Source organism: Erythrolamprus reginae, chromosome 1, assembly GCF_031021105.1.
Source record: "Erythrolamprus reginae isolate rEryReg1 chromosome 1, rEryReg1.hap1, whole genome shotgun sequence".
NCBI lineage: Eukaryota > Metazoa > Chordata > Lepidosauria > Squamata > Dipsadidae > Erythrolamprus > Erythrolamprus reginae.
The window spans coordinates 262,361,710-262,433,798 of record NC_091950.1 but is presented as its reverse complement, the minus strand read 5'-3'; the positions used below and the strand labels follow the sequence as shown (position 1 = coordinate 262,433,798).

General features: G+C 40.1%; 1 protein-coding gene across 4 annotated transcripts; it reads left to right on the top strand.

The window, feature by feature from the left end:
* The first annotated feature begins 32,866 nt into the window (after positions 1–32,866).
* FAM110C (family with sequence similarity 110 member C) lies at positions 32,867–52,930 on the top strand. Of its 4 annotated transcripts, none has more exons than XM_070732921.1 (2): positions 32,867–34,774; positions 49,422–52,930. In XM_070732921.1, the coding sequence occupies exons 1-2, from the start codon at positions 33,666–33,668 to the stop codon at positions 49,444–49,446; spliced, it is 1,134 nt and encodes a 377-aa protein (XP_070589022.1). In that variant the 5' UTR covers positions 32,867–33,665; the 3' UTR covers positions 49,447–52,930. The 4 variants fall into 4 exon arrangements, with proteins under 4 accessions (XP_070589022.1, XP_070589020.1, XP_070589021.1 ...); XM_070732919.1 differs by having other exon boundaries at positions 33,578–34,774; positions 49,427–52,930; XM_070732920.1 differs by having other exon boundaries at positions 33,578–34,791; positions 49,427–49,462.
* Positions 52,931–72,089: the final 19,159 nt, after the last annotated feature.

Below are 72,089 nucleotides of genomic sequence, written 5' to 3'. Positions count from 1 at the left end.
GTCTGTCTGTCTGTCTGTCTATCTATCTATCTATCTATCTATCTATCTACCATCTCTCTCTCTCTCTCTCTCTCTCTCTCTCTCTCTCTCTCTCTTGGATTTGTATGCCGCCCCTCTCCGGGGACTCGGGGCGGCTAACAACAGTGATAAAAACAGCATCTAACAATCCAATACTAAAACAACTAAAAAACCCTTATTTATCAAACCAAACATACATACAAACATACCATGCAAAAATTGTAGAGGCCTAGGGGGAAAGAATATCTCAGTTCCCCCATGCCTGACGGCAGAGGTGGGTTTTAAGGAGCTTACGAAAGGCGAGGAGGGTGAGGGAAATTCTAACCTCCAGGGGGAGTTGGTTCCAGAGGACCAGGGCCGACACAAAGAAGGCTCTTCCCCTGGGTCTCGCCGAACGACATTGTTTAGTTGACGGAACCCAGAGAAGGCCAACTCTGTGGGACCTAACTGGTCACTTGGATTTGTGCGGCAGAAGGCGGTCCCGGAGATAATCTGGTCCGGTGCCATGAAGGGCTTTATAGGTCATAACCAACACTTTGAATTGTGACTGGAATCTGATCGGCAACCAATGCAGACTAGACTAGATGGACCATGAGGTCTTTTCCTGCCGTCAATCTTTGATGTTTCTATATATCATGTATCATGACATTTTTTGCCTTTGTGGACCTGGGGTGGGTGACCATGATGCATCCAGTCTATACGGCGCCAGGTTGATATCCCTGCTCTAGTTCAATAACTTTTCTTACAATCGTTAGTCTAGATTTGCTTCACTCCTGAGGTGACAGGAAAGGGACAGGGTTGAAGACAGTCCTTTTTTCCCCAAGTTGATCAGTCTTCCATCCTTCCAGGAACTCTGCATAAGCCACCCAGAGAAGATAAATATAAATTCTGCTATCACTAATACCAAAATAACAAACAAGTGAACCCAAGAAGTGCTTTCCATCAATGTAGCTTTTCCTCTTACATTTAGTCTTACATTTGTTGGCCTTAGATCCGTGTTCATAAATAACCAAACTGATAGGTAACAGGAATAGAGAGTCCATGTACTAGAATCATGTGAAGAAATTCATTTGATGCTCCACTAGATAGCTGGAAAACCCATCTGTGCCCTACTACATGTTAAGAAGAGCTATTTGAAATTAAGAGATTTGGGGTTTTTTTCCCGCCAGCAATAATGTTGTGGGCAAGGAAACTAAGCTTGGACAATTATTTTTATTTATATTTTTATATTTTTATATTTTTATATTTTTATATTTTTATATTTTTATATTTTTATATTTTTATATTTCTATATTTCTATATTTCTATATTTCTATATTTCTATATTTCTATATTTCTATATTTCTATATTTCTATATTTCTATATTTCTATATTTTTATATTTTTATATTTTTATATTTTTATATTTTTATATTTTTATATTTTTATATTTTTATATTTTTATATTATTTTTATATTTTTATATTTTTATATTTTTATATTTTTATATTTTTATATTTTTATATTTTTATATTTTTATATTTTTATATTTTTATATTTTTATATTTTTATATTTTTATATTTTTATATTTTTATATTTTTATATTTTTATATTTTTATATTTTATTTTATTTTTTATTTTTATTATTTTATTTTTATTTTTTATTGATTTGATTTGATTTGATATGGTTTGGTTTGGTTTGGTTTGATTTGATTTGATTTGATTTGATTTGATTTGACTTGACTTGACTTGACTTGATTTGATTTGATTTGTATGCCGCCCCTCTCCGCAGTCAGGTACTTTCCTTAACTTGCATTAAAATCTTAAGGGCAGAACCATTATTGGTAGATCAGCCATGAGGACAGTTGTACAGGAACACACAAATGATCCTGGAGAAGGTACACAAAGGCTATCAGCAAGACAGGAACCCTGCCTGGGGATACAAGACAAAATCCTTAAAACTGTCCAGCCTTGACTGTCTTTAGTATAAGAGTAAGGGGAAACACTATCAGAATGTCAACATTCTGCTAAGTTCTCAGTTCATTACGATAATTGGGACTGGGAACGTTATCACTTAAGCCAGTGTTTTTCAACCAGTGTGCCGTGAGACATGGTCAGGTGTGCCGCGAAGCTCAGAGAGAGAAAGAAAACAAGATAGAGACAGAGAAAGAAAGCAAGAGAGAGAGAAAGAAAACAAGAGAGAGACAGAGAAAGAAAGCAAGAGAGAGAGAAAGAAAACAAGAGAGAGAGAAAGCAAGAGAGAGAGAGAAAGCAAGAGAGAGAGAGAGAAAGCAAGAGAGAGAGAGAGAGAGAGTAAGAAAGAAAGAAAGAAAGAAAGAAAGAGAGAGTAAGAAAGAAAGAGAGAGAGAAAGAACAAGAGAAAGAAAGCAAGGAAGAGAGCAAGAGAGAGAGAGAAAGAAAGAGAAAGAGAGAGAGAGAGAGAGAAAGAGGGAGGGAAGGTGGGAGAGAGAAAGAAATAGAGGGAAGGAGGGAGAAAGAGAGCAAAAAAAGAGGAAGGAAGAGAGAAAGAGGGATGGAGAGAAAAAAGAAGGGAGAGAGAGAAGGAGGGAGAGAGAAATAGAGCGAAAGGGAGGAAGAGAGAAATATTTTTTGTCCACACTTTTTTTAGCCGCCCCCTCCCCCCACTCAATGTGCCCCAGGGTTTTGTAAATGTAAAAAATGTGCCGTGGCTCAAAAAAGGTTGAAAATCACTGACTTAAGCTGTGTGGTGATAAAACAAAACAAAAAAAAATCACCTGACTATGTGCATGTAGTTTTTCTCCTTTCCTAAACCAAGGGGGGACAAAAACTATTCTTAAAGCTACAGTACAGTATAAAATATAACAGAATAAAGGTAAAGGAAAATAATTCTTATATATGTTACATAACATTTCAGGCAAAATGTCTCATCATAATAGAGAAAGCAATAATAATTCATTTGTGTTTGTGTTTTACTGAGTCCATGTCTCACAATTGAGGGGTAGCTGCTGGGCTCCTGCTCACTCCACGAGCTTCTTCATCAGCAATTATTGAACGTCTTTTCAACTGGATCAAGATTCAAAACAGAAAATGCTCTCTAGTGAGGATTCTCTTTTGCAAAACAGAAAACAAGATGTCTACAGATGTCCCAGAAAGCATTTGCTTCCCATTATCTCTAGACTGGGTAGTGGCTCTCAGTCAATGCCTCTCAATGCTAAAAATCCTCCTTCCAATGATGGATGAATGTATTAGTCCAAGTTAAGCCACCCAGGAAATATATCATCAGTGTGATTTTGGTAAAATCATCAAAATGTTATCTGGTTTAGGGAACAAGGTAAAAGAACCATGCTCAGTTTTGAAGGGTGGCATTCAGAGGTAGGTTGCTCCCAGTTCTACAGAACTGGTAGTGCAAATTTTCCCCCGCTCATTGAACTTGGAGTGATCTCTGGCTGGCCATGCTCCTGAACTGGCTCTCTCAGTGGCACCACAGGCGCTGCCATTTTGTTTTTATTTTGGTGGCGCAGAGCAAACGAACCAGAGGCAAGGAACCCACTCCTGGTGGCACTGGTTGGTGAAATGTATCCCTCTTAGTAAAATCATGAGTGTTGTGGTTCAGCCTGAGTCAGATCAAAGACCAGCTGCGTCTCTGCTGGCTCCATGCCCAGGGAAGGCTGAGAGCAGAAAGGAGAGTTCTTGGCAGTCAGACAGCAGTCACAAAAGTGATGCTGATGAAAAGCCTGGGAGCCCTGGGGAAGGGCTCTCTCCAGCAAGTAGCTTTGATTCTATGGAGTCCCTGGATGACGACGCACAAGCTATCATTAGTATGCGACAGACACGCATAGATCAAAGGAGAAATCAACTGAATAGGTATTATCAGCGTTGAATGAGGAGCACCAGGGGGTTGGGTGTGGTCCTCATTAGCAGGGAAGGGTTTATAAGGCAGGCAAACCCTTTCAGCAGCGTGGAGTGTTATCAAAGTGGAGTTGCTGTTATCTGCATTTTCTCTCAGCGTTTTTGTTCCTGGCTCGTGGCCCAGCAGCCTTGAAGACCCGTGGGAGGTTGGTGTCTGTTAGCAACAGCCTCGTTTGGCATCAAGGATCCTGTGTTTTTGTATGAACAATTGCCTTTCGTGTATCTATTTGGAGTTCCACTGTTTTCCTGATCTGTAAGGACATTTTCTGTTGGCTTCTTTTCTCTTTATCATTATAAAACTGTGTTTGGATTCAACCGGTGTGTCTGGCTTATCTTTTGGGGTTGGTCATAGCTTCTGGAGTGACCCAGACAGAACAATGAGCCATGGTAATTAAAGTGCAGTACTGTAGGCTACTTCTGCTGCCTGCCAGTTGTCTGAAACTTAGCAGTTCAATTCTCACCAGGCTCAAGATTGACTCTGCCTTCCACCCTTCCAAGATGGATAAAATGAGGAGCCAAATTTTGGAGGGCAATATGCTGACTCTGAAAACTGCTTAGAGAGGGCTGTAAAGCACTGTGAAGTAGTAAGTGCTATTGCTATCATGTATTTTTGTTATTGCCTTTAAAAAAAATGCTACAAGTAATTTTAGAAATCAGTTTGAATGCAAACATTCTCATCATGAAATAAAATAAAAAGATGTAGCTAAAACAGTGAAAAGAGTAGTGCAAAATTAATACATCTATAAAACAGGATACAATTGATTATACTTACTCCTCTCCTCAGGGTGACAATTAATAATACACTTGGCTTTCCAATTTAAGATGTTTCCCACCGGGACATTTAGTTGCTAAAGTAAAAACCAAAATTTACTGATGCATATGTGCTATTTTTAGGAGAAAGTAGTGATTTCAGTATTCTTCACTCTTTTTGATTCGGTGTGTGTAACCTTTTCAAATTATGGTATTTAGCAGCAGTTGAAGAGAATAGATGCAGTATCAATTTAAAAAATAGAAATTAGAATACATATATCCCTTGTCTCTCAAATTATGAAGAAACTAAGCAATGATGAAACGAAGCCCTAGATCTTACCTTTGATTTGTGTAATTATTTTATATTTGTTAAAGTAAATGTTCTTTCATACGATGGAACACATGTCCATATATCACGGACCTTAATTGACCTCTGAAAGTTTCAACCTGTTTCATGAAATATTTTCAAACTGGAATGAGTTCTAAACTAAAGAGGAGAACATTAAAAAACACTAAAACATTCTCACTCTCTCTCTTGTATTCCAAACTTTTGATCCCATCTCAAGGAGACGTTTTGTGCAGAAAAGTAGTCTGTATGATTTAGAAGGGACTGCTATACAACAAACATGTCCGACTGCTCTTTGATAGTTTAAGAAGCTTTCCTCTTTTTCATTAAACTTTCATGAGTGCTGCTGTTCAACCTTCAAATGACTACATAGCAGATGCAGCTGAAGAAAAATCTTGAGCATGTGAATTCTGGGCCCAGAGCATTGATTTTTTTCAGCACTATGCACTTATCACATGCTTACCATATGCCACAGACTGTGAGCCTGGATATGCAGGATTTAAGAACTTCTCCTGTGGCTTTCCTGGGCCCGAGAAAAGTGTAATTAATAAAAACCCATTCCACCTTTAAATTGTTTTTTAATCAACTGTGCCTTTTTGGTAATGTAGACAGAAAGTATTACTAGAAATGTATGCATACATGTTGAGATTTCATTGATGGTTATTGTACCTTTCATGTAGAAAACAACTTGTTCATTTTGGTGGCTATCTTCTCTATTATTTTTCTGTAGAACACCAAAGCACTCCATCATTTTCAGAGATAAAAAGGACAATAATTGAAAGTCTTTGAAACATTCATAAATGTTGTTTTCTTGAGTTCAGCTCTATTAAGATTTTTTTTCCTTAAAGGAACACATTCCTTTATTTTATCTGTTTTTCAAAACAAAATGAAAGTCAGGAGGAGGAGGAAGAAGAGGAGGAGGAGGAAGGAGGAGAAGGAGCAGAAGAAGAAAAAGGAGAAGAAGAAGAAGAAGAAGAAGAAGAAGAAGAAGAAGAAGAAGAAGAAGAAGAAGAAGAAATAATATTATTGATTCTATGGGCAGATCCCTCCACAGTTCTGATCTTATTTCTTGAGTTTTTCTATTCTCTGGCTGATGTCAGCTTTGATAGTGTTCAGCCACCATGTTCTTTGGTGGCCTGTTTTCCTATTACTGCTAACTCTTCCCAGCACAATTGCTTTCTCTAGTGAATTTTCCCACATGACAAAGAGAACCACAAAGAAGTGCTCCAGATTGCTATCCCTATTCTATTTAATGATGGGTCATTGCTTGGCTTTGATATGGTTTTAAAAGAGATATGGAATAGGGCCTGGTTCACTCATGTCTGTCTGTCATCGGAGAGCAGGACATGAAGGCAGCAGGAGGCTTCACCCACCTGTCTGGAGGCTGCCATTTGAGTCCTCTTACCCTCTGATGGGTGGGTGGAACCTCGTGCTTCCTCTGCGATTGATGGCAGACCAGGAGCATTTCACCCTGGGAATAGGGTAACAATTGAAGAATAATCCTCCAATGATCCATTGGTCCTTTGTAACATTACCACTGCATCAGTAGTGAGTTCTAAAACCCTTTAATACTGATTTGTGCACGCACAATGCTTCTGTGCCTGCGTAGAAGCATCCGTGGTAGTTGAGTGGAGCATCCTGATGCCAACACTACCAGTTCTTAGAACCATGCCAAACCGGGAGCAACCCACTGCTGCACTGCACTAATCACAGCTGATTAATCCTATCTCTCTCCCTTTCTTGCATCCTGTTCCATAAATGTGACCCGTTATTGGATATCAAACACTTTCTATTTTAAAACACATGTATCCGAATTATTTTGCAATCAGGCAGCTTATACATCAATAAAACATTAGGAGGTACTGCCTGCTAATATGTGAGGAGTCAGAGACACCTCATATATAATATTAATATATTATTATTGTAAGTATAGCTTACTACTCTCATAACTAGCAAAAGCAAAATAAGAAGCAGAATAAAGAAAGGATAAGTTATAAAATAAAGTAGGCTAAAATAGGAAAAATGAGATAATAAATTAACATGGGTCATTATAAAGATTCAGTGTATAGACATTAAATTAATTGCCTGATGTAACAAGTTAATACTGTAAATTATTTTTTAAGATGGGGAGAAGGAAATACAGTAATTGAATTAACTACATATACACACAGGCATGAATATGTGGATGTAGACACACACGCGCGCACACACCAGAGGTGGGATTCACTTACCTTCCCTACTGGTTTGCAAATGTTAGCACATGCATCTCATCTCAGACTTAATGAACTCAATCTGTATAATCTGGAGGACAGAAGGGAAAGTGGGGACATGATTGAAACATTTAAATATGTTAAAGAGTTAAACAAGGTTTAGGAGGGAAGTGTTTTTAATAGGAAAGTGAACAGACAAAAAAGGGGGCACAATCTGAGGTTAGTTGGGGGAAAGATCAGAAGCAACGTGAGAAAATGTTATTTTACTGAAAGAGTAGTAGATGCTTGGAACAAACTTCCAGAAGACGTGGTTGGTAAATCCACAGTAACTGAATTTAAACCTGCCTGGGATAAACATATATCCATCCTAAGATTAAATACAGGAAATAGTATAAGGGCAAACTAGATGGACCACGAGGTCTTTTTCTGCTGTCAATCTTCTATGTTTCTATCTGCACATGTGCATGGCCTTCTGCACATGTGCAGTGCAAGTGTGTTACGTTGAGGTGAGTGGGTGGAGCCTCCCACAGTCATTGCTACCAGTTTCCATAATCTGGGGAGAATGGGTTGAATACCACCACTGATACCTACATAGCTATAGTTTCTTTAAAACTACTGTGTAGAATTGTAGAGTCAAAGGGTTGAAAGGCGCCCTTTAGACTGCATTCAACCACCTGCTCCATTCAGGACTTCACACTCTAACCTGAAAGGAACTGTCAAGCCTCCTTGAACACATTTGGTGAAGAAGTCCATCAAATCCTTGGTAATTGGTTCCAGGGTCAAACTGCTCTTATTGTTAAAGGTCTTTTTTTTCCCTGTCAGGAATTGCTTTCCTGTAACTTAGATCCATTATTCTCTATCTTCTGCTCTGGAATGAAAGAGATCAAGACCTGACCTTCTGGGTGATATCCTCTCAGGTATTTGAAATGAGCTATCATTTCTTCTCAGAGCTAAACATTTTCTTCTGTTTACTGTAAACTAGTTCTTATTTCCACACTCTTTAGCTTCCTCATCTTTGAATCTTTTCCAGGTTTTCTGAATCTTTCTTAAAGGCTGGTTTCTAATACCAGACATAATTAGGAACGTCACTAAATACACTAATTGAATTGAACTGTGTTGCTCAAGAAAACTTTACCATACTTGTCAGTGCAATTATTTGTTTGTTTGTTGGTTGGTTGGTTTATTACCTGTGTGTGTTTTTGCAGCAACATTGTACAGCTGATTCAGCCTCAATTTGCAGACATCTGCTGTACAATTTCAACACCTATAGATAAAAATGTGCCAGATTGAGGACTCTACTATTTGCAACTACATTATACTTGGAGAACTGTTAAACAGGGCTTGGGTTCACTCTCTTTCTCCTACATGGAAATCCAGACTGAGTTGCCTTTGATTCTCCTGGAATGCATCCCTTAGAAGTAGTTAGATTAGAAATAATCAAAATATTACTTCTATAACATTGGCCTAACTAATTTATTAAGCAAGTTACACGATAAAATTGCATCTGGAAAAGATACATCAGGTTAGATGCATACTGAGTTCTGATAATTACCATACTGTTTTCAATGCACTTATAGATTAATATTTTATGAGCTTCCCTAGAATATTCCCAGATATCCTGTCAGGTTAATTGATTTGTAGTTTCATGTTCTTTTACCCTCTTTCTGAGGACAGGAAAAACAGTTGTTCTCCTCCAACCACTTGTCAGTTCAATCAGTCCATTTGTTTATTTCTTCAATTGAAACACATCAGTAGAACATCTCTCAGCCTCAAGCTTCCATCTTGCTTTCCTTACTAATATATATTACTAATATATATTTTTTAATATTCCATGTTAGTTTCTTCCATTTTCTTTTGATATTTGCTGTTGGACATTGAACATTTTTAGGAACTCCCCTTTTTTCATTAGCTTCTAATTACCATATATACTCCCAAATAATCCCATCCCCGGATAATGCAACCCTCAAATTTTTAACAAATTACTGTGAAAAATGAACCACTCATCAACAATCATCGTAGGTTCATTGTTTAATTTTTATATTCTGAACTTTAGCATAAAGAAAAGTAAATCTAAGAATATGTATCAGTGTATATACACCTTTCAGTAAGTGATTTAATAAGCCCCATTAAAAGAATCCTTTACTCAGATTCATAATTTTTATATCTCGTTTCCTGATTCAGTTAAACTCTCTTCACTCAATTTGCCATGAAATTGAGTAAACAAACATTTTTATCTCTCCTTGAAAGAAGCATCATATTTCATGCTAGCAATCATCTAGTTAACTTAAGTCTCTCTGTTACTGTGCTGCAATTACTATCTGTGCCTTTATTTATTTATTTATTCAATTTTTATGCCACCCCTCTCCTTAGATCAGGGCGGCTTACAACATGTTAGCAATAGCACTTTTTAACAGAGCCAGCATATTGCCCCCACAATCCAGGTCCTCATTTTATCCACCACGAAGGATGGAAGGCTGAGTCAACCTTGAGCCGGTGATGAGATTTGAACCGCTGAGCTACAGATCTACAGTCAGCTTCAGTGACCTGCCATACAGCACTCTACTTACTGCATCACTCTACTCTTTACCAGTATTGTACAGACAGATAATGGGGAAAGCTTTTGGAGCAGCTACACAAGATTTGCAAAGTGGCAGCTGCTTTAATACTTTGAAGAAAGCTGTTTCATTTGCACTAGCATTTAGTGCCAAGCACTTCTTTGGAATGCTTTGGAGAGCCCTGTGAAAAGTAACACCCATTTAGAATTGTAAGCCATTTTTTCTTGATGACACAAAATGTTTTAAATGGTCATTTTTGTTCATTTTCTCTTTGACCTCATCTAGGGGTGGGCTAATTCCCGGATGAGGTGGAATGCAGTGGGGGTAGCGAAAATGGAGCTCCACCCCGGAGCACCCAATTTGCACTGAAACATGTTGAAAGAAAATGCAGGCCATCCTGAATAAGCCACGCCCACAGTGTGGTAGTAAAAAAATGCGGTAGCCCTTCACTGACTCCAACTCATAATAATAATAATGATACTGATACTGATAATGATAATGATAATGATAATGATTTATTAGATTTGTATGCCGCCCCTCTCCGAAGACTCGGGGCGGCTCACAACAATAATAAAAAACAATATTATAGTGAAACAAATCTAATATTAAAAAAGAAGCATATAAAACCCTATCATATTTAAAAACCAAACAACACATACATACCAAACATAAGATATAAAGAGCCTGGGGGAAAGGTGTCTCAATTCCCCCAGGCCTGGCGGTACAGATGGGTCTTGAGTAGTTTACAAAAGATAAGGAGGTTGGGGGCAGTTCTAATCTCCGGAGGGAGTTGATTCCAGAGGGCCGGGGCTGCCACAGAGAAGGCTCTTCCCCTGGGGCCCACCAAATGACATTGTTTAGTCGATGGGACCCAGAGAAGGTCAACTCTGTGGGACTTATCGGTCGCTGGGATTCGTGCGGTAGCAGGCGGTTCCGGAGGTATTCTGGTCCGATGCCATGTAGGGCTTTATAGGTCATAACTAACACTTTGAATTGTGACCGGAAACTGATCGGCAGCCAATGCAGGCCACGGAGTGTTGTAGAAACATGGGTGAATATGGGAAGCCCCACGATGGCTCTTGCGGCCGCGTTCTGCATGATCTGAAGTTTCCGAACACTTTTCAAAGGTACCCCATGTAAAGAGCATTGCAGTAATCGAACCTTGAGGTGATGAGGGTATGAGCGACTGTGAGCAATGACTCCCTGTCCAAATAGGGCCGCAACTGGTGCACCAGGCGAACCTGGGCAAACGCCCTTCTCGCCACAGCCGAAAGATGATGTTCCAATGTCAACTGTGGATCGAGGAGGATGCCCAAGTTGCGAACCCTCTCTGAGGGGGTCAGTAGTTCCCCCCTCCCCCGTGATGGACGGACAGATGGAATTGTCCTTGGGAGGCAAGACCCACAGCCACTTCGTCTTGTCTGGGTTGAGTTTGAGTTTGTTGACACCCATCCAGGCCCCAACAGCCTCCAGGCACCGGCACATCACTTCCGCTGCTAAGCTTGTTGATGGATTTCAGCAAGCTAATCATGAACCATTTAGAACAACTCTGAATTAGAGATAGACTGGGAAGTAAAAAAAAATCCTCAGCCATAGTTGGCCATTTCTGTCCACTTGCAAAGAAAACTCCCTTATGCTGATCAAATAAAAACTCAAATATTAAGCAAGGAGTTCAAATTCTGGAGGGATGGAAGACTGACAACCTGTATCAATAATACCTAACATCGATTTGTTGTATTATGAATTGGCTTGAGTAATTAAATGGCCCTGGACTCAGGTTGCTGCTGCTTAATGCCAGGTCAGTGGTAAATAAAGCTCTCCTCATCCGGGATCTGATTCTGGATGAGGAGGCCGACCTGGCTTGTATTACTGAAACTTGGCTGGGCCCGGAGGGAGATGTTCCTCTCTCTGAAATTTGCCCACCCGGGTTATAGATATGGCACCAACCTCAACCCCAGGGAAGGGGGGGAGGAGTGGCTATTATAGCCAGGGAGAGCCTTTGCCTGCGTAGACTCATTGCTCCGGAAATTGCGGGTTGCGAGTCTCTCTTGCTGAATTGGACTTAGGGGTTCAGGTGGGCTTATTTCTCATGTACCTGCCTCCCAGCTGCGTGTCAAAAGCCCTGCCTGTGCTACTCGAGGAGGTAGCCGGGTTGGCGGTGGAGTTCCCCGGACTCATTGTCCTGGGGGACTTCAATCTGCCATCACTCGGCGAAACCTCTGGGCTGGCACAGGAGTTCATGGCCACCATGACAGCCATGGACCTGACTCAATTAATACAGGGTCCGACTGACGAGGGAGGGCACGCACCTGACATGGTATTCCTTTCTGAGCAATTGAGAAATGGTCTGAGACTAAGGGGCTTAGAAGCATTGCCTTTGTCATGGTCAGACCATTTTCTACTACGGCTTGACTTCCTGGCTCTAATCCTTCCCCGCAGGGAGGCGGAACCAATGAAGATGTTCCACCCCAGACGCCTGATGGACCCAGAGGGCTTTCAGACGGCGCTTGGGGTTATTCCAGAGGCACTCATCCACAGTTCGGCGGAGTCTCTTGTGGAGGCCTGGAATACAGCTGCTGCGGAGGCTCTTGACCGGATTGCGCCTTTGCGACCTCTCCGTGGCGCTAGACCCCGTAGAGCCCCATGGTTCAACGAGGAGTCCGGGAGTTGAAACACCAAAAGAGACGTCTAGAGAAGCGATGGAGGAAGAGTAGGTCTGAATCTGATCGAACACTTGTAAGAGCTTTTATTAAGACTTACAAAGTGGCGCTCAAGGCGGCAAGATGCGCATACCATGCCGCCTTGATTGCATCAGCGGAATCCCGCCCGGCTGCTCTGTTTAGGGTGACCCACTCCCTTCTTAATCAGGGGGGAGTTGGGGAGCCCTTGCAGAGTAGTGCCGAGGAGTTTAACACGTTTTTCGCTGATAAAGTCGCTCAGATCCGGGCCGACCTCGACTCCAATTATAAAACAGAGTCGACTGACAACGAGTCAGTTGAGGTGACTGGGGCACGTACTTGTCCACCTGTCTGGGAAGAGTTTGATCTGGTGACACCTGATGAAGTGGACAAGGCCATTGGAGCTGTGAGTTCCGCCACCTGTTTACTGGATCCGTGTCCCTCCTGGTTGGTCTCGGCCAGCAGGGAGGTGACACGGAGCTGGGCCCAGGAGATTACCAACGCTTCCTTGGGGAGGGGAGTCTTTCCAACACTCTATAAAGAAGCGCTCGTGCGCCCCCTCCTCAAGAAGCCCTCCCTGGACCCAGCGGTACTTAATAACTATCGTCCAGTCTCCAACGTTCCCTTTATGGGGAAGGTTGTCGAGAAGGTGGTGGCACTCCAGCTCCAGCGGTCCTTGGAAGAAGCCGATTATCTAGGTCCCCGACAGTCAGGTTTCAGGCCCGGTTACAGCACGGAAACCGCTTTGGTCGCGTTGATGGATGATCTCTGGCGGGCTCCTCGATCTCTCAGTGGCTTTCGATACCATCGACCATGGTATCCTTCTGCACCGGTTGGAGGGGTTGGGGGTGGGAGGCACTGTTCTCCAGTGGTTCTCCTCCTACGTCTCTGGCCGGTCGCAGTCGGTGTTAGTGGGGGGTCAGAGGTCGGCTCCGAGGTCTCTCCCTTGTGGGGTGCCTCAGGGGTCGGTCCTCTCCCCCTTGCTATTTAACATCTACATGAAACCGCTGGGTGAGATCATCCAAGGACATGGGGTGAGGTATCATCAATATGCCGATGATACCCAGCTTTACATCTCCACCCCATGCCCAGTCAACGAAGCGGTGGAAGTGATGTGCCGGTGCCTGGAGGCTGTTGGGGCCTGGATGGGTGTCAACAGACTCAAACTCAACCCGGATAAGATGGAGTGGATGTGGGTTCTGCCTCCCAAGGACAATCCCATCTGTCCGTCCATTACCCTGGGGGGGGAATTATTGACCCCCTCAGAGAGGGTCCGTGACTTGGGCATCCTCCTCGATCCACAGCTCACATTAGAAAACCATCTCTCAGCTGTGGCGAGGGGGGCGTTTGCCCAGGTTCGCCTGGTGCACCAGTTGCGGCCCTATCTGGACTGGGACTCATTGCTCACAGTCACTCATGCCCTCATCAACTCGAGGTTCGACTACTGTAATGCTCTCTACATGGGGCTACCTTTGAAAAGTGTTCGGAAACTTCAGATCGTGCAGAATGCAGCTGCGAGAGCAGTCATGGGCTTACCTAGGTATGCCCATGTTTCACCATCACTCCGCAGTCTGCATTGGCCGCCGATCAATTTCCGGTCACAATTCAAAGTGTTGGTTATGACCTTTAAGGCCCTTCATGGCATCGGACCAGAATATCTCCGAGACCGCCTCCTGCCGCACGAATCCCAGCGACCGATTAGGTCCCACATAGTGAGCCTTCTCCGGGTCCCGTCAACTAAACAATGTCAGTTGGCGGGTCCCAGGGGAAGAGCCTTCTCTGTGGCGGCACCGGCTCTCTGGAACCAACTCCCCCCGGAGATTAGAACTGCCCCTACTCTTCCTGCCTTCCGTAAACTCCTTAAGACCCACCTTTGCCGTCAGGCATGGGGAAATTAAACATCTCCCCTGGGCACGTTTAATTTATACATGGTATGCTTGTGTGTGTGTCTGTTAGTATATGGGGTTTTTCTTAAATCTTTAAATATTTTAATTAATTGGATTATTATGATTGTTTCACTTGTTGTGAGCCGCCCCGAGTCTTCGGAGAGGGGCGGCATACAAATCCAAAAAAGAAAAAAAAGAATCGGACATGCTTTCAGTAAAAATAAAAGCTTAACTTACAGTGAAGTCCTCTCTATTCTTTTCCTTTGATCTCATTCCAAACCACTTTCCATCTCCAAAGAATTAATTCTTTAAAAATGTGACAATTCAACTAGATCAATACAATATTTTTGTATATGTATTATTTAGTTGGTCATTTTAGAATTTCTCCACTTCTTAATCAGAGTTTCAGGGCCAACTGAAAACCTTGTGAGGCAAAGAACAACTTAGGGCACTTGCATTCCACTTTTTACTTATAAAAGCATCCATCAGGTATCGGATTAATATTTGGAATTGGTAATGGGCAGCATCCTTCACTACCCCTGAAGACAGCACAATGACTGTCTTTAGGGATAAATAATGACTGAAATATATAATCCTATCTGTCTCTATTCATAAGTGAGTCCCAAAGGATTCACTGGTTATTTACCCCATAGAAGCATGCCCAAGAACTTAATGTTTCCATCCCATTTCTTTCCTGCTAACTTTCCAGTTCTCAATTTAAGATGAATTGCCATGCTCTTGCATCAGCTACAAGCTGTAATTACCGAAAATATCATGCTAGTTTTCCTCCTATGAGTTTGTGTGTTTATTTGTTTCTTAGGTTAAACCTCTAATGATTCTAAAACATAAAATGCAACTCCAAAGGGCTATGGAACCCAGGTAGAAATCATATTTACAGTTTTCTCAACACAATTATTGGTTAAGGCCTCTTCACATCCTAGAATACCTACATTTTCCATTGTGACACTGACAATTTTTTAAAAAGAACTTATGAGGTGAGCACTCTTATGCTCTTATTTCACTGGTACTTCATAATAAAAATGGTTTTCATCTATGCTATACTTCTAATCAAGTACTCATTCCTAAGGACAACAAAGCTAGTAGTTGTTATATTGCAGGCCCTATTTGAAATCCTTATTCAATTTCTGAGTTTACACAACACAAAAGCTATTTCATTTGCAAGTGAACATAAGTGGTTTACCATTGCTGAAATATTTTTTTACTTCCCAATTGCACCTTCAACCCTAGTATATCTTGGAGCTCTCCCAACCAACTACTAATTTGCTTCTGAGCGCAGACACATTATACTACTTAAATATTATGCTTTGTACATCATGGCTACTTCATAGCATGCTATAAAATTTAGAAAGATCATCAAGCCATGATTAAACCATGGCTCTTTGTGTCCACTTCAGAGTCCAATCTTAGAATCCCCATTGCCAGAAATTCCCTGTGTCTGTCATTCACCTACTGTCTCTTTCTAGGCTTTATTATTTATTTTATTTTTATTTATTTATTAGATTTTTATGCCGCCCCTCTCCGAAGGTCTCCCAAGGTCATTCTTACATACCTAGCATCTGCGTTCTAGTTCCTGCCTCCTGCAAGCCATACTATGTCAATGTTTCTTAAATTTGACAACTTTAAGGCCATGCTGGAGAATTTTGCCAGTTGAAGTCCACACCTGCCAAATTTCAAAAACTGCTCTATATTATTTCTGCTTCTTTCTTATTCAGGACAGTTGATCCCTACACTGAAGCAGTTTCCCAGACTTGATTTCCCTTAAAAAGGCCTGATTTAAATAGCCGAGACTTTGATTTTGAAGCACTGTTTCAGGCCCACTTTGCTCTTGTTAGAGCGACCAGAGGAACCTTTACTGAGGTAATGAACCATTCAGACTTTCCTTGATGTAAAATCCGATAAGCTCAGTTGCTCCTAAAAATCACCTTTAATGATCCAGAACATTAAAGTTGTTATATGATGGTAGAGAAGTTCAATGATGAGGAAATAAAGTAATCGGCCACAACTATAACCATGGAGCCTGGTTCATGAAAGCGGTTTCTCCCCCCCCCCCTCAAGCTCCAAATCTCCTGGAATGAAGTCTGCAATATATCTAAAATATTAATCTTGTATTTTCTTTCTTGATCAACAACCTGGATTAAATTCCAGTGCACTCAAAAGTTGGCCTAAATCAAGGAAGTGATCTGCCACCAACCACAGGTACTGCTCGCTTGGGGGTATAGGGAGGGAAGGGTTAAAATCTACAGCTAGTTCTGATATAACAGTTAAGATAAAGACTATGGTGAACTCTGGAAAGTTAACATCTGCTCTGTCTTTTTGAAGACAGCTGCACAAAAAGTAGTTTTACAGAAGCTGCACCAGATTAATTGGACTGCCCCCTTTTCTCAATTGTGCTAGTAACAGGGAGGGACATGCTATACAGTGTGTGCCCCCTTCTTCTGTATGGTGATAGTAAGCTAGTAAATGGGAAAACATTTTATCAGCATGAGAAGGATTGCTTTTATTATGGGACTTGCTAGTTTGAAGCTTCTACTTAATTAACCCATTTCCCTGTTATTTTAGAACAGAACAGAACAGAATAGAATAGAATTCTTTATTGGCCAAGTGTGATTGGACACACAAGGAATTTGTCTTTGGTGCATATGCTCTCAGTGTACATAAAAGAAAATATACATTTGTCAAGAATCATGAGGTACAACCAGCAATGGGCAGCCAAAATTTTACTGCCACACTATGGGTGCGGCTTATTTTGTGGGTGTGGCTTAATGGTCATGTGACTGGTTGGGAGTGGCTTGAACGATCATTAGCCGCCCCAAGTCCTCGGAGAGGGGCGGCACACAAATCCAATTAAACAAACAAACAAACAAATAAATAAATAAATAAGTGAACTGTTACATCCTCGACTTACAACCTTACCAGTGTCACTCGCTGGGGTGACAATTTGCTTTGTGTTTCTCCTGCTCTCCTTCCTGGGTCGCCCCCCCCCCACCTCAGGCTGGGTAGCTAGGCAAACAGGTGCTGCCAGAAGCATAAATGCTGCCAGCACCACTTCCACCCACGCCCTCTGCTTACACTTCATGTGGGAGGCTGGAGGGGAGCTGAGCAGAACAGAGGGAAGCTCGTCTGAGGCCAGAAAGGAGGAAAGATGAAAAAAGCAAGGAGTGCAGACGCAGCAGCAGCAGCAGCAGCAGGGAAAGAAAGGAGAGCCGAGCTGAGACCAGTAATCCAGGAAGTGACAGGTGCCGATCAGCTGGAGCTGCACACACATCTTCATTTCCACCGGTGGAACTGCATTCCACCCTGTCCTGCTTGCTGCCCACTCCTGGGTACAACACTTAATGATTGTCATAAGGGGCATATAAGCAACGAAGAAACAATCAATATTAATACAAATCTTAAGGATACAAGCAACAAGTTACAGTCATACAGTCATAAGTGGGAGGAAATGGGTGATAGGAATGATATGAAAAGCAAGTAGTTTTGATCTCTGTGAAGGTAAAACTAAGGATAAGAATATCATTGCCTGTTTATAGTGCAATTCTATCCTCATTATCCTCACCCAGCAAATCAATTCCCAAGACTTTGGTGTCTGTCACTGGTGCATTCCCCCAACAAAGAGCTTCAAGATGTGGATTGGGTCCATCTAGATAATGTTTTTCAGCTTCAATTGAATTGTCTAAACTGTTCTCTGTGCTTCCTCTCTTTGGATTATGGAAAAGTAGGGCTAGAATGGATCATCTGGATGCCCCACTGGAGGGCAAATTCCAACACTGTTTGACTTGCCAAAGAGATGTGGTCATAAACAAACTCAGCTGGGATCCAATGTCATGCAAATAAAGATTTTAACTTAGCATCTGGCATACTCCAGTATTCTAATAGTCAACCCTCAGTAGAAAGGAACATCTTATCTCAAAGATCTCGGCTGCTACTTTCATGTGAGGCAAGTCAGGAATCTCAGGAGGAGACAGGGTTGTGCTGAAGCAGCTGACACTGTGAACAGCATGAAACAAATTGCCCAATCTCTTTCTTTATGCCTAGCCAGCACATAACAAATGTGGCCTGTGCCTTTGACCTCTGATATGTCAGGAGGATAAACTGTGCCATTTCCTTCCTGACATCTGAAAGGAACTAATATCTTATATCCAGGGATGGGTTTCTCTTATCTTCCCCCAGTTTGGAATTGCCACATGCATAACATCCAGTAGTGACTTCCTGCCAGTACACCTAATCATGCGCAGCTCTGCTGCTCTGTCCTGTGAGCATGTGTTTGAGCAAAATTGTGCTTCCTGCACCTGTGCAAGTAGCAAAATCTTGCATGGAGATGCTTGTGCATGCATGTTTTGGTGAGGATTTGTGCTTCTGTGCATGCGCAGAAGCAAAACACACACACATGTGCACCCGCTGCAAAATTTTGCTACCTGTACAGGTTCAGGAAGCAAAACTTTCCTTGAATGTGTACTTGCGCACCAGGGCTGCACACAATTAGGTGTACCAGTAGGAACCCACTACTGATAACATCCAGATACTATCCCTCTGAGCATGCACATAAACCTTTGTGCATATAAAGAGAGTTCAATGCCAGCCATTTTCAAGCAGCGGTGATTGGGGAGCCAGTTTGGGGGCATGGCAAGCTGGCCATCACTAATGGTTTGGCGTAAAAATAAACATGTCAAAGCCCCGGCAGGGTCCACCTCGTAAAAATGAACAAGTTATGTTATTTACATATAAAAAACAAACAGACAAACAAAATAGTCAAATAGTCAGAATAATCAATGTAGTCAAAAATAAGCAAAATTGTCAAATACAAGCACAGGTGAAAAAAAAGAAAGGGAAAAAGGAAAAAGGAGGGAAAGAGTTAAGGATAATGAAAGTTGGAGAAGAGTAAGAGAGGGAGAAGAGGAAAAAAGGATGGGGAAGGGAAGGGAGGAAGAAGAGGGGGGGAAAATGGGGAAAACAGTCAACTAACAGTCGACTATCATTATTACACAGCCTTTAAGTAGCATAATATACCGTTACTTTACTTTTTATTATTATTTAAAGAGAAATATTTTGTCCTCATAACTATTTTCCCATTTTATGCGAGTAAAACGTGAATTTAACAGCAAGTCGTTTTTCTAATCGATTCATATCAGTAGAATTGTAAGATTACATATCTATATTTGCAGTCAATATTTCTTATGAATGACGGGTAACCTATGCATGGGTTTTATGTTTTTAGATACTTCTTTTGTTTCAACCAGTCATACCATCTGTCCCATATTCTAAAATGTTCACTATCAACTTTGTCTTGGAGTTCTAGAGTTAATTTACTCATTTCAGCCACTTTGTGTACTTTATTAATTTATATATATATATATATATATATATATATATATATATATATATATATATATATATATAATATGATGCGCCAAGTTTGATACCCGATACACCATCTACCAAAACAGAATGTTATGAACTATTAAGCTTGACTCCCTTTTCAATAGCTCATGCCCACCCATCTCAAATTAGTCAATGATCTTTCTTTGTAGTTTGATCATATTGCCTGCAATAGTGCAGACTGCTCGGATTTAACCATGTGTCCAGCTTATCAGCTGACTGATAAGCTGAACCAAAGGTCAAGTGGTCCAAGTATTATTTTTTTATTATTATTATTTATTGGATTTGTATGCCGACCCTCTCCGCAGACTCGGGGCGGCTAACAACAATGATAAAAACAGCATGTACAATCCAATTAATAAGACAACCAAAAACCCTTATTATAAAAACCAAACATACACACAAACATACTATGCATAACTTGTAATGGCCTAGGGGGAAGGAATATCTTAACTCCCCCATGACTGGCGATAAAGGTGGGTATTGAGTAATTTGCGAAACACAAGGAGGGTGGGGGCCGTTCTAATCTCTGGGGGGAGTTGATTCCAGAGGGCCGGGGCCGCCACAGAGAAGGATCTTTCCCTGGGGCCCGCTAAACAACATTGTTTGGTCGATGGGACCCGGAGAAGGCCAACTCTGTGGGACCTTATCAGCTGCTGGGATTCGTGCGGTAGAAGACGGTTCTGGATGTATTCTGGCCCAATGCCATGTAAGGCTTTAAATGTCATTACCAACACTTTGAATCATGACCGGAAACCGATCAGCAGCCAGTGCAGGCCACGGAGTGTTGCAGAAACGTGGGCAAATCTAGGGAGCCCAATCCATGGGGACTTGAATTGTGTACCACTCTGCAGATTTGTTGGCAAGCTGCACTTGCTTATGCCTGACTTTCTCATCTAAAATGGTAACAGAAAGCATCCTGGAAGGTGTGGGAGCTGAGTTAACTTACTAAATATGTGTCTCACTCCAAAAGGCACCCAAAATCTGTATTTGAGACATGAAGCCTTCTTCTGCTCTGATAGAATCTATTAATCTGAAACTATCCAGGGCCAAATCACACTTTCAGCATTCTCTTTTTTCAGAACGGCTGAGCATACATCGCAACACGGTTCTGTCCTTTATAAGCAATTCTGAAAGTTATCTGAATTTACATGCTTGAGAAGATCTTTTTAATTCTACAGTACTGAGGAAAAAAATACTGTGTATATCTCTTCCTTCCGACAAAATATGTAGCGAACTTTTCTGTTATTGTGTGCAGTTTTTCTGCCTCCTATGTAAACTAAAATGTCACAAATCTCCTGTGCCCTTTTGCCAACCAAATGCAAAAACAAGGCATGCTGAAGTTGTTCTTCTTTCCCCTCAGACCTGCTAGCAGTCAGAATACAACAGAAATGCCTGAAACCATTTATGCTAATGATCTGCCATATTTACTTTTGTTTCCAGTTCTCCAGAAATTGGAAGAGTTCATTCACATTTGACATCACATATCATTTGCTGGCCTGCCACCGACCTGTGGATTTACCTGATGTCTAAGTTCCACAGTGAAATTTTTCCTATGATAAACAACTCCCTTTATTTATAGGAAGACAGCCAATCATACAGAGCAAACCAGCACACATAAAATAGTCAGATCTACATAAACCAATATAGCCAATATAGTATATGTTCTGCTGGGCTCTCTGGTAGGAGCCTCCCGAAAATTCAAGGGTACAAATTTCAGACACACACACATTTGAAAATTCAAAACAATGTTCTTTATCCCAAAAGTCAAAATAAACTAAGCACTCTTTTTGTATTGCAAAGAGCACTCATCCCAAAACAACCGGGTAGTCTGTACAATTAACCTTAAGCAGTCATTAAGTACTTAGCTAGCAGCTGTGAAGAAACTCACACCCCTTCTTCTTCCAACGAAGTGACACACACACACACACACACACACACACACTCGTTGCTCTGCTTTGTTTTCAAAGGCGTGAAAAATCAACAAGCAAAGTCCAGAAACCAGCAACCCAGGATTCCTGACAAACTGCGATCAGATACTCTTTCACAACGGCCAAACCCACACGCTGCTATTTATAGCAGCAGCCCTAATTACTGGAGCCCCACCCAACCACAGGTGGACTCATTTTTTCTTGTAATAATCCTTTAGTTGTTGTCTCCCATGCATCACTCTACGCATGCGTGGATGTGTCATTAATTCTTGTTCAGAATCCAAAGATGATACAGATGATTGATCTCCTCCTGGGCTGCCTGCCAAACTCCCCTCTTCCCTGTCACTCATGCTGCCTTGATCAGAGGAGGCTTCATCGGCAGATTCCATCGGGAGCAAAAAAGGCCTGCGGCATGTGGATGTCTCCCCCACATCCACCTGCACATTCCTTGGGGCAGGAGCTGGGCCAGAGCTAACCACAATAAGTATATATAAACAAATCAGGCTTATTTAGAACGGCATTGCTGACTTATAGCTTTGCTTAAAAATATAATGGCCTTTATTCCAAGGGTTCCCAATGCCCGGGCCATGGCCCACTACCAGGCCATGACCTATTTGTTACCAGAACACATAAGCTGTGGGCTGGTATGCATGCACACATACAACAGCTTCAATCACACAAATGGTAGACTGGTTCCCCACTCTTCCCACAGCTGGGTTGCCAAGCCTCAGAGATTGGGGACCGCTGCTTTATGCCATAACCAGTGATGGGCTCCTACTGGAACGGTCAGGAACGCAGTTCAGGTAGCAAAATTTGGAGCTCCACCCCAGAGCACCCAATTTGCATTGAAGAATGTTGAAACAAAATGCATAAGCCACGCCCACAGTGTGGTAGTAAAAATTTTGGTAGCCCATCACTGGCCATAACCAGACACAAAGTCTCTCTGTATTCAAAATGGCTTATTTGTTTAATTTGTATCCCACCTTTAATATTTTTACAAATAACTCAAGGAAGTAAACATATCTTTCTTCCTTCTATTTTCCCCACAACTACTCTGTGAGGTGAGTTGAACTGAGAGGGAGATTCCCTGGTATTCCCTATGTCTATTAAAAAATTACATCAATGGATAGTCAAATCTGAGTTGCAAAAATGAAGCCCTCCAGAGAAGATGAAAGGGATAACATCAACCTCACTCACACTGCCCCATCTCACAATTACTGTCATGGAAAACTTTGATCTTTGTCAAGAGTCAGACAAGTCATAGATGGCTTAACAAATGCCCCGTTAACAGAAATTCAGAAGACAAAAGTAATTTTGCGGTTAGCCCTTGAAGGAAAATTATTTAATCATTCACTGAAAATTCCCTGAAACTTGAACTTTTGGCCAAAAGAATCCTTAGTTGGGACTTCAGTCAATTATATACCTCAGGGACACCTAGTAAAATGTAGCCAATTATATACCTGAGTATATAATAATCCAGTAAAGTGCAGGTCTTCCTGCCTAAAAACTTAAGACCAAAGGAAATGTTAGACTCCCAACAAGAATATAGTACTGCTACAATCAATATTCCCACAACCAGTCTCTCTGATGACTATATGAGATGATGTAACATCATGTTGACACCTTTCTGCTCTACTGGGGACACCAAGACAACTAGACACAAGAACAGTTTTTCCCCTAACACTATTACTCTGCTAACTCCCTCACCACTGTCAAACTATTCACTAAGGCTGCATAACTATTACTATTAGTTTTTCTTATCATTCCTACCACGTATCTCTATAATACACCCATACTGTATGACTATAACTTGTTGCTTGTATCCTTACAATTTATATTAATATTGATTGTTTCCTGATTGCTTATTTGTACCCTGTGACAATCATTAAGTGTTCTACATCATGATTCTTGACAAATGTATATTTTATGTACACTGTGACACCAATGCATCAAAGACAAATTCCTTGTGTCCAATCACACTTGGCCAATAAAAAATTCTGTTCTGTTCTGTTCTATTCTATTCTACCCTACCCTACCCTACTCTATTCTTCTCAAATACTAAGTATAGCTAAATAAGGGCTTCCTCTCACAAGATATACACAATACTACTATCCTTGTTTTAAATTCATATAATGTAACCCAAAAAGAACATTCCCCAAACACAATACCAAAGTCCAAAAGGTCTTTTTCTTATACCTTCCTGTCTTGATGTATTTTGGTGGAGGTATTTAAAAAATGATCACAGATAAAGGAGGTAAGTATTCATTAAGTTAGCCTTCCTTAGTTATCTGACATAGGAAGCGAAATAAAAACAAATGGTAGCCCTGGATATCCAACTGTAGCAGGGGGCTGGACTACGTGACCTTTAAGATATGTTTCAAGCAACTCTAATTATCTTGATATCTCTCTAATGATATGATGAATGGTAGCTTGGTAATCATAGTAACGTGCTGGGTTATTTTTCTTAGGTGTTGCCTATGGGCAATCATTTTTAGACCATGTTATCTATTGAAGAAAAAGCAGAATTGGGTAATTTTGTAGGAGCTGAGTACATGATACAACATGTAGGGCTGAAGAATGCAATTCATTGGGAAGGAATGAGCAACTGAAAAAGATCAGAATAAAACTTCAGTGGAAAACAACAATTTCTCTCTCTAAACAATCATAATTTTCTCATTTTCACTTATTTTAATTCTCAGCTGTAATCAAGTTTGAGTCCCTATTTCTACTCACTTTCACTTGATCTCTTTGTTTCCAGACTGTTATCCACTGCAAGGTCTCTGGGAGCAGAAAATTATATTGTTTATGCAATTTTGACAGACAACCCATATTGGCTGGAAAATCCTCAAATCCAAAGGAAAGCAAAGACACCAAGTAGTAGAAAGTTATGATACAGGGTGGAAAATGCTGTTCCAATTGTCATCTGTATATGCATAGGGGGACCTTAATCAAATCCTGGCTTGAGTTGTACAGATTCATTGTAGGCAAACTCCAGTTTATAAAGCATAGTGTGTTGTTTGTTCACTATATCTCACTTAACTTCATCTTCTGGTCAAACTGTTTTCTTTTTTTTAATCCAATCTTCCTCGCTTGATAGCATCTTCAGGTTTTGCCCTTTCAATTCTCAAGCTGTTCTTGTAAGACCAGCTCAGGTTTCCAGTGAGGTAATCAACAGCACACAGATTCAAAACCCTTGATCTCAGTTGATTTAAGGAAACCGCAGAGATTGAGCTTCTCAAAGGTCACCTTCTCTTCTGTTCCTCTAGATCAGGTTACACCATATATTAACTACAGTACTATGGACCAGTTGACATTTTATTCAGCACTTTGTTCACTTACATCAAAGCCTCCAATTCTAACAACTACAAGTTTTTTTAATGATAATCCTTTTAAAAGCACACTTTCAAATGCACCTCCCCACCCCCAATTGGAGGTGACCAACAAGCCAGGGCACAAAGTACTGAATATTTACATTACAATGAAGGTACAATCTCATCCACACATCAATTCTGTTCCCCAGTCCCTCACAAAGCACTTCAAAGCCATTTTCACTGCTAACTTTGGTGTTGCTGAGAACAGCCACGAACAACAACCTGTTCAGTGCTCCTTTCAGTAAAAAAAAACAGAAGGTGAGGAAAGTAGGAGTAACAAAATTCTTGTGTATAGTATTGCACATAGGCGTGTGTGGGGGGAATGTCTCCCTAACATACTGTCTGTCTTTGTCTGCTGATTTTGCCTAAAATTTGAGCTGTGGCTCAAGAAGAAAGCTATCTTCCCATCAACTATCATTCCTCCTGCATATAAAGTTCCTTTGGAAAGCTTTAACGCCTATGGAGCTTTCCTAATCAGTTGCTGCCATCACGTACACACATTGATGGAGCGTTAGGGAGAGTCATGGGCTGACTTGTGCCTAGAAGCTGGGTAGCAGGTCAGGCAAGAATCTGGAAGTTTCGTGATTTGTAGTGTATTGGAGCTACTGAACAAGGAAAATGGCATCGCATCTGCACCAGCTCGGATATAGTTCACTGACTCGAAGAAGAAGAAGAGGAAGAGGAAGAAGAAGAAGAAGAAGAAGAAGAAGAAGAAGAAGAAGAAGAAGAAGAAGAAGAAGAAGAAGAAGAAGAAGAAAAGATAGTAACATTCTCAGATTTGTAATTTGCCCATTTTTCTGAGCAGAAATTGTCTTTATTCTAATTGAGAGAATAAAATTTGTATGGGAAATCTGAAAAATAAGTAGATTGACCCATGAGTAGTATTTGCAAGTCCTAGCTTGTTGCATTACACTTTGCACCTATGGCTGATCCTTCATCATTTCCTTTTCCAGCAGCAGATTTTTAGCAAATAGTAAAGTAGCTTAACTGGTTTGAGTATTATGTGGAATCACTTAGAGGGCTTCTTATTAATTTTTGCTTTGGATCTGAACATGGCTTCAATAAGCTAAAAAATCCTAGCAGATTCCTGATGTACTGCTATTTGCCCAATAATATTTTATGGTTGGGGTTTTTTTGGAGGGAAGAGAATTTGAATCATATTGTGTGGACTTTGAAAATTTCACAAAATGTTTCTTTTGCTTTTCTTTTTTCTTATCCTTCCTCACTTCTCTTCCCCCTCTTCCTCCCCATCGTTTTCCTATTTACTTTCATATTTTGTATCTTATCTATTTTATAATCTAACAAACAATATTAAACAGAAAATTTAACACTCCAATACACACCATTTTGAGATCCAATCCCACACAAAACATTTGACTGGATTTCAGTCAAGCCACTCTCTGTCTGTCTGTCTGTCTGTCTGTCTGTCTGTCTGTCTTTCTCTGTGTGTGTGTGTGTGTGTGTGTGTGTTTTGGTGGGCAAACCTAACAAAATCATGAGCACAGGTTTAAATTGTTTGTAGTTTTGGAGTTGATATTATTATTATTATTATTATTATTATTATTATTATTGGCCTGAAACTTTCTTTTTAAAAAAAATATTTTTATTAAACATTTTTTGTTAAAAAAGATTTTTACAATCTACTTATTTGACAGTTATCCCATATTCATTTCCATCCATTTCGCATTTGTTTGTTCCTCTTTCAATTTACATTTAAATAAACATATAATATAAACATATAAATCCATCCTTATATCATTTTCTTTTTATGTTGAACAATTTTTTCCTTACTTATAGATCAATTTTACAATAGTACTGTTTTAATGCAAACATATTTCATTTTTACAATTCGTTATCACCTTTCTTACTTTTATGCCTTCTTATGTTTCATTGTTCCTAACCTATATATTTGTTATTTAAGCATTTATACCAGTCATCCCATGTCTTATAGTATTCTGATTCCTCTTTATTGTTCATTTCTTTAGAAAGCCTATCCATCTCTGCACACTCTAAGACTTTTTGATCACACAATCCTCTGTTGGTATATTATTGTTCTTCCAATTCTGTGCAAATGTTATTCTTGCTGCTATAATAATGTGTAGAATTAAATAGTATATCTTTTTATCCTGGTTCCATGTGAATATCCCTAGCTGAAATAATTCTGGTTTCATTTCTATATGTTGATTTGTTATTTCTTCAATTTCTTATTTTTTACATTTTGGGGGTCACTCTGCAGATCTGCTTCAACTTTTTTGAGTTCATCTTGTATTAGTTTTTGTTCTTATTTTCTTTTATTGTTTCTTTTGGCCCTGTATGCTATGCTAAGGCCTCAAATATAGGCTCTGGTGGTATCTCATGTTCTAAAGTGAGGTATCTTCTTTTAGGTTTATTTAAAAAAATATTTTTAATTTTTTCTCTACCTTCTATGGAGAATTCCTTCTCCTTCAATATTTCCTGATTCATTGTTCACCTTCTTTTTGTTTTGTGGCTTTTCCATATTACCTTGATTGGGTTCTGGTCTGCCCAGTTATTTGTCATAATTTCTACTTCTTCCAGGTCTTTCCTCAAACCAGATGTCATCCAAGCCATATCAATCCTTGACCATGAGCTGTGTGAATTAGAATAGTATGTGTATTGGCTTTTCCCTTTATTTAATTCTCTCCAGATTCTCACTGATTCTTGAACCATTTCTGTGAATGACTCAGGCAAAGTTTTTTTCTTTATTTTATTTTGGGGGGGAAAATCTTTATGTTTTACTGGTTTCATGATTACACATAATCCTCGATTTTACAACAATTTGTTTAGTGACCATTTGAAGTTATAACTGCCCTGAAAAAAATGACCTCTCCCTATTTTTCATACTTTTGATGGTTGCCATATCCCCATGGTCAATTAATAAAAAATTAGATGCTTGGCAACTGATTCATATTTATGATAGTTGCAGTGTGCTGGGGTCACATGATTCTTTTTGTGACCTTCTGACAAGCAAACTCAGTAGGGAAGCCTGATTCACTAACAACTGTGTTACTGACTTAACAATTGCAGTGAGTGAATGGCACCGGACCATATTATCTCGGGAACGGCTTCTGCTGCACGAATCCCAGTGACCAGTTAGGTCCCACAGAGTGGGTCTTCTCCGGGTCCCGTCAAAAAAACAATGTTGCTTGGCGGGACCCAGAGGAAGAGCCTTCTCTGTGGTGGCCCCAACCCTCTGGAACCAACTCCCCCCAGAGATTAGAATTGCCCCCACCCTCCTTGCCTTTCATAAGCTGCTTAAAACCCACCTCTGCCGCCAGGCATGGGGGAACTAAGATATACTTTCCCCCTAGGCCTTTACAATTTTATGCATGGTATGTATGTATGTATGATTGGTTTTTATATAATGGGTTTTTAACTGTTTTTTAGTATTGGATTTTGTTATACTGTTTTACTGCTGTTGAGGGGCGGCATACAAATCCAATAAATAAATAAATAAATAAATAAATGAATGAATGAATGAATGAATGAATGAATGAATAAAACAATAGAGTTGGAGATCTTCTAGTCCAACTATAGCAAGAAAGGTCATAAAAATGAGACAAAATTCACTTAACAATGTTGTTTAGCAACCCAAATGTTGGGCGTAATTATGATTGCAAGTCGAGGACTACCTGTATAAGGATGAAATGGAATTTGCTCCTGCTGACTGTATATTTGGGCATATGTATCTTTCTGTGGAAGAAAAAAATAATGCAATGTAAAAGCAAGTAATGGATGTATTCCAAGTCCTACCCTTTCTGTAAATAAACTTTTACAATGAACTACGTTGTAAGTATGTCAATTCTCAAGTGTTCCTGCTATTGTTAGGGCCTACCTTTAAATTGGTCTGCCAGTTTCCTCATTTACCACTTTACCCTAAGCACCAAGATCCCACCTTGTTATTTCAAGAAGGGTTCAGAGGAAGCTTCCAAGTAGTCTCAATAAGGCTTAAAGAGTGACTGGAAGGTATAATAATAGTAGTAATAGTAATAGTAATAATGCATTTGAAAACAATAAACATTGCAAAAATTACGATCTGTCAGTTGCCAAAGGCCACAGTACTTGGATCTGCGCGCATGAAACGAAAATACATCACACTATCGTAGATGCTTGGGAAGTGTTCAACTTGTGATATTGTGATACAAAATCCAGCATATCAATCTTGTTTGCTGTGTATTACTGGTTTTTCTGTGATGATGATGATGATGATGATGATGATGATGATGATGATGATAATAATAATAATAATAATAATAATAATAATAATAATAATGGGATCATAAGCCCGAAAAAGTGGTCGAAAATGAGCAAGCAAAACTACTGTGGGACTTCCGACTTCAGACTGTCCGAATTCTGAAGCATAACACCCCAGACATCCTGATTGTGGAGAAAAAGAAAGTATGGATCATCGACATCGCAATCCCAGGGGACAGCATAATTGAGGAGAAGCAGCTAGAGAAATTAGTGAAATACGAAGATCTAAAAATCGAGCTGCAACGACTCTGGCATAAGCCAGTGAAAGTGGTCCCAGTGGTACTTGGCACGCTGGGCGCAGTGTCAAAGGATCTCAGCGGACATTTGAAAACCATCAGAATTAACAAAATCTCCATCTGTCAATTGCAAAAGGCCACTTTACTGGGATCGGCAAACATAATTCGCTGCTACATCACGCAGTCCTAGGTGCTTGGGAAGCGCCCGACTGGTGATGAAATACCAAATCCAGCATAGTGATCTTGTTTGCTGTGTTGTATTGAAATAATAATAATAATAATAATAATAATAATAATAATAATAATAATAATAGTAATAATAATAATAATAATTAATAGCAGAGTTGGAAGGGACCCTGGAGGTCTTCTAGTCCAACCCCCTGCTTAGGCAGGAAACCCTACATTGCTTCAGAAAAATGGTTATCCAACATCTTCTTAAAATCTGAGAAACTTAAAAGAAGCATTGAAATAAAATATTAAGAAATTCAAAAGCAATTAAAAGACAATATTGATAGGAATGTATATATGATGTAGATTCATCTGTAAATATGATCATGTACTTTTTTTTTTAAATGGAAAAACTTAATAAATATATATTTTAAAAAAACTTTGAGTACTGGAGCATTCACAATTTTTGAAGGCAAGATGTTCCACTTGATTGATTATCCTAACTGTCAGAAAATTTATCCTTAGTTCTAAGTTGCTTCTCCCCTTGTTCAGTTTCCACCCATTGCTTCTTGTTCTACCCTCAGGTGCTTTGGAGAATAGTTTGACTTCCTCTTCTTAATGGCAACCCCTGAGAGGAACAGAACCCCTGTGTGTTCCTCTCTGTCTCTACTCATGTTCCTACCTTGGAAGCAGTGACTCTTCAGTCCTTTAAAACAGTGTTTTTCAACCAGTGTGCCATGGCACACTAGTGTGCCGCAAGACATGGTCAGGTGTGCCGCGAAGCTCAGAGAGAAAGAAAGCAAGAGAGAGAGAGAAAGAGAGCAAGAGAAAGAAAGAGCGAGTGATAAAGAAAGAGAACAAGAGAGAAAGAAAGCAAGAGAGAGAAAGAGAACAAGAGAAAGAAAGAGAGAGAGAGAAAGTAAGAGAGAGAGAGAAAGAGAGGGAGGGAAGGAGAGAGAAAGACATAGAGGGACGTAGGGAGGGAGAGAGAAAGCAAAAAAGAGGAAGGAAGGAAGAGAAAGAAAGAGGGATGGAGAGAGAGAGAAAGAAAGAGGAAGGGAGAGAAAGAGGGAAGGAGAAAGAAATAGAGTGAAGGGGAGGAAGAGAGAGAGAATTTTTTTGTCCAAACTTTTTTTAGCCCCCCCCCCCCCCGGCTCAATGTGCCCCAGGGTTTCGTAAATGTAAAAAATGTGCCGCGGCTCAAAAAAGGTTGAAAATCACTGCTTTAAAAGAACTGAGCTTTTTAAAAATTAACCAGTAAGAGTAACTATGTGAGATAACTGAGCACTGTTTGTATTCTTTGAGGATTACTGGGTTTCCTTTTGGAGGGAAAAGTTCACTGTACAATATTATGCTAATCTCTGTACAAAGTTTTCTTAATGGGGAGAACGATAGAGGTGGCCTTGATTGAGAAAGGGAAGGTCTGTTAGCAAGGCAACATATACAAGTAAACATTGCTTTAAGCCCAAAAGAGGAGACAATTGTACAAAAACATCTCAAGACAGACAATCCTAATTCACAGAAATATTTAAAAAAGGAGGAGGAAAAGATATTCAGACTAGTTAAATTCTGTTACTATAAGCCAATCTTAATAATAAAGAAAATAATTTTAGATCTATGTGGAGTCTGTTTTTTTGGTTTGGTCTACCTCACAGGGCTGATGTTTCAACAATATCTATACTCAATACAATATCTATCTATAATTTGTGAGATAAAAGTCCAGGGACATATTGTACTATGGCAACCAGACTGTGCTGCCCCCTAAAAATCCAGCAGAGCAGCAACTGTTGCAATCATGGTTTCTGGTTGACTAGAAATCACAATAATCTCTTGCAGAATAACAGAGGTGGAAGAGAGCTTGGAGATCATCTAGTCCAGCCCTGAGGCAGAAAACCAGGCGTGAAATGCTCCCACTTCGCTCGCGCCTGTCAGTCGTCAGAAAGTTAGTTGCGAAGGGAGCATGAGGCTCTGCCCAGATGCCACCCTTTGGGTTCTTTTACCCTCTGCGCATGCACAGAACGCTTTGCACATTCACAGAGGGTAAAAGAACCCTAATGGCAGCGTCAAGGCAGTTGATTCTGCATTTCACCCCTGCAAAAAAAGGTATACATATTGTTTCAGACAAATGGTTGTCCAATCGCTTCTTAAAAGCTTCCAGTGATGGAGCAACCACAACTTCTGGAGGCAAGTCATTTCACTGATTAATTGTTCTAACTATCAGGAAATTATCCTTAGTTCGAAGTTGCTTCTCTCCTTGGTTAGTTTCCATCCATTGCTTCTTGTCCTGCCTTTAGGTGCTTTGCAGACTAGGTTGATCGCCTCTTCTTTATGGTGCTGTGAAAATATACTTTTCAACAGTCTTAGAATTCCACCTACCTACTCATAGGTAGGTGGCATCTTAAATGCAATGTGGAACGTAAGAGTTTGAATTGTTCCATCTACTGGGAGAGGTGAATGAGCAACAGGAAGAGAGGATGAGTGTGTCAGAGGAAAGGGGTGACTACCAGAACTCTGGAGCCATGCCAATTTGCCAGGTTGTGCCTTGAGTACCCTAAGCAGGATTTTAAAGGGAAAGCAAACACTTTACCAGAGCATATATTTGCTGAATTATTAGTACGGTGCAGTCCTTCTTGAAATAACCTGTAGATCAGTGTTTGTACAGACACAATTCCTTGAGGACTATAACCGAGGACTGATAATGACTAGGACATTTTATTAAACGGCATAAGATTTTGAGAGCTGCAGTTCCTGTCAAAAGACAAAAACTTTTGTCCTTTAATTAAAAAAAAAATGCCTCAGAAAAAATGTTACCAGATCCCTTTTAAATTTTTTAAAACTGCTATAGACTGTCACAGCTCTCCTCCTACCATGTCAGGATGAGAGAGAATTTAGTTCGTCTTAATAAAAATAACAATAATTCTCTTACATATTGTAATAGATCATGGAAGTGGTAAAATGGAAATAGACCCCCTGTCTCTGCCTGCAATGCAAATAATCTTCCGCATATGAATAGTACTGTCTTCCACGTGTGTTCAAAGTGCATTCTCCTTACAAGAAATCTGCCAATCAAGTTGTGGCTATTCTTCCCCAAGTGACAGAATGTGGAGCATGAGGCTGAGCCTATTAGCTGCCTCGTGAATTTATTGGCAGATTCAAACTGGGAACTTCCGGCTTCGTAGCTCCGTTTATTCATCCACACCCATGTCAGTACTCAAATCCAAGTTCAGTGAACTTCCCTCATCTCACCAACAGGGCTTTCAAGGTGATCTAGGAGACAGTCACCTTATCCTTCTCTACAGCAGGATCTTGGGGAGGTTTATTTTGTCCTTTGCACCTTCAGTCTCTGCCAAAGAAAACTCCTCCAGCACTTTCATTCCCATTGAGCTTTCCCACTTACTGTAGGAGGAGGCAGAAGGAAGCTCCTGTGTTGTTTCTTTTTCTTTTAAAAAAATTCCAAATCTCTTCATTAAGGCTCTGTCCTTGCTCGAGGCAATGGAGTGTTGATGGTTTGAGACGCTCCTCTAACACCAGTGAGTCATCTCCCTCCCGACTGATGTCAGAGAGGCCTTTGTGCTTCACAAGGATTGGCTGTGCCTGGCTCACAGGGGGCCGTCTCATTGGAAAGGTGAATGTGCAAAGAAGCAGCTGTGGAGGGGTGTGTACTCATGCATGTGTGTAGTTAGAGTGTCTGCAGCAGGCACAGACAGTTGGGCTTGGCCAGAGCAGAGGTAAATTTGCTTTGTTCGGAAAGCACTGAGGAGAAGAAGACAGCAACAGGGGTTGGCTGTTTGTGATAGGTTCCTTGGATTGTTTATCCCGGAAGAATCTGAGAAAGGGAGGAGGAGGAGGAGGAGGAGGAGGAGGAGGAGGAGGAGGAGGAGGAGGAGGAGGAGGAGGAGGAGGAGGAGGAAAGAGGCTTTGGATTTTTCTTTCTTTTTCCTGAAGTGCAAATCAGCCTGGGACACCTGAGTCTGCTATGCCAACCGAACTCCCCCACATGGTGAGAATGCATGCCATCTCTGATTTCCCCTCCTCACTGACAGCACGGCTTCTCCACAAGGGTCCAGAGTACCTTCGCAAGCAGATGGAGGCAGCCAACCCTAGCAGGAAGAGCGCCGTGGAAAGGTTGGCAGCAGATAAGGCCAAGTACGTCAAAAGCCAGCAAGTCATCAGCAGGAAGCAGGTGCCGGCTATCACCCTCAGCTCAACTTCTGAGAGTAGCAGCGAGACTTGCTCGGTGGAGAGCAAGAAGATCGAGCTATCAAGAGAGGAGAAGGGCACGGCAGCCCAAGTTCCCATGGCCATGGAGGTGAGCCCAGCAGCCTTGCAAGGCGGCCCACCCATTGTGAAGCGCAACAGCGGTAAAAGGCAGATCCGACCAGATTCCTTGGTGATCTATCGTCAGAAATGTGAATTTGTTAGAGGCCAAAGCCAGGAGAATACTCCTCGTGGGAATTTGGTTCGGAGGTTGTTCCAAGGTTCCTTCAAGGAGAAGCAGCTGGTTTCTGAGGTGTCCAAAGTTGTTCTCAAGGAGGAAACCATTCCTGAAGTGGAAAGAGCTATTTTGGGCAAAGACACAAGACATTGCTATGATCTAGAAGGACAGAATTCATCCACAAAGGCAAACCCAAAGCCCTTTCTGGTCAGCACATGCAAAAATGCCCTAAATGTGTCTTCAGCACCTTATGAGATGAGACAGAAAGGTCTTCAGAGGTCTCAGTCAGATATCAGTTCGCGATATTCAAAATCCTTCTCTGAATTTGATACTTTCTTTAAGAGCTGTGGCCTTGAACCTGAAGTAATAAAAGATTTAAGCCAGGAGAATTTTTCGGTGGCTTCAGATAACTTCTCATTCCATCTCCACAGCATCAGTGGGGCAGCTTCTGAAAGTGACTTCACGAGGCACAGCGATGAAGATGGACTCTTGGAGGAAGAGCTCACAGAACAGGCGCCTAGTGGCACTTCTGTGGTTGAACGCAATGCTCGGATAATCAAGTGGCTGTACATGTGCAAGAAAGCCAAAGAGGCTAATGTGATGATGCAAGACTTGGCAAAAAACACTGCTTCCTTCAAAGAGACACCCAGGTCAGTGTAACACAAATGTATGTGCAAAGTGTAACTGGGCACCTTTGATATTACCATGCATGAAGATACTGAATAAGATTCTTCCCTCTTTATCTCTCCAGCACCATGGAGTAAGGGATGGGGAAACCATTTGTTTTTAATATATAAGTAAGAGTAAGAGGTGGTGCAGTGGTTAGAGTGCATTACTGTAAGCTACTTCTGCTGATCACCAGCTGCCAGCAGGTTGGCAGATGGAATCTCAGTAGGCTCAAGGTTGACTCAGCCTTCCAACCTTCCAAGGTCATTAAAATGAAGACCCAGATTGTTGGGGGCAATATGCTTACTCTCTGCTTAAAAAGCATTGTGAAGCATATATAAGTCTAAATGCTAAACACTAAATGCTAATGATATAATAAGATTTAATATATCAAGAATTATAGGCATAAAATATGGTACTGGTGTTGATATTAATTCTTCCATTTGGGCCTTCCGTAATTTTACAATGGTGAGTGATTCCAGAAAGTTACAGCTGGTAGTTGTTGTTTTGTGAAAGATTCCACTGTTTGAGCTGGCCTTTAGAAAGTCGTGGACTTTGCTAAGGAGAAATGAGAACCGCCAAAGAAATCCAAAGTCAATATTTACACACATTGTGTCTGCCCTGTGACTGGCAGCTTATTTACAGTAGGCTGGGCCATGATAGCTAAAAGCCTGACCATTTGCTCTTGCCTTCATTTTATCTAATTAAAATAAAACTGGCAAATATTTTGTCCTTTGCAGCTGTCAACTTCATCATGCCTCTTCTTTCCTTTTTCTTATTTATCCCCTTTTAAGTTATGGTGGTGGTGGGGAATCATTTGTGGGCCTTTCTTTTCCCCAGTTTATTTCATTTGATATTAACAAGTGATAAGCCTTCCTCTGATGTCACAACACAACAGGTTTGGCAGCTATTTCCTGGCATTTCTCCTTTTTCCATTGTGTTGAGGAGTGAGTGGGACATCGCTTGCTGCTTTATTGCATTTATTGCTTTTTGCCTCAACTTGACTGAAGTTGGTTAACGACTGCACCGGTGCCAAAAAAGAGGGCTTAAATATTAAGGCTGCAAATTTTCTTCAGGGTTGTTGCTTTAGCCCTAGTAAATCTAAAAGGACTGGGAATCAGTCAAACAGAAAATGAACCCCATGATCTAATGCAGTCTTGGGCACAGTTTCCTAGGAAGTAGAATACAGTGCAACAGAAGGGTTTACTTTTCACCAAATATATTTAGCATTTGGACTTTGCAATTAGTATTTACACTTTACAATGGCTTTTTATGGAAAAGTGATGTAGGAGTTAGAAGATCCATTCACAAACTTGAACCTTTGATATACAGTGATCCCTCGAGTGTCCCGAGGGTTACGTTCCAAGACCTCTCGCGATAATCGATTTTTCGCGATATAGTGGTGCGGAAGTAAAAACACCATCTGCGCATGCGTGCCCTTTTTTTCAATGGCCGCGCATGCGCAGATGGTGGAGCCGGTGGCTGGGAAGGTGGATTCGCCACCCCCACCAGCCCTTCCTGCTCTGGGTCAGAGCCGCGGAAACCTTCGGCTCGCCGAGGCTGCGTCTGACCCCTTCGTTTGTATTGCAGTGAAGGAGGTGAAGCAAGGCTCCAAGCTCGCCTGCCGCCGCCGCTACGCCTCTGCCGCCTCAGCCACCCCCTCTGCTCTGCAGGGACCTCGCATGCCACGATCTCCCTCTCTCGCCCTCCCCGCGCTTCTCCTCGGCGGCGGCCAAGCGGCAGGCTCAATGGGAGACCAAAGGCGAAAAAAGAAAAGAAAAAAAAATCCCCAAAAGAGGCAGGCACAAAGCGGGGGCACAAGGGGAGCTGCCCGGCAGACGTTGCTTTTTTTCTTCTCGTGGGCAAGTGGAGGGGGGGAGAGAGAAGGAAAGAGAGAGAAGGAAAGAAAGAGATGAGAGAGGGAGGAAGAGAGTGTGAGAGAGGAAGAAAGAGAGAGAGAAATGATAGAAAAAAGGGGAGAAAAAAAGAGAAATGAGAAAATGATTGAAGCAGAGAATGACAGGAAAGAAAGAGAAAGAGACAGAGAAGTGACTCTTGGTGATGACGTATGACGTCATCGGGTGGGAAAAACCGTGGTATAGCAAAAAAACCGTGGAGTATTTTTTAATTAATATTTTCTGAAAAATCGTGGTGTAGCGTTTCGCGAAAATCGAGGGATCACTGTACTGTACTGATTTGGCAATTTCTTTGTCCTTCACTAAACCAGTAAGCATTAACCTAGGATTTAACAACTGGTACATCAAGGCAAGAAATAAATAAAAAATCAAGCTGTTTAAATCAGTCATAACAGGTCAGTGATCACAAATATCAGATAGAATCCCTTGTGCAATTGAAATAAATGGAAATTAAGAGGTTTTTACTTCCTGAAGGAAGTGTGCATGGGACACTTTGCATGGATTGTGACTATACTACCCTTCAACAGCTAGGGATGCGCTCATGTTTTGCTAACTAATGTTTAGTGGAAACACACTGGCTGACTGCTTGTCCCAAATGCAGTCATCGAATGTTGATACTTACAAGTGATAGGCGAACCCAACGGTGTTCAGGTTCGGCAAGTTTGAACGAACTTCATGCAAAGTTCAGCCGAACCCGAACCCAAACCTGAACGGTCCGTGGCACCAAAGCTGCGCCCCCAGAATCCAATCATTTTTTAATTTAACGGATTTTTTATTTTTATTTCTTTTAATTTTTACGAAAAAGGATGCCGCAGCGGCGCCGCAAGCAAAGGGAGGTCCTTTCATGTAAATTTTTTTTTTTAATGTGAAAAGACCTCCCTTTGAAGGAGCTGGGGAATCCCTCCCATGAAGAGATTCCGAGGGTGGAGCTTTGACGTCATGTCTACCTTGGTTCAGACCTCATTAAGCTGTGATTTTTTTCAATAAACCAGAGTCATCTGATATATTTATAAGCAACTACAGGTATGCTTAGGTTACAGTGGCAATTGGGACTGACATTTCCCAAAGTGTTATATCACATTAATGCTAGCAGTCTTGCTGATGTCATTAAGTTTGGTTTGTTTGAGTGAACATGGTGTCTCAACAGCACGTCTCCAAATGGCCCTAAATTCTGAGTGTTTCCTTATTTGAAAATCTGCAGACCAGAGTTTAGAATTCATTGGAAAATAATAAGATGAAATAAATCCATCTATAAAGAAGCCTGATTAATGGGGGTTTTTTTCCCACCTTTAACTTATCCTTGGAAATATACATGAGTTAGGAGGCTGAGCTGTGTGGGTAGCAACTTTTCTAAAACCTAATCTAAAAAAAATCTGGTACATTGGGGAAAAAAAGAACACCAACCAATAGATGAGAGAAAGGAACACAGATAAGTCAGCCAGTTCAGGTGATAGTTTCAGAATGAAATCTCCATCCCATCTGTTCAACTTACACTAGCATTGAGGGAAGTCTAGCTGCAGCAAAATGGATCCCAGGAGAGAAAGCAGTAAAGGAGATCAGTTGTTCTAGATCAGTGTTTCCCAACCTTGGCAACTTGAAGATATTTGGACTTCAACTCCCAGAATTCCCCAGCCAGCAAATGCTGGCTGGGGAATTCTGGGAGTTGAAGTCCAAATATCTTCAAGTTGCCAAGGTTGGGAAACATTGTTCTAGAGGACCAAAAAAGAGGATTCGGAGGAGGACTGATTTCACAGATTTGACTTTGCAGTCCTGCTTGAAACCTTTCATGGAAGGCAGGTGTTCTGGTGCTTGGGGTGTTTGCTGACTAATCCAAAACAACATCAAAAGCCATTTAGAGAGTATGATAAAGAAATGCAGCAGATTGAGGCATCATTCCCACAATTATTCTAATGAGAGAATTTTTAATTTGTCCCCATCTTCCTTTGCAGAGAGATGGATCAAAAACGGCCTTTTCCAAAGTGAAATCTTCCCCATCTATTGATACAGCAACTCTTTGAATTTTTTTGGCTGGCATAAACGTATTGTAAAGGGTGCCAGGCTGAAAACAATTGAATAAAACCATGCTTGGTTTTGCCAAAGCATTGCAGTTTCTACATAGAGATACAGTTTGGTCTAGCAGTTAAGGTAACAAGCCAGAAAGTGTAAGTTCAAGTCTGCCTTAGCCATTAAAAGCCAGTTGGTTGACTTTGGGCCAAGTTTCTCTCTCTTTCATTCTCTCTCTCCCCCTAACCCTCCTCACAGGGTTGCTATGGTGGTTAAAATAAGAGGAGGAAGAAGAGTTGGATATATTCACTAACTTGGGCTGTTTGTGAAAATAATAAAGGTGGGATACAAATAAATAAAAATAGCTTTATTCTGAGCTTTTCTAAAATATTTAAAAAGGCAAAGCCTTCTTTACTAACCAGTGCTTGACTTCTCATAGTCATACCTGATTTAGGGGAGCAGCTTGGAAAGGATATGAGGAAGAAAATACGGTAACGATTGAAGAGAATGGATAAGAATTTTATTTTTTAATTTGCTTGTCAAATCAAGTTTTGTCCCCCTACAATTGGTATAATAATAATAATAATAATAATAATAATAATAATAATAATAATAATATATTAGATTTGTATGCCGCTCCTCTCCGAAGACTCGGGGCGGCTCACAACAACGATAAAAACAATATTATACAGGCACAAATCTAATATTAAAAAAAACCTAAAAACCCTATCATAATTAAAAACCAAACAGCACATACATACCAAACATAAATTATAATAAGCCTGGGGGAAATGTGTCTCAGATCCCCCATGCCTGGCGGTATAGGTGGGTCTTAAGTAGTTTACGGAAGACAAGGAGGGTGGGAGCAGTTCTAATCTCCGGGGGGAGTTGATTCCAGAGGGCTGGGGCCGCCACAGAGAAGGCTCTTCCCCTGGGGCCCGCCAGATGACATTGTTTAGTCGATGGGACCCGGAGAAGGCCAACTCTGTGGGACCTTATCGGCCGCTGGGATTCGTGCGGCAGCAGGCGGTTCTGGAGCTATTCTGGTCCAGTGCCATGTAGGGCTTTAAAGGTCATGACCAACACTTTGAATTGTGACTGGTATAAACTACAGTTACATATTTGAGGCTGGAAATAATCATTTTTGCGAATAGACACATCATTTTAAAGCTCCTACAGGATGCTAAAATCAAACAAATCACATTTTGGCTTAGCATAATGTATGAAACCAGTGTGTAAATACGTAACTCTGAGAGGCAGCTGTACCAACAGTACAGCTCAAAACAGCAATGTCTTGAGAATGTTGTTGGTAGCTAATTTTACTTTGTCCTTCAAAATATTAGAAGAGATATTTCCAATCTTTGTTAATTCAGAGCAACTCCTGTTAAGGTGAATTTTTGCAGTGAAGAATTCCAATGGCAAATCCTTTACAAATGCCCAATTTGTAATTCATCGTTATAGTATTTATACAATTTGTTAGTCAGAGGATGAGCTGTAAAGAGGCTACTGATGTATATATATACAATCCTGTAAACCAGGCCTAGTTCTGTAATGCTTGGAACTTCCTGCTATGAAATAATACACCCTTGATTTCCTGCAAATATTGGCTTTTTTCCAAAGAGCAAACACAATTGCCTATATCTGTTAACAGTTTTCTCAGTTGCTTCATTTTTAAAGAAACATAACTAACATACCAGATTATGACTATGGTTAGAGAATGAGTGCAGATTGAAACAACATACTGGAGCAGTAGACTACTTTCAACTTAGTTAGCAAGATGGCCTCATTGTAGACAATTGTGTTGAAGCTGCTTGAATTATTCCAGTAAGATTTCTTCACATGCTTAAGGTCTTGACATCCTCATTCCCTGTGAGATTTTGAAAATTTTATTTCTCTAGTATAATACTATATAATCAATTTAAACTTGTAGCAGTAATTCTTTAGACTAACAGAACAAAGTAATTTTTCATGGTATTCAATGCTATGATAAATCAAGCTTGCAATTTTTAGGTAGAACAAAGATGAAGATATGAGTGAGTCCCTCTAAATATGGTTAGAACCTCATATTTCCTCTCATCCAGTAAATCATTAAGTGTGACAAGGATGGGGGTAGAAACCAACAAATTCAGGAGAATCACAAATCCCCCTTCCCCAAGATTGATGCAATAAGACAACAGTTTTGTAGAGTCATATTGAATCAAAATGCAGTTACACCTATAATGGCAACATATAAAGCATGGTTCATACCGCTAGCTTGTATGCCTACTTGTCCCTAACTCTGACCCCAAAAACATCTGCTGGCATCTTTTATTATTGTTATTTTGAAGTTTCATCTCATTCCAGTTCTTAAGTAAGCTTGGGGAAGAGAAATTCAACAAGTCACTTCGTTCAACCTATGTTGCTCACGCATAATCAGGACATTCATGTCAACAGTACAAGATACGATTCTACATGAAGTAGAATACAGCTATACTTTACTAAGAAATTTACCTGCTTTTTCCCCTCCCTCCCATTTACTTATACTCTAGGAAAATTATAGGGAAACCAGACGGAGTGTTTTTCTAGCACTTTCCTTCCTTCCCAGCGTAGCTTTGGTTCTTGTCAGTCTCATGTTGTCTTCTGGATGGAGACTTACAGAATAACAGAGTTCGAAGAGACATTGGGAGTCTTCTTGTCCAACCCCCTGCTCAACGCCCTGCTCAACCTCCTATACCAGTGACAAAGAACCTTTTTTCCCTTGGGTACCAAAAGAACATGGGTGCACGCTATCACATATGCCTGAGTACTTACACCCATAATTCAATGCCCGAGGAGTGCAAAAATAGATTCCCCCGACTGCCCGGAGGGCCTCTGGAGGCCAGAAATGGCCTGTTTCCCAACTTCTGGTGGACCCAGTAGGCTCATGCTTCACCCTATCCAGGCTCCAAAGGCTTCTCACATTCCCCCAGTGGCCCTCTGGAAGCCAACAATGCCCTCCCAGAGCCTCTGTGTGAGCCAAAAATCAACTTGCTGGCACACACATGCACCTACACACATGCACCTTGGAGCTGAGCTAGGGCAATGGCTCATGTGCCATCAGATATGGCTCCACGTGCCACCTGTGGCACCTGTGCCATAGGTTCACCATCACTGCCCTATACCATTCCAGACAAGTGATTGTCCAGTTTCTTCTTGAAAAAACTCCAGTATTGGAGCACCCACAACTTCTAGAGGCAAGTTGTTCCACTGATTAATTGCTCAGGAAATTTCTGAGAAATTTTTGAAGCTTTAATAAAGCTTCAAAACACATAGAAAAAAAGAGACTAGAAATAGGAGAAAATTTCACACCAGCACACCAGTTTTATGACACCTCATGAATTGGAGGATGACAGTTCATTTCAACAATAAGGAAAGACCCAGAAGGTGATCATAGTGAGCAACTTACTCAGTCCCCATCTTTCAATTGCACTTAACACCACATCAATCTTACACAGGTAGTCTGTCACTTAAAGCAATAAATTTAGTGACCATTCAAAGTTACAACAGATACCACAAATCTTTGTGTTAACAGATCAGTTGGAGGGAGATATTGCCCATTATTCTTACTAGCAGGGGTGGGCTACTGCCCGGACTGGGGTGAACGCAGTGGGGTAGCAAAAATGGAGCTCTACTCCATAGCACCCAATTTGCACTGAAAGATGTTGAAAGAAAATGCAGGGCGTCCTGCATAAGCCACGCCCACATTGTGATAGTAAAAATTTAGGTAGCCCTTCACTGCTTACTAGTCTATTACATGGAGACTACGCCATCCACAGATGCAACAGATGATATTCTGTAATAACACAAACAGGAATTTCATTCACTGAAACCAAACACTACTAAATTAAGTTTCTGCTGTATAGCTAAACCACTACACAGCATTCACTGTATATCATTATACTTTCCTATTATTACAGACCATTTGTCTTTTCACATAGTCATGTGCTACCTTTGATCTTTAAACTCCTCACCTTTTTTTTCAGGATCTCATTCATGCCATTTAACTATGGAACCTGCTTTTCCTCTTAGCCCAATCATTCTTCATATGTTTTTTTCAGTGGTAGGTTCTAAATACTGTTACTATCAGTTTGTGTACATGCTTGCGTGCATGCAATTCTTATGTGCATGTGCCTGTGCATAAGTGTCCCAGGTGGTGGGCAGAGCCTTCAGCTGCCACTATCAGTTCACCAAACCAGGCCAAATTAGGAGCAACCCATCCCTGGTTTGTTTTATAAGTTGATTCCCATTCACTGTCTTTGCATGATCAAATAATTTCATTGTAGAGTCCTAGTTTTCATACTGATCATTTTTTACTTAATGCACATTATTCCACTCTTAATCATTTTTGCATCTGTCTTTTCATATTTAAGTGCACAAGTTTAATATGTACCCTATAGTGTCTCTTTAAATACAATACAAAAAAGATATTACCTTCATATCTTTCTCTTTCTCTTTTTGCTAAACAGCAAAAACCACATGTACCAGATTTTGCTTAATATTATTTCTTGTTCCCTTTCTTTCAGAATTCTGTCAAACATCTTTCCAGAAACATTTGATAAACTAATCAATTCCCCTTCGTTTTTACCATTCACTCTTAAAAGATAATAATGGTATTCTTCCAATCATTAGCCATGGGTGCATTCTTCAGACAGGTATCAAACAACCGTTCCATAAGGAAATCAATTTCATATTTTAAAGTTTTTCAGTTGCCACCATGAACACCCGCAGCCCTACAACTTTTTGAACTTTTGACAATATTTTAGATTTTTTTTCATTATTTTTTTAAAAAATTAAGATACTAACATTTAAATTTTGATCACGTGAGTTTGAGGATGCTGCGACAATCAAAAGTATGAAAAAATGGTATTAAGTCACTTCCTCCAGTGCTGTTGTAACTTCAAATGGTCACTAAACAAATGTTTGTAAGTAGAGGATTACCTGCCTGATATAAACAATCCAGTACTTGCATTCAGTGGCTAGTTGAAGAACAGTTTGTGTTTCTTTGTTCAAAGTCCATCCAATGCCGAGATAGTAGACAAGGGTTGAATTTATGCTTGTAGAGGAACAAGGGACCTAGCAGGAAGTCAGATACGGATCAGTGTGGCAATAATTTCACATGAATGCTCCCGGAATTAGAATAATTCATGGAGCCATAAACATAGCATTGTTTGAAGTTTGTAATCAATAAAATGTATTCAGTTGGTATAGATTGTCTCTACATTGAATACTGTTGAGATAAACCAGGAGAAGTTCTCTCCTTCTATCTGCTGAAAACAGAATCTATAAATACTGAAATTCAGGCATATCTCACCCAGCCGATGCTAAGCTCCTATTTGCAAGAGAGCTATTAACTAGTAGTTAAAGCAGCTTTCTTGCCAATACCTGTTAAATTCTGTCTGGCAGCAATTACCCACAAAGAATTAGTGGGTGCTGGCTCCACCTACTCCAGACGCACTTCATTCTGCCTTCTCAGTACTCAAGTTCAGTGTGTTCTTGTGTTGTGGCCTAAATATTTTCTTTCAAAAACTGAAGGGACAAAGGAGACAATCTTACTGAAAACAAAAGGCAAGCTCCCCTTACATTCTGCTGGCCTTGACCTGAAAAACAGTTTTCAACTTTCTGATGTGGAAGGAGCTGGCTTGTATAGTTTACCTACTATTGCTTGAAGATGAGCGATGTTGGGTGTTCCGCCTTTGAAAAAGGAAAGTGGGAAACTTAGCAGTGTTTGTGTCAAGGGAGAGATAGGTAGCTCTTGACATATAACCACTATTGAGCCCAAAGTTTATGTTGCTAACCAGGATAGTTAAGTGTATTTTGCCTCTTTTTATGACCTTTTAGATTATTATTAGAACTGAAAGGGACCTTGTAGGTCACCCAGTCCAGCCCCCTGCTCAAACAGGAGTTCTTACACCATTTTGGAAAAATGGCAGTCCAATCTCCCTTTGAAAGCCTTAAGTTTTGGAGCTCTACCAAACTCCACAGACAAGCTGTTTCACTGGTTGATCACTCTCACCACCAGAAAGTTCCTCCTAAGTTCCAGATTGAATCTCACTTTAGTCAGTTTCCATCCATTATTCCCTGTCTGGCCTTCTGGTGCTTTGGAAAAGAGCCTGACCCCCTCCCCTCTGTGGTATCCCCTCAATATTGGAACATTGCTATCATACCTGGTCCTTCTCTTTGCAGTTTCTGCAACCTCTCTTTGTATGTTTTAGTTTCCAGTCCCCTTATCATCTTGGTTGTTCACCTTTGCACTTTCTCTAGAGTCTCATTGTACGCCAGTCCTAGATTGTAACCCTCTGTTAATGCAATTTAGGATTACATTGTCTTTTTTGTCTGCTGCTGCACATTACTGGCTCATATTTAGTTGGTTGTCCACCAAGACTCCAAGATCCCTCTCGCAGTCACTGCTATTGAGTGTGGTTTCACTGAACTTATAGGTTTCTTGCCTCAAGTTAAATTAACCACTGCAGTTGTTAAATCAGTGACATGGTTGTTAAGCGAATATAGCTTCCCTGTTGATTTTATTTATCGGAAGGTTGCAAAAGGTGATCACATGACTCTGGGACACTACAAGAGTCATAAATATGAGTCAACTGTATGAATTTTGATCACATGGCCATGGGGATGCTATATCAGTCATAAATGTACAAAATGGTCATATGCAGTGATGGGCTACCAAAATTTTACTACCACACTGTGGCTTATGCATTTTGTTTCAACATCTTTCAGTGCAAATTTGGTGCTCTGGGGTGGAGCTCCAAATTTTGCTACTGGAACTGTGTTTCTGACTGTTCCCGTAGGAGCCCATCACTGGTCATATGTCACTTTTTCAGTGTTGTTAGAACTTTGAATGGTCACTAAATGAATTGTTATAAGAGCAGGGCTACCCGTATTCTCATGTATGCTATGGTTTCTGAGAGAATAGCTTCCTCTTGATAGTTGCTCTCTTAATGGATCAGAACTTGCTTAGTCATGAACTTTTTATATTTACCTTTTTTTAAAAAAAATGGAGCTGTCTTGTGAGCATGTGAACAAATCAAACAGATGCTGGCAAAACTGTAAATCTGTGTTGGTGGAGGGATGTTCATTAAAGAGGTTGACACATATTAAGCATTCAGGTTTTGCTTTGGTTTTAAAGGAAGAAATTACATTTTGTAAGAAAAGGCTGCCCCTAAAGATAAATTAAAGTCTTTCTCTAACACTTTCTGTTCTCTTGGTTTCCATAGCATTATCTGATAGCTGTCTTTGTATATTTATCTTACTTGTTATATCTGTTTCGTTGGAGAGCTCATGGCAGCCCAAATAGCATTTTTTCTTCTCCATCTTTCTCAGGACCACTCTGTGAAGGAGGTGGGCTGAGCATCTGCCTAAAATTACTTTATTTTTCAGAGTATAAGACGCATCAAATATAAGATGCTCTCTACATGGGGCTACCTTTGAAAAGTGTTCGGAAACTTCAGATCGTGCAGAATGCAGCTGCGAGAGCAATCATGGGCTTCTCAAGGCATGCCCATGTTACTCCAACACTCCGCAGTCTGCATTGGTTGCCGATCAGTTTCCGGTCACAATTCAAAGTGTTGGTTATAAAGCCCTTCATGGCACCGGACCAGAATATCTCCGGGACCGCCTCCTGCCGCACGAATCCCAGCAACCGGTTAGGTCCCACAGAGTTGGCCTTCTCTGGGTCCCATCGACTAAACAATGTCATTTGGCGGGACCCAGGAGAAGAGCCTTCTCTGTGGCGGCCCCGACCCTCTGGAACCAGCTCCTCCCAGATATCAGAGTTGCCCCCACCCTCCTTGCCTTTCACAAGCTCCTTAAAACCCACCTCTGTTGTCAGGCGTGGGGGAATTGAAAATTTTTTTCTCCCTTCCCCCTAGGCTTATAGAATTTATACATGGTATGTTTGTTGGTATGATTGGTCTCTTAAATTTGGGTTTTTTAGATTACTTTTTAATATTAGATTTGTTACATTGTTTTTTATTGTTGTTAGCCGCCCCGAGTCTTCGGAGAGGGGCGGCATACAAATCTAAATAAACTAAACTAAACTAAACTAAGATGCATCTTAGTTATTTGGGGAGGAAAATAAGGGGGGAAATCTACTTACCGAGTATTCATCTGGCTAGCATTCTTAGTCTGGTCAGCTACAGCACATTATTTTATCCCCTGATCAGGGCTTAAAAAAACCTTGACAGGGAGTAACAATGAAAAAGCCTGCAAGCTGGTAAGAGCTGGCAAGATTGTTAGCACTTCATTAGGACTGAAAAAAACTTTCTTTGGAGCAATGAAAAAAGTCTGAAGAGACTTAAGGCTGGAAAAAACCTTCTTTGGAGAGAGTAGCAATGAGAAAAAGGCTGCAAGAGCTGGGAAGATGGTTAGCACTTTTTTAGGGCTTGGGAAAAAAGCTTTGTAAAAGCTACACTCAGAATATAAAACGCACCCAAATTTTCAGCCTTTTTTGGGGGGGGAGGTGCATCTTATACTCCAAAAAATATGGTAGTCAATGAACTTCCATAACTAGAAGTGGACCAGATTCTGGAATTTTTTGGTATCAGTCCACTCCCTTAACACTGTATCTTAAGATGATGGATAGTGATTGGGGAATATTGGGCACTTCTGAGGAAATTATTTTTTCAGCAACTCAAAAGCATGAAAGCAATTTGGTTGCTGTGATAGTAATGTACTGAAAATATGGACTTGGTATATCTGATTCTCACAGTACAGTATGATGAGTGGAACTTGAGATTTTCTATCATGATTTGTACAATGCCAAATACAATGTTTTTATGGGGTTTATTTGCTCTTCTTATTAGTTCATTATATTTTTATAAAACATTTTATAGACTTTTTTAAAGTGCATCCACTGCTTGTGTTTGACATCGGAGTTGCTATTATGTGTCCTTTCTTTGATCATGTCATTGATTTAAAGTGAATTGATCTGATTATTGCTAGGGCATAAAGTACAAATGTTGGTATAACAAATGTTCAAAAAAAGAATTGTGTGAAAACAGCGCCGGTGGTCTTTACTCACCGGCGCCTTTTGCTGGAGGCTCGGGAAGACACGAGTCACATGGCATAGCCGCCATCTTGTTTTCGGCCGAGATCTCGCGAGATCTCGCGAGATCTCGGCCGATAATCAGGCCAGAGTGGCCTGATCGATGACGTGTCCGGGCGGGGCCTGCCAGCCCTATAAAAGGGCAGGCAGGCCCGGAGCTCAGCCTTTTCGCCCGGACTCTTCATCGACAGCAGACACCCACCCGCCCTCCCTATTTTGCAGTGTGCTATTCTGGGTCGCCCTATGGGGCCGAATAGGAATTTTTGGCGGTCTGGCCTCTTAGCCATGACCGTTTTTTCGCCTATTCCACACTGTGGAGACGGATAAGCGGTTAGGGGGTGCTTGCACCTGTTAGGTTAATTGGCTTACCTTTGGTCATTTGGGTAGGCAGGTTAGGGGCGGAAAACTGGGTGGTGGTTTAGCAACTGCGTGTTCTCCGTTGGGCATCTTTGGGGATAATTGACAGGTTCTCTCCAAAGGCTTGTGGTTTTGACGACCTGAGCAGTTGGGGGAAACCTGTCTTTGGGTCCCGCCCATTTAATTCCCCTTCTAGGGGTTAGCCGGTGGGACCTCCCACATGCAAGTGCATGGCAAGGTCTCAGGTGAGGGAGTGGTCCCTCACCTGGATTAGCATGGAGCTACGCCCATAAGTTGCCCCGGAAGTTTATTATATGTCATTTTCCGCCCCGGAAGCAATTGTTTGACCCTGCGGGTCCTTGTTAGGGTCATAGTTAATTATGCTAATTATGCTAATTTAATTAAATAAATTATGCAAATTTATGTTAATAAAATGACCCAGTTTTAAATCCAGCTCTTGTGTCCGTGTCGTCACTCCGCCTCTCCTGCAATATAGTGCAAGCTGCAATTGTTTAGTTATAGTACAAACTTCAATTATTACCATTTTGCAGTAAGTATAAATAGGTGTGGGCGGGGGGGGGTAGAGTATGGACACAGGAATTGGATGTAATTTTTTGTTGTTGCTGCTTTGATTTCAAAAGTATAATCATGAACCCCTTTCCCTGATGATCAGTGAAGATAACAGATTGGCTTGTTTCTGGCAGGTGCTATGTTCAAAGAAGTTTAACACTGACTAACCCTTCTGTTCAGATTGGTGATGAATGGATGAAGTGAGCAAACCTACCAACGTTATGCTCACCAAGCCATGGTTTAGAATGTTAGGAAAATCTGGTTAAAATAACTACTTGGCTATAATGTGTAGTAGCAGAAGAATGCTAGTTTGCATTGGATCTGAAGGCTCTTGAGACACGGACATAGTATGGACTGTGGGAAATGGGAAATGTTTATATTCTAAAGTAACATTCCCCCACACTTATTTCGATTTGCAGTAAAGCTAACCAAGACCCTTATAATTTGTGATGAATTTTACAATTTAACAAGGTTCCTTGGTTTGTGATAAATGCAACAAACCAGTGGCAGCCCAGTTCTAAGAACCGGTAGTGCTGGCGGAAAGAGGCTCCACCCACCTGCCTGGGTGGGTCACGCAAGTGACTGGTAGTAAAGGGTTTTAGAACCACTACTACAACAAACAGGTGGACATGAATAAAGCACCTTAACACAAGGGCAGAATGAAGCATGGGATCATTTCAATAAAACATCTTTCTCTCTTTTCCTCCCCAGAATAGATGCTTTCAATGAAGAGTGAACACAACAGAGAATGGATTTACAACAGACATTTCCCACCTACTTCTTCTCCGAAGAGCAGGAGAATCTTTGTTGCTTCTTAAAGGATGAATTGAAATCCGAAATTCAGACTCAAGAAGTGGAAGTTGATGCTCCTTGTTGTGGTTATGAAACAGAAATCCTGATTCATGCATGGACCTCTTTCGATGTACATTTTCATAACAAAGCAGAAACCTACAGTTAATTGTCTCTGAGAGATAATTTCATTGTTTCCAACAATGAAAAGCATAACTTCTGTGTAAGAAAAATTTGTGTGTCTGCGTTTCTGTGTGTGTTTGTGTTCGTTCGTGCGTGTGCATGCACACATTTGGGTACACTGAAAGGTGAAAAAAGTACATGTCCACTTTGTGGCTTGTATTTGTAAGATATTACAGTGATCGATATGGATGGATATTCACTTGTGGGACAAGGAAAATGACTGGAAAGAATTCTCTCCAAGTTCCTGATCTAAATTACTCAGTTAATGTTTACAGTGGAATAGATAAGGTCTTCTCTAAATATGGAAATCTGCCTTTCAATTAGGCAGATTCTATCTATCATCTCTCTCTCTCTCTCTCTCTCTCTCTCTCTCTCTATCTCTATCTCTATCTCTATCTGTCTACTTATCTACCTACCTACCTACCTACCTACCTACCTACCTACCTACCAAACAATCTATCATCTCAGTAGTAATTGAGATGACACACCACAGGAAGTCATAATTTGCCTGGCTTAAATCTCCTGTGCAAACTCAGACCTTTGAGTTTATGGAGCTTAGTGCAATGCTTGAACTGGAAAGGGTTTTTTTTAAAAAAAACAAACAAAAAACTATAATGTAAGTATGAGACATGAACCCTGCCAATATTGTCTTCAGCAACTTATACACACTCTAGGATTTCAGAAGAGAAACTTTGCAGCATCATCATGGACCTGCAGCCCAATTGTTTGACCCAGAATCCTTCCTCCCCTTCCATTACTTCAGAGTTCTAAAAAAACCCAAACCTACCCAAAAAGGTTCAGAATTGTCTCAGATTAGAAATACTCCAATCCCAGTTCTCCTGTCTGCAAAGTAAGATTTTTCTCTTGTGCACTGTACTCAGTTTTAATGCACCATGGTACTAAACAGTCCTCTTCCCCAAATAATAGAATGGTGCTCATTATTATAAAACAGCATTGTTTTTTTTTAATGGTACAATCAGGTTGCATGGGCAGATGCCTGGTTTAAGCAAGCCTGCGGGCATAGAGCTGTCTGGGATAGTTACAGTGTCTGTGAGAATATGGTTTTGACTGTGGTTTTCCAAGTCTGTTCCTCTGCCACCCGGGAATCGCTGGCTGTCATTTCTGTAGCATCAAGCAAGCAAGCGCAAACATGTCTTAACTCTGCTCCTTCAGAAAGACAGAGAATACGGCTTCTTTTCCCCCAAGTTGGCATTCATATAAAGCAAAATTGGCTATATCTGCCTCTCTATTTAGGTAGATAAACAGATAGTAAAGTTGACGCTGAATAACCAAACTTCCCAACGTCAAAATCAACATTATTATCTTCTTTTTTTCTGCCTTGGAAAATGTGGGGCAGCTCTTATCATGAAAATAGAGGCTTGTCTGAACATTCCTCATTCCTCAAAAGGTAGCAGCCCTTTTGTTTAAGGTTGGCATGCACAGACTGGAAGTTAGAAACTCTTTCGTGCTAACACAAACCCATCATTCCCCTGTGTGGGATAAGGTCGGTATAGATTTTCTCATTCCCCTGCAATATTCTCATGGCTGTTTTGGATTAGAATAGCATAGAGCTGGAAAAGACTTTGGAGGTCTTCTAGTCCAGCCCCCAAGTTAGCAGTGGGCAAATACAAAAAGGGATCTCTTTTAAAATATAATCATTGCAGCTCCATACAATATAATATTTTCCCCTGAAGCCTTTTATTAACGATAGTTTTGCATGGTTCGAAACAGTCTGTCCCTGGATTCCAGCTACTGTGGGGACTCTGGGTTGCACTAATTTCTTTGGATGTGCTTTACTGCAATGTGTGAATGCTGCCAATATGCTTTATAACCCTTGTGGCAAAATCATACATGATTCCACAAATCTGAAGGCTGTGTTGTATTTTGTGAAATCTGTTGAGCAGGGATGTGCAACAGTGGTGGGTTGCTCCCGGTTGGGATTGGCTCTTAGAAGAAGTAGCACCAGTGGCGGGAGGCTCTGCCCACCCATTCAGGACACTTCTATGCATGCGCAGAAGCGTCGTAAGAGCACACATGGAAACCGGTAGCAAAATCATTTGCAACCCACCACTGGTGGGCAAGCTATGGCCCCTTTATGACCTGGGGACTTCAACTCCCAGAATTTCTGAGCCAGCCATTAGGACAGGAATGCTGGGTGTTGAGGTCCAGAGGTTGTAAAGGGGCCATTGTGGTCCATTCCTGCTGTTGAACATTAGGGCTTGGGGTTTTGGCATTTTTAAAATTGAAATTAGACGAGGATTTTTTTTTCTCCTGGTCAACCATGTCACGTTCTTGGTGACTACCTGGAGAATCCCACTGCCATTTTTTGGACAAGATTTCTCAGAATTGGCTTTGCCTTTGTTTCTTTATGGCTTGGGGGTGATTGGGTATCCATTTTCTTCTTAAATCGCCCCCCAAACTATAAAGGCCATCTTTTCATACCAAGTTTATTGCTTAATGTTGTGAATAAATACAGTCACTGTGACTGATTCAGAAAAACCAAAGATTAGTACATGAGGACATTTAGCCACCATATCTTCCCTGTGGGATTCCAGAAGTGATTGATTATTGCAGGAAATTGGATGCAAGTTTATTCTGATCCTACAAATACTAACTTTAACATTAATTATTATAAAGTTAATATATTAAAATTGCTTCAAATTCCATTTTTGCTGCATCCCCTTGCCTTTTCTTCTGCTTCTATTTTTATTTCATCTGCCCCTTCCTCCATTGGCACAATGGGTGGGCTTGTTCTTGATGGATGTCCTTTATTTATCTATACTTTAGTTGCTACCACTAAAAGATTGCTGATCCCAATGGGTAAAAGAGCTCTGTTTATGTAGATCACAATGAAATATTGTTTTTTAAATTATTTTTATTTATTCTGGGCTTGGGAAGCTAAACCAGCACTGGGAAGTGCTAATTAATAGAGTATATTGGTGGGGTGGAAATGTTTGGTGAATAGTAAATGGTCATTTTGCTTTTAGTAAGTATAGCCCATTTTTGCTCTGGATGTTTTGATAATATTAATGAGGCATTAAAACAGTGCGTGTATACTCTATTATAGAAGTATCATGAGCGTTTGTCCATTGCTCTCAGATCTGCTGTTATCTGCAAAATATGTCATGTAATTGTAATTTAAGCTTAGTGCTGTAAAGTTTTTGTGAAATATTTTTCCCCACTGTGATGAGGTTTGTTACAAAAAAAAATTGCTGCTAATATGGAAGAAATGTATGTGTGTATGTCTTTATAGTAATGTGTCAAAGTTGATGATCCAAAAGAAAATCCACTGTACTTTTCATTATTTCCATAGTATAATAAGTTATTTATCTAATTATTGTGAAAAGGAAAGGACAAAAAAATTTCCTCCTTTAAACTTCACAATTAACATGATGCCAGTTCCTAAAAATGATGAATTAATTTGTGTGGAATTGTTCTGCCTCCATGAGTAAACTAGGATTATTTTTTTATATAAAAAAATAACAACCACACTACTTTTATGAGTTAAAATTTATCACATTAAATTAATGTAGCTGTTAAGTTTATAAAATAAATATGTTTCATTGTAAACAAAGAAAAATTCAAATCAGATTTAAAAGAAAAGATGAGCTTGCTTACTTTCACATTATTTCTAAAAGCTGGCATTCATCTTTATACAACCAATATGTCTGTTCCATATTTAATGTCTTTCATCATTCATTTGTTCATTATGTCAGCAACTCCAAGACCCGAAATACTATATTTGGGTCAAATCCTAGAGAAAATCTCTCTTTGTGGTTTTATTTATTTATTGTTAGAGTTGAAAGGGACCATGAAGGCCATCGAGTTCAACCCCCTGCCCAAGCAGGAACCCCATAGTATACCAGTCAAGTGGCAGTTCAATCTTCTTTTTAAAATGTCCAGAGTGTTGGAGTTCACAACGTCCGCTGGTAGGTTGTTCCATTGGTTGATCGCTCTGACCGTCAGGAAGTTTCTCCTTATCTCCATGTTGAATCTCTCCTTGGTCAGCTTCCAGCCATTGTTCCTTGTCCGGCCCTCTGGTGCCCTGAAGAATAAAGTGATCCCCTCCTCTCTGTGACATCCCCTCGTATACTTGTAGACTGCTATCATGTCCGCTCTGGCCCTCCTTTTCTCTAGGCTATCCATGCCCACTTCCCTCAGTCTCTCTTCGTAAGTCTTGGTTTCCAATCCCTTAATCATCTTGGTTGCTCTTTTTTGCACCTTCTCCAGAGTTTCAATGTCTCTTTTGAAGTGTGGTGACCAGAACTGAATACAGTACTCCAGGTGTGGTCGGACCAGAACGTAGTAGAGTGGTATTAAAACTTCCCTGGTCTTGGAGTGTATTCCCCTGTTGATGCAGCTTAGGATTGTGTTGGCTTTTTTAGCTGCTGCTGCACATTGTTGGCTCATGTTTAGTTGATTGTCCACCAAGTTGTTAAGAGTAGACACCAATCTGATGGCATTTCATCAGCCATAGAAAATCCTGACTAAATAAAGTTCTATGTGGACTTCAGCTCCCAGAATTCTCCAGCCAAGGATGTTGCCAAGACTGAGAAACACTCTACAGCAAGGGTATTCTTTGCCTTTGTGTTTAATTTGTGAGCAATGATCAAAATTCAAGGAGAGATGTCAGGATTTCTCCCCCACCCACCCCGCTCCCGAAGAAAGTATCAGAAGCAGTAATGGGTTCCTGCAGGAAAGGGCCATTCTATAGAGTGCTAGAGAAAATGGAGCTGTGCACGCAGCTCTGTGTGACTGCCGGGCAGGTGTGCCTGTGCGAGATTTTGCAGATTTTTGGCGGGTTTTTTGCTTCCGCGTATACAGTGATCCCCCGCTCGTTGCGAGGGTTCCGTTCCAGGAGCCCCCGCAACGAGCGGGTTTTCGCGAAGTAGCGATGCGGAAGTAAAAACACCGTCTGCGCATGTGCAGACGGTGTTTTTACTCCCACAGCGCTAGCGAGGAGCCGAAGATTGGGGGCGGGGCGGCTGTTTGCCGCCGGCATGGAGGGCTTCCTAGCAGCCCCCCAAACCCGGGTTGGGGGTCCGGGGGGCGCTGGCTCTCGGCGCTTTTGAGCTGAGTCCGGAAGCGAATTCGCTTCCGGACTCAGCTCAAAAGCGCCGATAGCAAGCGGCAAGGAACGGCTTGTCTCGGCGCTTTCGAGCTGACGAGACAAGCCGTTCCTTGCCGCTTGCTATCGGCGCTTTTGAGCTGAGTCCGGGAGCGAATTCGCTCCCGGACTCAGCTCAAAAGCGGCGAGAATGAACGGCGTGGGCGGGCGAAGGGCGGGCGGCAGCGAGGAGTTTGCGTGGGCGGTGGGGAAACTCCTCGCTGACGCCAGCAAGAGGGGGAAGACCCAGGGAAGCCGCTGCCATCTACGCATGCGTGCCCGGCACGCATGCGTAGATGGTATTTTTGACTTCCGGGTTGAAAAATAGCGAAGTACCCTGTTCGCAATGGTTGGGGACGCAATAAACGGGGGATCACTGTACACGGAAGCAAAGAAATCACGGAAAATCAGCGAAATCTTGCACACATGAGTGTCCTCGTGCGAAATTTGGTTTCATGTGCATGTGCAGAAGCTGAATCTTATGCCAATGTGCAAAAAATCACTATCATTGGACTATTACAGGCAGTCAAAACTAAGGATCTACTACATGAGTTCCAGAAATGCCCAGACACAGAGATATTTATCAGAGAATTCAGATCTAGATAATGGTGATCCATATGTAGATGGATAAAAATAATATTTGCTCACATGAACACCTGGTGTACTGGTTATACTATCATGAAATCAGGTTTGTCCATTTTAATTGTGTTAAAAAACCAGTGCACAAAATATACTACATTTAAAAGCATACCTTTACTTGTCATTTTCAAAATATAAGACACACCTTAGTTTTGGGGGAGGAAAATATTCATCTGGCTAGTGTCCTTAGTCTGGTCAGCTTCAGCACATTATTTTATACCCTAGTTAGGGCAGAAAAAAAAATCTTCTTCAGAGGGAGTAGCAATGAAAACAAGCCTGCAAAGACCTAGGGTTGGAAAAAAAACTTCTTTGGAGTAGCGATGAAAAAATCCTGGAAGCTGGGGAAATCGTTAGCATCTTGATAGGGCTGGAAAAAAAATCTGCACCTCAATTTTCAGCCTCTTTTAGGTAGGAAAAGGTGTGTCTTGTACTCCAAAAATATGGTATATGATAGACAATTTTAAAAAGTATTATAAAATAGATATGCAAGTATTTCAAACCAGTGTTCTACAACAAAAAATTAAAGAATACAAACTGTTATATGTTCTGTGCTGCTGCTAACCAAAGCTTAATAATATTCCATTTGTAAATAATATTCCATTTGTAAACTTTGTACTCCAAAGTTGAAGTTTGACCACTATGCCTGAGCAAAAGTTTTAAAATTCTTGTGATCTTCCTTTAGTTTATTCATGGCCTGCTGGGGACCATGACCCACAGTTTAAGAATCCCTGTTTTGTGGAAAAAATGTAACTTTCCTATTTAGATTTATCTCCCTGTGTAGAAAATGTATCTTGGGGTATATGTGTGAATGTTGGTGTATGTGTCCACCTTCAAATAGAAATTATAAGTGTCATTTGCAGTAGCTGATTAAATTAGCTGCATTTCAGTGAAGGTTTATCACATACATTAAAACATCAATCAATGTTTTTTTTACCCTTGATTGCACAAAGCTAGGTGTTTGTTGTTATTCAACAACATTTGAAGAATCATACATTTCCCATCTCTTATCCACCAACTTTACATACAATGATATCTAGAGGAACACCTGAAATGGGAGACAGGGTTATGCCCATTGTAATGTAAAACTATCTGATTATAAATGCATATTAAGCATACGTAAATTCATGCTTCTTATGACTTCTTATGACTTTTGAGATATTTGATATATTAAGAGCAGGGCCATTCTGATCTCAGATTCTAGCCATATGGATTCCATGACATCTCTCTCTAATGAGAAAAGTTGGGGAGAAAAGAGATTTAGCCATTATCTTGAAATCTTAGGGGGGAAAGCAGAATAAAAATGCAAAATAAATACATATATTTCCTGCTGAACATTGGCTTATATGCAGTGAAGGGCTACCAACTTTTTTACTACCACACTCTGGGCGTGGCTTATATAGGATGCCATGCATTTTCTTTCAACATCTTTCAGTGCAAATTGGGTGCTATGGGGGGGAGCTCCATTTTTGCTACCCCACTGCATTCCACCCCATCTGGGCAGCAGCCCACCCCTGCTTATATGACAACCTCTCCACATTGTTCCCTTTTTAGAAAGTTAAACTATGATAACAGCCAATGTACAGCAAATGGGGAGAGGGGCTAAAAAGAAGATTACAAAGAACTGGTAATAATAGTGATTTTTGATAGAAAATTCTTGAGTAGCTCTGAAAGGATACCGATGACAAAATGTTAAGATGTATCACTAGGGATGTTTCAGAGAAAAGTAGAGCTAAATAGGTACTTGGAATTTTATAGTTCTTCCATAAAGATATTTATTGTTAATTGCAGCTTCTACCTCTTTGATCTGCTTCCTCTGGCATTATCATTTGCAATAAAAGTAATCCTTTTTTGGTCAGGTAATATAGAGATGACAAATTACAGTGCAGTCTTTTTGCGAATCATTTTTCATTCATCCTGCAGAAAACTGAGTAGCTCAGAGAAATGAGAAGAGCATTAAGCAGGAAGGGATCAATTAAATATAAAAAAGGAATACTTGACTGGACTTACAGTTTTGCTGCAGATCTAGTACTTGATGCAGGCCAGGATTTACACATCACCTAGGTTTAGTGGTGGGCAACGAGTCGGAATGTTAATTGTGCTCGCCGCCGCGGCTCATAAGTTCTTGCAGGGCCAGGGTGATTTTGCTGCTGCACCTGTGGAGGTACCAAAATTGCGCACGGAGCCACAGGTAAAACCTCACCAAAACATGGGCGCACCTGCGTCTCTGTGCGCGATTTTGCTACCTCCACAGGTGCAGCAGCCTGCCCCGGCAAGAATTTATGAGCCGCGGCAGCAAGCACAATTTAGCATTCCGACTCGTAGCCCACCGCTGCCTATGGTAATACAATGTTAAATCACTAGTTTGACAATAATGATAAGGGCCAGCTCATTGACTGCATTGAACAAAATGAAAGCTTGAAGATAAAATTCATATCTCCGTTTGATCTGAATCCAAATTCAGGCTTATAAATGATATGCTATTCAAAAGTTAAAGAACAACATATTTATCCAAAACTTGCTTGAATAGAATAGAAAATGATTAGAATAGATCAACTGCTGGTATTTTTATATGGAAATATTTTCATCATTATAAACAAGTGCAATGTATACTGGTAAAATTGTATTCAAGGGAAGCTACAAAACCTTGTTCTTTTTAAAGCATGGATATTTGCAATAGTGGCATGGTGTACAGCCAATGATCTATGCTTAAACATTAATTATGAGATTTATAAACTCCACATGAATATGAGTAGATTTTTTTGGACCAAATTCAGTCACCAAAAAGAAGAATAAATTATAATTTTTGGGCAATTAATAAACTGGGTTTGGGTTGTTGTTTGTTGTACTTTAGATTTTTTTTCTGGAAAGAAAATTGGATCATATGTTTATACAATTCTATTTTGTTTTTTAAAAACTGCACATTTAATTTGTGTAGGTATCTATGCATATTTGTGTGTTTATAGACACATACAGTACATACATGTATAAAATTAAACTATACATGCCATGAAGAATCTACTCTTTCTTATAACCTTTGTACTTTTTAAACTGCTACTTATTTCTGTACTCATGTGTAAATCCTGTCCATAGGTGACATTTTCTTAGATAGAGTGAATAGACTTCTAATTTTTGAAGACTACTACTAGTTGATAGATGGATGCACAGGACAATATCTTCAGTTCAGTTCAAAAATAAGATTTTTTTTTAAACCTGCCAGGCAAATGAATACCTTAATCGTTCTTATATATACTCTTGAGTGTTTTTGCCTTTGCATTCTGACCCAGGGGAAAAAAGATCCCAAATTCTGATGTTTCTAGTTACTTAAATAATTTCTTTGATATCATTGAAACCTTCAGCATAACAAATATTCAGTCCCATGCCTATTTACCTGAGTGCACAAGCTTTCTTCAGGCAGAATGAGATCAGCAATAATGGCAATACAGTTAATGCAAGTGTGCTTTTCTGCTTGCTTATAGATTGGTTGAAAGCAGGTTAATGTGGCTGTCTGGGTCTGAGTGTCATAAGCAATTAAGTCAAATGACCACAATATTGCACCTCAAATTAAAAAATGCAGGATGCTCGCTGTGAATAGCCCTGTTAGTGCTGTAATGTACTGTGGCTTCTGACTATTACTGCAGGTAGAATGTTGAACTTGGCTAATCATTAATCCATGCCTGGGTATAGTCCTACCTGCAATTGCTAATCCGGGCATAGACTTCAGGGAGTGGCAAACAGCTCGACTCGTGAGTTACATAAACATCCCAAAGATAAGAAACTTAGCTGACCAAAGGGAATATTTCCTAAATCAGTTAATTCAGCCTCATTTTCTTGTGATTACAAGCAGCTTAACTGCTAGGTGATTACCACTTTACCTTCAGTTGATTCAGAGTTAGTCATAACATTGCTCAATAGGGCTGTGTACGCTTGAAAAATGATTCAGAAGCGCTTTGGACTTTGCCCTTTGTTCAAGCAGATCTGCTTTTTCCACAGAAGTCAGAAGCAAAGATGCTATTGCTTTAACCCTCCTGTTCTGTTTAAGAAAAGTAACAAATCTTCTGTTCCCGGGTCACCCTGACCCGGACTGAAAACTCTTCATTTGCAGTGCTTATGTTTGGTCAATTTGAATACTTTTTTCACTTGGAAAGTAGTCTGAACATTTCTGCACACAATGATATGAAAATTGAACTGAAGAAATTTATCCTTATTGGTTTATTTTGCACATAAATATGCCTCCCCCCCCCGTTTTTGTGAATTTTCTTTAGGTTTATTGATAATTATGCCTGCAAAATACATTCTAGTTTACTAAAGTTGGTATGGGATTGGTAGCTTGAACATTTCTGAACATAATGATATGAAAATTGAACTGGAAAAATTGATGCATATTGGTTTATTTTGTTGATGAAATGCACGCCCCCCCCCCCGTTTTTTTAAAATAGTCTTCACTTTATGGATAGTTTTGCTAGCAAAATACATTCTATTTTACTAAAGTTGGTGTGGGATTGGTAGCTTGAACATTTCTGAACATAATGATATGAAAATTGAACTGGAAAAATTGATGCATATTGGTTTATTTTGCACATAAATGTATGCCTCCCCCTGTGTTCAATTATTTCAATTTATATAAAAATTATGCTGTTAATTTCAAACTTACATACTTTTTTTTAGTAAAATGGATTTGTTTCATAAAATTAGTTCTCTGGCTACAATGTGGTTGATTTTCAAAAGGATATTCCAAATATTTCTAGACAAATATGTATAAACAGTGACAATAATGGCACATAGCAAGGCCGGGGGTGGGGGGTGGCCCTTTTGTGGCAAAAATAAACCAATAAGAACCATTTTTTTCAGTTCATTTATATATTTTTTATATTCAGAAATGTTCAATTTAGTATATCAAACCTTTTGGGGGAAAATTCCTTAGGGATTTGTAGCCTTAAAAAATAGAAATTGACACGAAATTTAAAAAGGATGGGGGGAGGGGCTTTTTGATCAAAATAAAAATATAAGTCTCAATTTTTCCAGTTCAATTTTCATATCATTATGTTCATAAATGTTCAAACTAGTTTTCCAGTTGAAAAAGTTTTCAAAAAGATCAAATTCAAGTACATAAAAAAATTATTTTTGGTCCGGTCATATACGAACAGAAACAGACTCGAAGTTATGATTTTTTTTTGCCCAGAAAACAATTAGCCACCACCCCAAAAATATTTTTTGATGATCAGCATTGTTAAATTGAGTAAATGAATGCCTAAGATTTTAAAGAATATTTCGGATTTGGAGCATAAAAAAATAAAAAGTGAAAATGGTTGCAAGCAGCCAAGGGGGGGGGGGCTTATTTCTGATATTAAAAAACCAATAAGAATCATTTTTTTCAGTTCCTTTATATTTTTCTTATATTCAGAAATGTTCAAGCTACCAATCCCACACCAACTTTAGTAAAATAGAATGCATTTTGCAAGCAAAACTATCCATAAATTGAAAAACATTTCACAAAAATGGGGGGGGCGTGCATTATATCCGCAAAATAAACCAATAAGATTTACTTTTTTCATTTCAATTTTCATATCATTGTGTGCAGAAATGTTCAGACTACTTTCCAAGTGAAAAAAGCTTTCAAAAAGACCAAACGTAAGCACTGCAAATGAAGAGTTTTCGGTCCGGGTCAAGGTGACCCGGGAACAGAAGATTTGTAACTTTTTTTGCCCAGCAAAAACTAAGCCCCCCACCCCCCAAAAAAAATTCTCATAGAGAGAACCCCTGAAATGATGAAAAGTCATGAAATTTCAAGTTTCAGATATGCAGGGAAATTTTTTTACAGGGACTCAAACTTGGCTTCGGGTCGCATACGACCCGAACAGAACAGTAGTACTCCACTTATTAAAGGGAAGGTGATAGTTCAAAAACATTTTTTGGAATCTTACAACAGTCCACACAATTACACAAATCTTATCTGTCCCAGAGCAAAACAACAAGATTCTTGGGGCCCTTTAAAAACTTATTATCTCTTGGGAAACTGTGGCAGGATTTGGAGCTGAAATTGGACTGCTGTACATTCAACAAAAAAAGAATTTGTAGTCCCTAACCCTCCCCATACCCAAACATATAAATAGATGATGATGGTGGTGGTTGTGATATTATTATTATTATTATTATTATTATTATTATTATTATTATTTACTATAGCATACACTGAACTCTCAAACAGAACCAGCTGAATTGCACGTTTCTTGTTATTTTCAACACCCATAGCTCCACTTTCCAATAAAACCTAATTTATAGAGATGCACAAGAGGAGGAAGTAATCAATTATTCTGTATGACTGTAATGGATTGGCCGAGAACTATGAATAACCTGGCAAGTCCTACTGATTATACCAGATCTGGCTTGCTTGCTTGCTTGCTTGTTGATTGTTTATAAATTAAATGAGGATCCAGAGAAGAAATGTTGCTTTTAAAGAAAATAAAAATCCACACTGCTTAGGTAGCATCTACACAACAAAAATCCCAAAATTTGCATAATGGGACACGCTACACAGTAGCTTTATCCAACATAGTGTTCTTCGTTGAAATATAAGTCTCAGGATTCCCAAACAGTGGTTGAGTTGCAGCACATCTGGAAAGCACCTGGCTAGGAATATGTTCTTTAAGGGTGTTCTTTTTTTTTTTTTTTAAAGCAGCGTCTGGATTCACAGATCAGGCTAATCCGCAATGCGGTTTGTCTGGCTTTATCTTACTGTTTTGTTAACCCAGCCGTTATGCTTTGTCAGGAATGGTTGTGAATTAAGGCACTTACAGAGAGGCCAGAAAACACAGCTGCAAATCATTTTAAAATCAAATCAAATATCTTTATTACAGTTTTGGTCAGCCTTTATAATAAAAGAATGCAGTAAAAATGGAAATAGTTTAATGTAACAATTTGTTATCAGGAAAGGGTAAAAGTAATAAGACAACAAAATAACATATATAATTAAAAGTTTTGCTCACTTGTGAAACTTCAGGAAGGTATTTCATCACTTGATATGGCGGAGTTAATATCCCTTAAAAATGATAAACATAAAAGTTACCTGTATGCCCTTCATATTTGGAAATGATTGGGACAATCAGAGCCTGTTTTGGGGCATTGTAGTGATGGGCTATTTGCTGTAAAAATGCAAGGTTATGACATGAACTCAGAAAGAAGGGAGGAGATGTGAGTCCCTGAGTCTTCGGAGAGGGGCGGCATACAAATATAATAAATTGAATTGAATTTGTAAGGCCTGCATAACAAAGATAAAAGGAAAGAGGGTGTGGACTGGTGAAGCCCCTTTCAATGTAAAAAAAAAAACAAGAGCTGAATGCCAGGCACATCAGAAAAGATGTTTCTGTAAGATAAGGAATAGGGCTAAGATAGAGCCAATACAAGACTTGCTAAAAGTTTTCTAGGATGCCTATTAGTTAACTTAGAAACATAGAAACATAGAAGACTGATGGCAGAAAAAGACCTCATGGTCCATCTAGTCTGCCCTTATACTATTTCCTGTATTTTATCTTACAATGGATATACGTTTATCCCAGGCATGTTTAAATTCAGTTACTGTGGATTTACCAACCACGTCTGCTGGAAGTTTGTTCCAAGGATCTACTACTCTTTCAGTGAAATAATATTTTCTTACGTTGCTTTTGATCTTTCCCCCAACTAACTTCAGATTGTGTCCCCTTGTCCTTGTGTTCACTTTCCTATTAAAAACACTTCCCTCCTGGACCTTATTTAACCCTTTAATATATTTAAACTTTTACAAATAGGGCTGAAATGGAGCCAATAGTATACTTCTTAGATAATTTGTGAAGCGTTTATTAGTTAAGACTTAAAATTGAATAGAATTCTTTATTGGCCAAGTGTGGTTGGACCCACAAGGAATTTGTCCTTGGTGCATATGCACTCATTGTACATAAAGATAAAATAAAATACATTAATCAAGAATCATAAGCTAAAATAGTGATAGCCATAGGGTTTCTCTTAAATCTACCACCATTTCTACAGTTTTGAGTATATTTAATTCAAGATTGTTCTGATTGCATAACAAAGCTAGTTGTTCAATCTCCTGTCTGTATGTAGATTTATCACTGCTTCTTTTGAGATGCAGTCATTGGTGTATATAGAGAAGAGAAGTGGGGAGAGCTCACAGCCTGCAAAGATGAAGTGAGGAAAGCTAAAGCTCACAATGAACAAAGGCTTGTGAGAAAAGTAAAATGTAACAAAAAAAGCTTCTTCCAACATATTAAAAAAAAGTCAAGGAAACAATTGGTCCATTGCAGGGAGAAAGTGGCAAGAAGTTGACAATAAACAGAGAGAAAGCAGAAATCCTTAACACCTTTTTTGCACCTGTCTTTACACAAAGGGGAAAAAAAACAGTCCAACCTATCAAAAACAGCATCACAAGAAATATATTAGGAGCACAAGTTAAAATAGGGAAGAAAATGGTAAGTGAACACCTGTCTACCCTAGACGAATTCAAATCACCAGGACCAGATGGATTACACTTCAAGGTTCCAATTGAACTGGCAGATGAGATCTCAGAACCACTGAACTATAGCTTTCAAAGATCCTGGAGCACCCGGGAGCTGCCAGAGGACAGGAAAAGAGCTGATATAGTTCCCATTTTCAAAAAAGGGAGGAAAACAGATCCAGGAAACTACAGACCTATCAGTCTGACTTTAATACCAGGGAAGATTTTGTAAAATCAATGAATCAACAAACACCTAGAAGCAAACAAAGTAATACCAAAAAGACAACATGGGCTTGTCAAAAATAGATCATGCAGACCAATCTTATTGCATTCTTTGACAAAGTGACAAAATTAGTGGACCAGAGGAATGATGTTAATGGGAATTTTTTGGACTTCAATAAGGTAATTGTCTGATAATAGCAGAAGCATCAAGCCTACAGGATCTAACATGATTCTAAGACCTAAGATTAGCATCCAGGCCTGAGCCTTCATAAAACTTAGCATGTTCGTTTCACAGCAGGTGCATTTTGAAGCACTGAAAAGATCCTGAGAAAATGTGATTGAATGGTTTCATAAGCCCACAGGTTTATGTATGGGACCAGGAATCAAATTATTGATTTGCAGACCAGGGTTAAGGTATGTATGTGAAAGGCGGGGTTGGTGGAGATCAGGTGCAGTCAGAAAATCATAGAACATACTGACTGTGTGTATATTCTTGTGTGCACTTTTGTTACAATACACAAGACATTGCTGGATAATTTTTTAAAAATGGGAGGGGGGAAGAAGTGAAGTGGAGTTCCCCTCTGCTAGCCTTTCCTGAAACTATTTTTACTCCCAAGGACTCTTCTTCATAATTACATTAATCTGCGACTGTCCGGTCTTCAACTCAGAAGGCCAGCAATGGCAGAGCTGTCCTCACAGCTGTCCTCCAGCTCCATCACCCCTTCATTGCCACCAGTTTCAATTCCTTGTTTGCCACTAATGACTGTGCCTTCAGTCTTTAAACAGGGGAAGAAATAATCTGTCTCTTTCTTTTCCCCTCCTTCTCCACAGCTGTGCTTTCTCATAGTACCTCAAGCTTTTAGGGATTCATTCTTCAGCGCAGCAGCCCATCAAATATCCATTAATATTCTTGACCTTTAAGCAATTTGTCTCCAAGATTTGGCTGAGTCCATTTTTTATTTTGAGGTTTAAATGCCTGACATTTCAGCACAGGAAACATTTATGCATTCTTCTCCAAACATCTTGAGATTGGTCTCTTCTGTATAACCAGTTTATGAACAGAATGGAGGGGAAATTGTTTTATTGAACCCAATTTATCCTCTTCCATCAGTGAAAATGAAAAGAGGTTAATCATCTCCCATTGAGGAGAAAGCCTGGAGAGGCTTGGCCCAAATTACTCAGATGTACTATAATCACAAAAAAACTCAAGTATAATCCAAACCTACCATTTGAGGTAAAAGAAATATAGATCCCAATGGGGATTGTTGCCTGTTATTCTGGCTGTTCTTAAAAATCAAATATTGTTTTGCTTATAGAAAACACTTGTTCAATTGGCAGGTAATAAGGGAAATTTACAGTTTACATATTATTACCATACATACTACAGACTATGCCAGAAGAAAGACAATACATTCTATTTATGTAAGTGGATAATATATACATATATATGTTTGAAGCAAGAGCCATGAATAGAATATAGCTTTCCTGTTTTGTACATTTCATTAATAATATTCCACCCCCAACAATTTATTCCCTGTTATCTAAAGTGAAAGGAGGAATGAAAAAGTTGTTTTACCTTTAAAAAGAGTTTGAATGTAATCAACTCATTTGAGTTTTTTTTTATTTCTTTATGTATTTATTAAATTTATATGCTACCCATCTCAAAGTTAAGTGACTCTAAAGGTAACTTTTCTTCAGGTTTGTCTTTCAATATACAGAAGATATTTGAAAAGGCAAACAGTAACAAAATATATTGATGCACAGTATCTTTTAAATGTTTTGGAGAATTCTTGAAGTTGGTAGTCTAGTGGTTGTTGTGGTTCAGCCTGGGACCCCTCCGGGAATGGCTGATTTGCTGTCGGTGTCCGGCTCAGAGGCTGAGGACCAGGAGGGGCAGACTGATGAAGAAGCTGAATCCCAGGCTGAAGATGAAGGACAGCCAGAGTTCCACCAGGGGGAGCTCTCCCCAGCAAGCAGCCTGGATTCCCTGGGGGAAGATGCTAGTGACTTCATAGATATGCGACAGAGGAGAGCTAACGAGAGAAGAACGCAATTGGCCAGATATTTCCAGCATTAGGGGTCGCAGCTGGGTTTGGGTGTGGTGCTTGGGAAAGGATAAAAGGCGGCCCCACCCTTCCTGGCTTGTGGAGTTTTATCTTGGAGATTCGTGAGACCTGTTTGTGAACTTTGGTGGCTACAATCCTGGTTTGTGCCTTGGACTCTTGAAACCTTGGGGGGGTGTGCCAGCAAGAAGCTTTTGGAATTGACTGGACATCAGGACCCTGTTGTAAAGTATTGTAACCTGTCTGCTGTGAAGACAGGTTTTCCTTTGTGCTTATTTTTTCCTGCTATAAATTACTTTTGGATTTTACCAGAGTGTCTGGCTGTTTTTCAGTGGGTGTGGAGGTCTGGGAAAACCCAGACAGAACAGTGGTGTAGGGTATTATTCTGTTGTATTTACTCTGCTAGGAAGGACTGAAAGTTAGATCTGAGCATCTTCCTCAATTCCTCAGTTTCAAAGAAATCACTACAAGCTTTAATAGACATTTCTTCAAGTCCTGTGCCTATTGCAAGTTGCCAATGAGCCAGTTTCGCTTTTAGAAATCTATCATTTTGTTTTGCTTTTAGAAGTCCATCATTTGAGTGACAGCCTAAAAGGTGGTTCCTACCTTCTCTCCCTCCCTCCCTCTTTCTCTTTTTCTTTTGTAAGGCTGCCATCCATAATATGTACAAATAAAATAGAACAGAGTAACATAATTGGAAGGGACCTTGGAGGTCTTCTAATCCAATTCCCTTCTTAGGCAGGAAACTCTATGCCACTTCACACAAATGGTTATCCAATCTCTTATTTAAGAACCTCTAGTGTTGGAGCATCCACAATTTCTGGAGGAAAGTTGTTCCACTGATTAATTGTTCTGTCAGGAATTTTCTCCTTAAATCTAGGTTGCCTCCCTCCTTGATTAGTTCTTCCCATTGCTTCCCTCCTTGATTAGTTCTACCCTCAGATGCTTTGGAGAATAGCATGACTCTTTGTGGCAGCCCTGAACTTTGTTTTGTGACTTTTTGTGCTGAATATTATAAATACGTTTTCCCATCCTTCCTGTTTTCAACATGATTTGGAACTAGTTTGCTTTGCAAGTGATTTGCTTAAATATCTAATCGTCCCAAAGTATATTATCCTGTCTAAGTTTGTGAGGAGAAAGAGAATGCTGTCTGGAAATGGATCATCTCCTACCTCTGGCCAGTGAGGATTTTTTTTTTTTGTCTCCATGCTATTTCTCTGGCCTTTTATCAATCTCCCATTTAGTGGAACACATTTCCCCCCTACCTGTTCATGATACCTATCAATGCTTACATGTTTACAAAACAAAGCTGAGTGATGGTGTACTATAATCGAAGAGATGTCTCTTTGGGAGGTATGAAGTCTTATAGCACCCCCCCCCCCCCACCTTGCCCACTGGTCCAAACACAAATCTTTCATTTCTTTCCCAAATACCTCTGGAGATGTGAATGAATCCAAGGCAGGAAGATAAACATGCAGCTCACCTTTCTAGCAGACTACCTTAGCAATTTTGAATTGAACAATCAGCTCTATAGCTCACCCTAAGGAAAACTAAAAGCACAGAGAAATGAAATAGGTCTCTGTGTATACAATGCATTTTAGATCTGTATCATTTCTTTTTAAGAGGTGCTTTATATTGTATCAGCAAAGGTCTCGGGCTGGCTAGGAATTCTAGACACGAGTTATGTATTTTATATGACTTCCAAGGACCTTGTGTCATTTTGGTTAGGGATATATCCCCCCCTCTTTTTTTTTTTTTGGAATGATCCAACTTTATCACTTAAAACATGCAGTAAAGGAGATGGCAATATATGGACTTTAGATGTTATTTTATTCCCCAAATCTCTTCTCTGTCCAGTCCCATTTATATGATTGCAGAACTGGTCAAAATGAGACTGCACTTTTATTATTCAACCAAAGTTTATGGGCATGTAAATTTAGTCTCTAGATAATCTCTGATATGCTGACAATCACCTAACATTAAAAACATCATCAAAAAAGCACAACAAAGAATGTTCTTTCTGCGCCAGCTCAGGAAGCTCAAACTGCCCAAGGAGCTGCTGATACAGTTCTACAGAGGAATCATTGAGTCTGTCATCTGCACCTCTATAACTGTCTGGTTTGGTGCTGCAACCCAACAGGACCGACACAGACTTCAGAGGATAATCAGAACTGCAGAAAAAGCAATTGCTGCCAACCTGCCTTCCATTGAGGACCTGTATACTGCACGAGTCAAAAAGAGGGTGGGGAAAATATTTACTGACCCCTCACATCCTGGACACAAACTGTTTCAACTCCTACCCTCAAAACGTCGCTACAGAGCACTGCACACCAAGACAACTAGACACAAGAACAGTTTTTTTCCGAACGCCATCACTCTACTAAACAAATAATTCCCACAACACTGTCAGACTTTCTACTAAATCTGCACTTCTATTCTACTAGTTTTTCTGATCATTCCTATCACCCATTTCCTCCCATGTTGACTGTATGACTGTAACTTGTTGCTTATATCCTAAGATTTTATTAATATTGCTTCTTCGTTGCTTATTTGACCCCTATGACAATCATTAAGTGTCGTACCACATGATTCTTGACAAATGTATATTTTATTTTATGTACGCTGAGAGCATATGCACCAAGACAAATTACTTGTGTGTCCAATCACACTTGGCCAATAAAATTCTATTCTATTCTATTCTATTCTGTTCTAAGATTCAAAATATCAGCAATGATATATTTTCTTTAATTGGACAACTAAAGCCAGAGCTAGGTTCCCTACCCCCCCCCAAAGATTTCAACTTTCATTTATACCTGACTTTTTAAAAATTGAATTAAAAATAATATCTCAGGAAAAACAAGGAGGCTAGTAAACCAAATTGGGAAACAGAGACCCCCCCAGCCCCCCTCCAAACATTGCAGCTCTTACTATATTGATCCAAGCAGTAGTGATAAAATCTTGAAAATCTGGCAATTCCTATTCTTCTCCCTCTTGTATGCAAGAGAGTCAAGGGGGGCAATCTTGATTTCTTTCTTATGCTTTCCTATTTCCAAGTTATGCTCATACTTCACTAAGAGCCTCAATGGCACAATGGTTAGAGTGTAGTATTGCAAGCTACTTCTGCTGATCACTGGCTGCCAGCAGATTGGCAGATCGAATCTCAGTAGGCTCAAGGTTGACTCAGCCTTCCTTCCTTCCAAGGTCAGTAAAATGAGGACCCAGATTGTTGGAGGCAATATGCTTACTCTCTGTAAACCACTTAGAGAGGGCTGTAAAGCACTGGGAAGCAGTATATAAGTCTAAATACAGTTGCCAGCTGTATTCCTCTACTGGAAGACCACCTTAAATATCAAAATATAAGACAGTCAATTTCCAAGCACAGTATGCTTTCTGCAATAAACTCTGAATATATACAGCAACCTAAGTTCATATTATTCAAGAAGATAACAAGTAACTGGCTTAGTTACACTGACAATTAGGGTCAGGGACCGCCTTCTGCCGCACAAATCCCAGCGACTAGTTAAGTCCCACAGAGTGGGTCTTCTCCGGGTCCCATCAACTAAACAATGCCGCTTGGCGGGACGCAGGGGAAGAGCATTCTCTATGGCGGCCCCGGCCCTCTGGAACCAACTCCCCCCAGAGATTAGAATTGCCCCCACCCTCCTTGCCTTTCGTAAGCAACTTAAAACCCACCTATGGTGCCAGGCATGGGGGAATTAAGATTTCTTCTCCCCCTAGGCCTTTACAATTGTATGCATGGTATGTTTGTATGTATGTTTGGTTTTGTATATTAAGGGGTTTTTAATTCGCTTTTAGTATTGGATTATTATTGTATACTGTTTAGGATTGCTGATAGCCGCCCCGAGTTTTCGGAGAGGGGCAGCATATAAATAAATAAATAAATAAATAAATAAATAAATGAATGAATGAATGAATGAAATAAATAAATAAATAAATAAATAAATAAATAAATAAATAAATAAATAAATAAATAAATTGTTTTGATTTGGAATTCTTTATAAGTGATTGCTGCTTCCCTTCCTTTTTTCCTGTATTTCATATCCAGTTGTTGATTTATTTCAGTAATTTATATGGACATCCAATTTGTAAGTTGGAACTTGATACAGGTAATAGAAGGAAAAGCAAGGGGGAAAAAAACAAGCAGCAAAAATAAAACAACAAAGTAAAACAAAATAAAGACAGCACAATCAAGGACAACCCACAATTTACATTCCCCGCCATTACAAGATGGATTGATCCAATACCTTGGATTGGGGTCTCCAAACTTGACAACTTTAAGACTTGTAGATTTCAATTCCCAGAATTCCCCAGTCAGCCAACTCTTTATTCCCCAGTCATTCCACAAGTCCTAAAATTGCCAAGTTTGGGGAGCCCTGTCCTGGATCAATGGCCAAGAGAAAGTTGGAACAAGGGGAGGTTAGGATCTCAACACATTATATTCTCAGCACTCATCCAGTCCAAGTTGTTTTGCTCTTAATAGCAGTGGAATAAAGTAAATAACATCTATAGTGTGGACACGTTACTAGACAGGAGATATACAACTGTGTAGCTCCACTCTGATCTAGCTGGGCTCTTCCCAATTGTCTTGTGGAAAGATTGAAACTTTACCATGAATTATGACTCTTTCATAAACGCATCCAGGAAATATAATTAATTTGCCTTCCTTCCCTTAACCAGCAACTGACGTTTTAAATCAAAAAGTCAAGAAAAAGCTGTGGTAGACTACATGAGCCTCTTAGGAGAAATATTGAAAAATTGATGATAAATGAGGCTTACATCAAGAAATACAATTTTATCTCAGTGCTTCCATGATGAGCTCAACTGTTGTAATTCACTCAAATACAAGATATTCATAACTGAGGTTTTGCTTTAGTACCGCATGCAGAGTTACTCCTGCTGAAATATATTTTGAACAAGTGACTCTAATCCTTTGTGCATTATTGGGGAGGAAGAGATGTGGAATTCAGTACTGCTTACATTTAAGCAAGAACAAACAAGGTAGCTATTTGGCTAGACACTTTCAATAGTCTATTCTTATTGGACCAAATAAGAACATTTATTATGTTTTCAAGTCAGTCTTCACTCCTGGCAACTACACGGACAAGTCCACGCAGTTCTCTTGGCAGCATTTTCAGAAGTAGTTTGTCAGTGCCTTTTTGCTAAGGATAAGTGAGCGCCTCGGGGTCACCCAGCTGGCTTCATGCCTCAGGTGAGGCTACAGCTCATGTTCTCCTGGTTTCTATCCTGGTGCCTTTAACCACAGCCATCAAATTGGTTCTTGGAAACAACGCACATGGTACTAACACAAACACAGAGAGCCACAGAAATCATGGCTTTCCCTGATGCACGGAACTACAGGTAGTCATCGACTTATAACCACAATTAAGCCCAAATTTCTATCGCTAAGCGAGACAGTTCTCAAGTCAGTTTTGCCCCATTTTACTACATAGAAACATAGAAGATTAATGGCAGAGAAAGACCCCATCTAGTCTTCCCTTATGCCATTTCCTCTATTTAATCTTAGGATGGATATATGTTTATCCCAGGCATGTTTAAATTCAGTTACTGTGGATTTACCAACCACGTCTGCTGGAAGTTTGTTCCAAGCCTCTACTACTCTTTAGGTAAAATAATATTTTCTCACATTGCTTCTGATCTTTCCCCCAACTAACCTTGTTCTTGTGTTCACTTTCCTATTAAAAACACTTCTCCCCTGAACCTTATTTAGAAACATAGAAACATAGAAGACTGACGGCAGAAAAAGACCTCATGATCCATCTAGTCTGCCCTTATACTATTTTCTGTATTTTATCTTAGGATGGATATATGTTTATCCCAGGCATGTTTAAATTCATTTACTGTGGATTTAC

Bases quoted from the DNA above. Each gene is read 5' to 3' on its own strand.
- FAM110C (XM_070732918.1), top strand. From the start codon at position 33,666: ATGCCAACCGAACTCCCCCACATGGTGAGAATGCATGCCATCTCTGAT. The intron at 34,775-38,655 runs GTCAGTGTAACA...CTTCCTTTGCAG, and splicing joins TCCTTCAAAGAGACACCCAG to AGAGATGGATCAAAAACGGC.